Raw genomic sequence first — 60,143 nt, 5'->3', positions numbered from 1 at the left:
AGCTGTTCATTGTCTCAAAGTTAATAAATTTTATTGTTCATTAGCAGCATAATAAACCTGGTGGGCTCTTAAATGGGCTGTGTTCCTGTTTTCAGACCATTAAATTAAACACAACAATGCCATTGCTACCTGTGGATTTGTTTCCAAACTAATCTTGGGTGTTAGCTGACATTTGTGAATGCCAAAGCAATGGTGGTGTATGCACTTACTGCAAACAGCAGTCATATGTTCCAATCCAGTGAGAGTAATGAACCATGTGGAAAAAATTGAGGACCAAGCACACACATGGATCCTGCACTCATAGCTTCCAACAGTGGGTCTCTGGGTCAAGCACTTGTTACTCTTTGTGCATTGTTGTGCAGATGGAGAGGTTTTAATTCCATGCCATGGAGATATTGCAGGAGAAAAACTGTGTGAATACAGAAAACGGCACATGCTACAGTAAGAAAGAAGATTAACTCACATGTAATACACAGCAGTCCATACAAACAAGGTCCATACAAACAGTCCTGGACAGTAAAGTTCAATTCCTTTACAATCACACTTGGAATATTGTGTACAGTTCGGGTTGCTGCACTTCAAAAAGGCTATTGTAGAAGGAAGAGAATATGGCAACCAAGTGATCAATGGGCTGGAACACCTTTCTGATGGATAAAGACATTTGGGGTGTTTCTTGTTTGATTAATAGAATTCACTGCCATGAGATAGCTCAGTTGGTAAAGCATGAGACTCAGAGTCATAGGTTTGAGCCCCACATTGGGCAAAACATTACATGGGGTTGGACTAGATGACTCTTGTTTTCCCTTCCAAATCTAGGATTCTGTGATGTTGTGAAGCTTAGTTGAATTTAAGAGGGTATTTGACAAACTCATGAAGTATGTATACACCTATCAACAGCTAGTAGTCACAGTGGCTATATGGAAACTCCAGGTTTCAGGCTCAGTGTGCCTCTGAATACCGATTATTTGGGAATAACTGTAAGGAAGGGGAATTTCCACCTGTTGTGCATTGCCAAGTGCATTGTGGGAAATAGGATACTTCTGTTCTGTTCCAGCAGGGCTCTTCTTATGTTCAGAACATTTACAAGAATCCTCTGAATAGTCAACTTTTGTTGAGGCTTCAGCATGATTTAAAAATGAATTATTGTGGAAATCCTCCCTTTAGAAAGAGCTGATAATACTTCCTTACAAACTGGAGCTTCATTTTAATTCCTGTCTGAAAAGGTTGAAAGGATCTGAAGAAGCCTGCAAGTCAAGGACAGGTGCCTGTTTCATACATTGTAGGATCAAAATATCATTACAAAAAAAGGGGGGCATAGAAGCTATCTACCTCTCCACAAGCCTTCCAAGGAAATGTTTAATTTCGGAAGAAAAGAAAATGCCATCAGTTTGAGCAAGTGTGACAGCTGCTGTCGTAAAGCAGATTAGGTGTGCTAGGTTCGTAATCTAAAAGATGTGAGTCAGTAACAAGTGGGAACTTGGGGGACTTTGAAGAGACATAAAAGAAATAAAATGAAAATAATCATATGTTTCAAATACAGCATTAAGAAGGAAATGAAAAAGAAAAAAATGAACATCTAAATAATAAAAATAGAGTAAGGATGTCAACTTTTTAGCTGTGCTTTAACAATATAGTTTCATCAGCTGTTGATTTGTTGCTTTAAATAGTTGTTTGGATTTATCCTTTGTCAGAATACTTTGAGCAAGCAGCCTAGGAAATCCTTTAGTGAACACCTTATTCCAGTCTCCATCTGTAATGGGATTTGAGATACATGTATGTCGTGTGTGTGTATATATAATTGTTAATTGCTTCAGAATAGTGATTGGACTACTGCAATGTGCTTTACGTGGGGCTACCTTTGAAGGTGACCTGGAAACTACAACTAATCCAGAATGTGGCAGCTATACTGGTGACTGGGAGCGGCCACAGATACCACATAACACCGGTCTTGAAAGACCTAAATTGGCTTCCAGTACATTTCCGAGCACAATTCAAAGTGCTGTGCTGACCTTTAGAGCCCTAGGCCTAAATGGCCTGAAGGCGCGTCTCCACCCCCATCGTTCTACCCAGACACTGAGGTCCAGCGCCGAGGGCCTTCTGGCGGTTCCCTCCCTGTGAGAAGCCAAGTTACAGGGAACCAGGCAGAGGGCCTTCTCGGTAGTGGCGCCCGCCCTGTGGAACACCCTCCCAGCAGATGTCAAGGCAATAAACAACTCTATGACATTTAGAAGACACCTGAAGGCTGTTTAGGGAAGTTTTTAATGATTGTTGTTTTAATGTATTTTTAATCTTTTGTTGGAAGCCGCCCAGAGTGGCTGGGGAAACCATTCTGTATAAATAAATTATTATTAATAATAATAATAGAAACCCTTAATAAAATATTGTGGAATTCCTGTATTCCAGCTGCATGTGTGTGTGGCGGTCAAAAATGGTATTACAGAGGGGGGAAAGCATTCTGCATATGCTCCTGGGCACTCCCGTGTCCTTTCCCACTTGCCATCAACCCCACAACAGGCTTCCCGCGTCAGGCAGCCCCTCCGTCCCTCCCGCCTTACTCCCCAAGCCCTCCCTCCCAGTGAGGCAGTCCTCCATAGGCAGCTGCTGGGCCTTCTGGCCAATCCCCGCTCCGCGTGCCTCGACGGCGCCGTCCCAGTGGCAGCAGAAGGAGCCGCCACATGCCCGGGCAGGGGCCGCCCAAGAAGTCTCCCGGCAGCAGCAGCAGTAGAAGTTGTGTCAGGAAGCCTGCGCGCTGGGGGTCGCTCTTCTCCTCAGGCGCCGCCCGCAGCCCGTCTCGTGGCGGTTCCCTCGCTGCCTATTTTAGTCAAAGCCTCGGCTTGCCTCTCTCAGCGGCGGCAGCGCTGCCAGGCGCGCGGCGGGACGGGGCTGAGGAAGGGACGGGGGCGCGTCGCCGGCGTTGGCGGGCAAACTTGGTGGCAAGGTAAGGGGACGAGAGAGGGGGAAAGGACGCGCGGAGGGATTTTCCAGACGAGGGAAGGAAAGGCGAGGCGGCTCTCTCTGCGTGTGTGTCTTCGGGGTTCACTGGCGCTGCTGCCGAGGGCGCTTCTCGGGAGAGGCGAGGAGCCTGGCGCGCTGCTTCTTCGGTCCCCTCGGCGGGTGGGTCTCGCTTGCCAGCCCAGAGCTGTACTGGGAAAGGCTGCCGAGGCGCGAGGCTCCCGGGAAGCCCCACCCTCTGAACTTGGCTCGCCCGAGTTCGCGCGCTGCTCTGGGACCGAGTCCCCTGGGAGGGTTTGCGGTCGCCGCCTTGAGCGCCTCAGGCGTCGAGCTCCTGCGTCCGACCTGCGGGCGAGCGCACTTTGAGGACGCCGGCACAGCTGCCCGCTCGGCCTTTTGCCCCGGAGCGGGAAGAGGCACTGATCGGCCCCTTCCGTCTGCCGCGGGGAGATAAGAGAGCAAGGCAGTCCAGGAGCGAAGGGAAAGGAAGTGTAAGCGCGGAGGGACGGTTTTGCCCAGCTTGGGGCAGGGGATAGCACGGAGCAGGCGTTACTTTGCATGTCATGCTATTTAATAATATTTTGAAGGGGGAACGATTAAGATTCATGGGTACCACTTCTGAGTTCACCCGGCATCTTAAATGGTCCCAATCCCTATTTCTAAAATGAGGAGTGCTGGACCACAGGCCTTCCTTGAAATGATAATTTGTGCCTGCTCAACAAGGCTGAAATGGGGAGTTGAACTATCAGGGTTTCCCAAACTTGGGTCTCCAGCAGTTTTTGGACTACAACTCCCATGCTCCCTAGCTAGCAGCACCAGTGGGTCAGGGATGGTGGGAACCGTAGTCCCAAAACTGCCGGAGACCCAAGTTTGGGAAACCTTGGATTAGAAGATCTCCGAGATCCCTTCCAAGTCTAGAACTATGGTTCTGTCGCACTAACCTGACAATTACAAATTAGTGCACACCAAAAATAGTCTTTGGGCATTCCCAAATCATAACACTAAAATTTCTGTGTACCTAGTCCAAGAGCCAAACCAGCCTTTTCACACACACTTTTGTTACTAAGACGTTTTCCTGCCACAGTTTAGAGAGGGCTTGTTGTGTTAATTTGCAGCAGGAACCACAGCCTTGCGGCACTTTTCAAAACTAACATAAGCTTCAGTGGACTAGATTCAACAAAGGTCTAGTGCAGTAATACATTTGTTAGTTTTTTAAAGTGCCACAAGACTTTTTGTGGATTTTATTCTTTTCTTGGCCTTCTTTGACAAAGCCAAGGAGGCTCACATTAAAACAAACAGATTGTGTTGTGTTTTTGTTGAGCCATGGCCTAGATAAGAGTCACTTGCAGCCATGGGCCTAGCCAGGATTAATGTTAGGCGGGTCAGAACTAAGCCATCTGCAACATGATGGGTCAATTAGTTAAGTATTTTTATTTATTTACTTGATTTGGATGGCAGCTGTCCCCTGTCCCCCTCCTTGGCTACACCCATGCTTGCAGCCCAATCTTAATGCCACTCTGAAGTACCATAAGTCCCACAGAGTCCAATAGGGACTTAGAAGGAACGGCATGGTCTGAAGGCATATGACACGCAATCAGCTGTCTGCAGCGGAGTTCCTCAGTGTGAGATCACCTGGGAAACTCATGCACACACTTGCTTGAGCTCTATGATGGAAGAAAGTCAGAATATAAATGTAGCAAATAAATAATAAGAAGCATGGCCATGTTTTCATTTTGTAGGTTGGAAGCCAACCATGAGATAGAAATACTTACTTAGTTACTGCATTCATATCCAATCCTTTTCTCAGAGGAGCACAAGATAGAATACATGGTTCACCCCCTCCTTAATCCCCACAGCAACCCTTTGAGGTAAGTTAGTGACTGACCCAAGATCACCCAGTGAGCTTCATGGCTGAGTAGAGATCTGAACCCTAGTCTCCTGGTCTTCACCACTACACAACAGTGGCTATAATTATTTGCCCCATTGATATAAGAAAGGACTTGGGATTTTCAATTCAACTCTTTGCAGATCCGGTTCAGTTTTGTACACGGTTTATTTACAGTGGGGATAGGGAATCTGTGACCATTCAAAATTTTGTTGCCTGCGAATCCCATCATTGGCCATGCTGGTTGGGGCTGATGGGAGTTAACCACAGATTCACCACTTCCTTCAGCAAGTGGGTAACAAGAGACAGGATAGCATTAAATGTTGCAGGGACACTGGAAACACTTGCCCATTCTCCAGGGTATGCAGAGTCTGGTTGTGGTCTAGTGAGAGAAATGTACTCTTACATAAGAACAGAGGCATTCTTTGCATCATGAATGGGTGTTGGCAATGCAAAAGGTTCTTAAGTGTCAGTGAACATGGAAATCCCTTAGGTAGGATGCTAGCACATAATAATAATAAATTAAATTTGTATACCAACCTGCATAGAGGGATAAAACAAGTATTTGTTTTTCTCCAAAATGTATCAACAGCTCTGAAGATACTTAACATTGTAAAACTTGGCAGGAAAATGATACATTTGATGCACCAGTGCTTTTTACTTGTTTATTTTTTCACTTGCCACAGTTTGCTTGCTTGTAGGTTAGAAAACAAAACAAAACAAAGCACACATTCAACAGGGGAGCCTTTATAATACTGAATTCAGATCCACTTGGTAATGCTGTAAAGATGTCTGTCACTAGAGAAACCTGGGGTGCCAGCATTCTTGCGATAATGTTGATGGGATGGCAGTTGACTTGCATATGGATTCCAGGAGAGGTGTATGATTTATTTGGTTTAATAGCAGAGAGGAAGCCAGCTCCTTGCAGAGGTTATCTGCAATAGCCAAAAAAAATATCATAAAGTTTGGGTTATTGCTTTATGATGTGACAGTGGTGCATATAACATCTCCAGTCCAGCTGGATTCTTTTCAGAAAAAAAAAGCTTTATGAATGGGTGTCACTAGCACATCGAGCTGAGAGACCACAGGGCAGGGCAAGTAGTTGCCTTTTGGCTCTGCATTTCACCTGCTCCTTCTTGGGAAGCTGGAGCAGCCAAGATTTGAACTCATCGCTCCACATTACTATCCATCCTACATTGCAGCCTTTCAGTTGTAGGAAATAGGTTGTGTAAATAGCTACATTTCCAGTGGTACATAGATGTGCATTTCAAGCCACCCCTTAAGCCAAGATCTAAGTCATGGGTAGGCAAACTAAGGCCCGGGGGCCAGATCCGGCCCAATCGCCTTCTAAATCTGGCCCACGAACGGTCCTGGAATCAGCATGTTTTTACATGAATAGAATGTGTCCTTTTATTTAAAATGCATCTCTGGGTTATTTGTGGGGCATAGGAATTCATTCATTTTCCCCCCTTCAAAATATAGTCCAGCCCCCCACAAGGTCTGAGGGACAGTGGACTGGCCCCCTGCTGAACCCTGATCTAAGTTATAATACTTCTTAGAACCATGTTGAGTTTCTCTACCAAATTTCACTAATCCTACACTCCAACACATTCTCTCTTATCCAGACACACTGTCAGTGCAATCCTATTCATGTTTATCCAGAGCTAAACCCCACTGAGTGGGACTTACTCTCAGATAATTGTTAAAACCTCAGAAGAAAAATCATGCAGTTCCTCTTGCTATCACATGTTCACAGATTAAATCAGATGTTTGTGTTTCAATTTTTTCTGATTAGGTTTTTTTCTTTTTGGTCAGGTTTAATGCAGCATAGCAAAACTGCAAACAAAAAACATTCAGGCTTATATTATTACAGTGTTTGTCTGCTTTTTTAAAAAAAGCCTTTATCTCACATGGTGAAATCTAGTTATGGTGTTCTACTTGCAAACAGGACCTACCCTTTCTCTCCTCCACACTGCGGCCCCCATGCACCTCCAAAACCTGTTCCTGAGGTGGGGGAACCCTCTGAAGCAGATTGAGGCCTGAGGGCTGCAAAAGGAAGGGGGAGAAGGCAAGTCCCATCACATCCGCTGATGATATTTATTTTAAAATAATATAAGAATGCCTTTACAAAACTGATAAAAGGAAAATCTCAAGTGACTTTGCATCACATACTTTTCTTTTTTTAAAAAACCCCCACTTTTCTTCAATAACTCAAAAGTACTTGCTTTAGAATGAATGCCATATTTTCAACGCAAACTGGGTGATTCATCACCACCACCTTTATGGATCTTCCGAGGTTACAACTGTAAGCTTCTGAGACATTTCACTTTGTTAGATCCAAGGCTGTGTGGCAGTTGCTTAAGTTACTTTGTTTGGAAGCATGAAGGCTTTAAGAACAGGGCTCTGGGAGACTAATGGACACATTTTGGAAATACTTGCTTTTTGGCAAATCTACAAGTTAAGCATGGGAGTAGAGAGAGCAGACAGGCAGCCAGTCAGGTGGTGCTCATGTGCAAATCGTAGAATTGTAGAGTTGGAAGGGAACCCAAGGGTCATCTAGCGCAACCCCCTGCAATGCAGGAATCTCAACAAAAGCATCCATGACAGATGGCCATTCAACCTCTGCTAAAAACATTAAAAACCTCCAAGAAAGGAGAATCCACTTGTGGGAGTCCATTCCAATTCTAAACAGTTCTTACTGTCAGAATTTTCTTCATTATGTTTAGCTGGAATCTCCTTTCTTGTAACTTGAATCCATTGGTTCAGGTCCTAGCCTCTGAAGCAGGAAGAAAACCAAGCTTGCTTCATCCTCCTTGTGACAGCCCTTCAGATATTTGAAGATGGCTATCATATCTCCTCTGAGTTTCCTCTTTACCACGCTAAACATACCAGCTCTCTCAAGGCTTGGTTTACAGACCCTTAATCATCTTGGTCCCCTTCTCTGCATGCCAAAGCACCATCAGTTCACAAACCAACAACCTACTCTTTCTAGTCAGCAACAAAACTCACTGGAAGGTATTCAACATTATCTCTCCCAATGAGGAACCCAATGAAGTTAATAGACATGACTAACTTTTGTTCATTTCTTCACTTCAGTGGGTTTACTCTGAGTAGGACTTAGCTGCATTCAACCTTGAGCAGTCACTGATAGCCACCAAACACAAATGTCATTAAGTAAGCCCTTTAAACTAACAGCTGTACAGAAGACTGAGGAAACATCATTTTGCATATCTAGAGGATGATCGTAAGAGTATCTGACACATTCTACCAAATGATTCTGAAGACGTCCTGATCAGTTTTCAAAAGTGGACTATTTCTGGGGTTCCTACCTCCTGTTTCACAGTATTTTTTAAATCTCTTTAAAAACTACCAGCTTTTTCTGTGCAATTCACATGAATATTAAACCTATTAGTTATAACTAGCATGTATATGACAGAACACAGAACACTTTTCTGTTATTTAACTTCTACTTTCCCCTGTTTTGATTAAGGCTACAGCACTATACAAACTTACCAAAGAGCAACTGTCATTGAACTCAATGTATCTTATATCTGAATAGGCATGTGTACAATTGAACTGTAAAACATTTACAACAAACTCATACTCTACAAAGTAAACCCATCACCCACAAATTAGAATAAGAAAAGCTCCTCGTCTCTAGTTTAGAAACAGAAAAGCTTCCTGAACTTAATTTGTTGGTAAGCAAATTGCCTGGAGGAACATCATGTGGTTATGCAACATACCAGCAAAGTTATACTGTATTGAATTTACAGGGTTCAATCACAGTTCATTAGCTGACAAGCAGCTTTTAATCTTTTAATGTGTGCCTGCATGTTAAAAAACCTAAACATTACATTTGAGACATAGAGTAGTTCCTGGCAAGTTGGGGGTTGGTTTTCTTTAAAATGTAATTAAATATATATTTGCACCTATGCCATTTGAGCCAGTTAAATAAACATGATTACTTATCCCAAAAGGGATTAAATTTTATAAAGGGCTGGATAAAGGTGTGGGACGCGGGTGTCGCTGTGGGTTAAACCACAGAGCCTAGGACTTGCTGATCAGAAGGTTGGCGGTTTGAATCCCTGTGATGGGGTGAGCTCCCGTTGCTCGGTCCCTGCTCCTGCCAACCTAGCAGTTTGAAAGCATGTCAAAGTACAAGTAGATAAATAGGTACCGCTCCGGCAGGAAGGTAAACGGTGTTTCCATGTGCTGTCTGGTTCTCCAGAAGCGGCTTAGTCATCCTGGCCACATGACCCGGAAGCTGTACGCTGGCTCCCTCGGCCAATAAAGCGAGATGAGCGCTGCAACCCCAGAGTCGGTCACGACTGGACCTAATGGTCAGGGGTCCCTTTACCTTTAGATAAAGGTGTAGAAAATACCTTGCCATAATAGAAATGGGTGGTTTTTTTTGTTTTAAAAAATAAACCAAGTTTCCAAGGAAAGTTCAAATCATGTAATAGGACAAAGTACAGAAACAAGAAGTGGTAGAAAAAATATAAGATTGGGAATAGGAAACAGAGGTTGTGAATAGGAAGCAGGTCTGTATTCTGTTAATGCTATTTATTCTATGATAAATGAAATAATGTGTGTACAATTGAATTAGAAAACACATAATGGAAAAAGGTAATGTGTAAGTGCACTTTCTCATAATTCACTGCCATAATATGACTATATGAACCTAATGGTGGTATCCAATAGTGTCTGTCGACTGATGGAAGGAAATGGTAACAGGGAGGCAATTTTCTGCAATTCTCTATCTCTCCCTGTAGCAAGCAAACAATTCATGGACAAACTGGATGTGGCTGTTACAATTCTAGAATTACACTATTAAAATAATTTGAAATGGATTGCAGTGCTAAAATAAATTTCAAATGTTTAAGGATTTAGTCCTAAACTTGTATATGCCTGGCCCATGAAAAAGATTGCTAGCATGTTGCTATTAATTAATTCATCCTGTAAGTTTAAGAAATGCTGATCCAATATATACAGAACATTTTTCATCTTACTTTTTAATATGAAAGTATATTATTGTGACCTTACTACAGATATACAAAAATGGGGTTTTGTTCTAGTAATGTTAATTTGTGCTTGATGTAGAGTATATATGCATGCAACTTTCACTGGTATTCAACATCTATTTAATCTTGTGAATTGCCCTGTGATCTTCAGATGAAGGGCAGTATATAAATTTAATTAATAAATAAGCAATTTGTGTTTGGTAGACTAGAGCAGCACCACAACTTATCAAATATCAGAATATCCGTGTTGAGTTTGAGCAGTACTTTCAATAAATCTCATGAAAATCAATTGTGGGGGGTTTTCTGCAGCAAGTACCTTGAGATCTGTTCTTCATCTGACTTCACTGTTTGATTTAAGTAAAGGAAAATGGCACAAGAATTATATAACCATATTTTTATTACATTTCAGAAGTCTTTTATTTAAAAAAAAACTGTGTCAGGCTGGCAATTAACACTAGGAAAACATCATAGCTGAAATGTTCCATTGAGGTATACAGACGAGCTCTATATATGAAAAGGAACTTGTGTTAAAAGTTGCCATGCTTTCTGGATTTTGTGAGCTGTGCAGGCAGAAACATTTTTCTGTGTTTATAAAAATACTCCTGGTACAATTAATGGGTTGTTGCGCCAGAAAATTGTAATAATTGGATAAAGATTCTAGGAAGAAATGGCTGAAACATTTATGTTATCTCTTGTTGGACAAAAGTGATTCTAATTCAGTACTGGAGGAGACAGCTGTATATTGTTAAACTCTACTGTTAGATGTAAACCATTTAAATTAGATTGCAGCAAATTACTGGATTGGGATTTGCTTGTACAAGTGATAGTGCAAGCAATCCAGCAGAACACTTCTCTGTCTCTCCCCCCCCCCCCATCCTGTCTATTGATTAAAAAACTCTTCAAAGCATACAAGCCCCATCCAGAGAAGTTAATCTTTCTTCAATCCTTTTAAAAGTCAGTTGGAACTAGCATGTCTTGTGAATTTCAACCTGGTCTGAGTGCAACTCAATTTCTCTGGACAAGGACAGTGCTGTTTACCATCAGCAGTACGTTGATTTCCGTACTGTGCCACATTTGATTTCCCAGAGCATACTCTACTTATGCTGACAGGAGTTGTGTTTAGATTTTTTGTTCTGAATGAAGCAATAATAAATTCTTAGCTTGCAAATTCAACTCCCAAGAACTGGGCTCCCCTTTGTGTACATTATGTCAATTATGCAGTTGGCACATGCCTCAAAATAACAAATAGTCAACACAGACAAGACCACTAAATCCATATTTCTCGCAAGCTCTGAATAATTTGGCATTCTCTCTATGTATTATGGGCTTCTGTTGATTAACTGCTAGATTATTTTGTACTCTGGGAAACTGCTTAATGTGTCCTGTTTTAATCTGTTCATGGATTTCATGAGTAACTTGAGAATCTTGGGTATTTCCTCAAAATAATGCAAGAGCATCTAAGGTTTTGCTAATCAGAATATGCATTCCTGGGGATGAAAACATGTTTCATACAGCTGCTTCTCAGAAAAATGAATATAAATATATAAACACAAAAAATACAGTACAGAGAGAAACTATGGTACGGTAATTTATATGAGCTATGAAGCTCATCAGTGTTCTGATCTGCAGTGATGCCCACCACTAGGGAGGAGTGATGCCCCCCCAAAGGGAAGGTCAGTAGTTCCTTGTTGCCCAGGCAGGCAGGATGGCAAAGCTTGGCAAAGTCTGTCCCTTGGAGGAAGAAAGAAGATGCGGTTCAGGACCACAAATAGTGCTCCTGTAGCTGAGGCAAAACATTGAACTTGTTCTGGAGCAGCTAGTTAAGTTTTAGAGTAATACTAGGTAGTCATTAACTAGAGACCCCAGCTCTGAGTGCTGCACCCTGGTGAGTTAAATGGCTGGTGTATTCTGCAGACATAGTTTCCTTTGAGGTCCTGAGGTACCTGGCTGTGGGGGGTCTCTTCTCAGGGCTCTCTTGATCCCCTGAGGAGTCTGTGGACTATCTATCAGAGTCTGATGGCAGATGTGGCTCATCAGGATCCAAGGGCATGAAGTTGTGCCTGTGAATGCACATGGGAAAGCCCATGGTGTGGATCCATCTCCTTCTCAGAGCTGCAGTTACCAGAGGTCTCCACCTCTGAAGGGTCCTGGTCTGCGACTATGACTCAGCCACTCGCTGTCTCTCAGTCTAACCAACATGACAGGATCATTGTGACATTAAAATGAAGGCGCAGAGTGAGAATAATTTGCACCGCCTTCAGCTCCTCGGAAGAAAGGGAGGATCTAAACGTAATAAACAAAATAATGGATAAATCACATAGTAGGATGCATCTAAGCAGGTGTAATGAATGGAAGCTAGACTCTACCTACTTTTGCTTCTGGCCCCTCACCATTAGCATGTGGCCCTTAGAATGTGGCCCAGAAATAAATGTGACACTCAGGCTGAAAATTTTGCTTCATAATACCTGTCGCTGGAAACCACAGGAGGGGAGAGTGTTATTGTGCTCAAGTCCTGTTTGAGGGCTACCATAGTGAATACAAGATGCTGCAGGCTCTTACATTCCTAAAAAAATGTTCCCTGCTCCTGGTCCAGTTTGGCCTTCAAAATGCGGCTAAGTTTTAACCATTCTAAACTTTTGTGTAACGTGCATTGGATTAAGAGCATCAGGCAACACTTGTGCAGTGTTTTTCCACTTTGAATTCTGCTAGTGGTTTAGGTTCCCACCTTAACTATCATTCTTTGATTAGTACTTGGCTGTTTTGTGATAGGACCTCTGAGATGAATACACTGAATCTGCAAAAACTGTAATAAGGAGCCTGTAAAGTATGATGAAGGATGCAATTAAAACAGACTGTTCTGGAGGCATTAACCATTTATAATGCTCTTAAAAGCTCCTCTTAGGTTTGGTCCAGTTGCTTAAAATACCTTGGTGGTCAAAAGGGATATTTGCTGATGCAGTAAGGACAGGTTTAGGTCATCCCTCTTGAAATGCACGAAATGGTGGTGGTGGGAGAATCTGATCTCATAAGATTCTATTTTCATTAAACTGAGGCTCCATGATTTTGAGGCTGGGACTCCCATCAGCCACAGCCAGCATGGTCAACATCTGGAGTATCTCAGGTTACCCACCCCTCTTCTAAAGGATGGCTAGGTACACTTTAGGTATCCTTTGTAACATATATTGACTGGTCCGAACAATTCTTTATCTCTTGAATTGTTGTATACTTCCTGTGGTGTTTCCCTTTCCGTAATTATTTTGTGCATTGTATTTTGAAGCAGTTTATATTTTACTCCACATTATCAAGATGCCTCCGTGCCTTTATTCTTCTGCTCTACATCCAAACTATTTGCAACACAAGCTGAAGCAGAACTGAACTCTTTGTTACAGAGACTCTGCTTGTGTGAACATAAGCCTAGCAACAGCTTGTTCAGATTGTGCTATGAATGGTCTCTTGAGAAGCCCATAAAAGAATTAAAACATATCACCTGAGAAATGTTATATTGATAATTTTCCATGCCCTGCTTGAGCTTCTGTTTGCATTCACCACAGCAATGGCACTTCTGAAGTGCTGAATCCTCTCAGCATTCAGAGAGCAAAGTGATTGAGTGTCTGAGGAAAAATAAGCTCCATTGATTCCCCATGGAAGATAATGATTGGATGATTGGTTTCTTTAACACAGAAAAGCACTGACATTTAAAACTGCTCTATTTTCGGGGGTTTTGATGGTAATTATTTCAAAGGCAAATTGTAATTTTTGCTTTCCTGCTGTGCCTGCAGCTTGATGTCATTTTGCACAGGTGAATTTTACTCTTAGAACTGAGTCAAAGCCAGTGGGGCTTTACACTTTCAACAGAACAAGAAGAAAAACCTCAGACATTCAGCAGCTGCTCCTGAAAACTATATTTTAAAAGTATAAGAAGACTGTTGAGGTGCATGTAAATTTACAACACTGTTTATATTAAACTTTAATTCATTTGCTATACCATCCTGATGTTCTTCCAAAACAGGCAGAGAGTCTTAGATATTGTTTTCAACTACCATCCTGGCAGACAATAGGGCCAGAAACCTGCTCGACTTCAACAGCTGACTTGTTTTCATAGAACCATAGAATTGTAGAGTTGGAAGGGACCACAAGGGCCATCAGGTCCAACCTCCCTGGGTTTCACCCAATGTGCTTTGCATGCCTTCAGACTTTTGGGGAGGGGATCCCTTTGGAAAACTCCACTCACTTTTTTTCACATGCCCTGTATATTAGAACTGCCATTATTTATTGGGTTGGATCCAGTCCTTGGTTCTGCTGATAGAGCAGGGTGGGGCAGAGGGAAGGCAACTTTTGCAATTCTCCCCCTCCTTAAAAAACAAAAAAGGTCATTGGGGGCTGCAGGGGGGGTGGATATCTGCAAAAGTCACATCTACTCTTATTTGCTTATTCACTTATTCACCATGGGCAGAAAGAGCCCCTTGGTCCAAGGAAGATAAAGTCTGGATTCAAGCCATTGTGCTTCTTTTTAATATTTACTTAACCACCTCATCGCAGGTGGCACTGTGGGTTAAACCACAGAGCTTAGGACTTGCCGATCAGAAGGTCGGCGGTTCGAATCCCCATGACGGGGTGAGCTCCTGTTGCTCGGTCCCTGCTCCTGCCCACCTAGCAGTTCGAAAGCATGTCAAAGTGCAAGTAGATAAATAGGTATCACTCCGGCGGGAAGGTAAACGGCATTTCCCTGTGCTGCTCTGGTTTGCCAGAAGCGGCTTAGTCATCCTGGCCACATGACCCGGAAGCTGTATGCCGGCTCCCTCGGCCAATAAAGCGAGATGAGCGCTGCAACCCCAGAGTCGGTCACGACTGAACCTAATGGTCAGGGGTCCCTTTACCTTTACCTTTTAACCACCTCAGGCTGGGACAAATAAGAACAATTAAAGAATAGTATTGAAGGTTGTGTACAACACTGGGACCAAGTTATTGTTGTTACCATTAACTTAAGGATGACCTGTAAATGTTGCCCACTTTGGCAGTTTTTAGCTTGCTTTAAAAAATAAATAAATAAAATACTGCTACTTATGTTGTCAGATAAGAGAGAACCAGAGTGGAGCAGTGTTAGAATGTCATACCAGGACCTGGAAGACCAGGGTTCAAATCCCTACCCATCCATGAAGATTGCTGGGTGTCCCTGGGCCAGTCACTGCTTCCCAGCTTAACCTACCCCACAGGGTGATTGTAAGGATTAACTAAGAAGGGGGAGAACCATGTTTGCCACCTTCAGTCAGCTTCCTATACTTTGGATTCTTCTGTTACTTGGGAACAAGCCTCATTGAACTTGCTGATCCTTTCTTCTCTGAGTAATCATGCACAGGATTCAACAGTAAAAATACTAGACAAATGAATAATAATATTGTATTGAATAAAGGCCTGTACTGAGCCTTGGAAATACATAGTTTGAGCTAAGCAAACTTTTTTTTGTGGCTTAATATCAAAACAGTTGTATAAATGCTCCTTTCTGTGTTTATACTTTCCCTTCCTCTTTTTTTCTTTCTCTTGGACAGATCAGTCACATCATGAACCAAGCACACGAGGAAGTCTCAGGACACAACTTGGAACAGTATGGATGTCTAAGAAGACTGTTTCCCTAGCTGAGTAACTTTGCATCTCTTTAAGCTATAAAATGCATGGACATTATGGTGACCAGCTAACGAAGGCAAAGTTGGAGAAATGATGGGCTGTTATTCAGTCAGAACCTTATTTTTTTAACAGTTTTTTTGAAATCGCAGAGACAGACGATGACAATCAATACCGATCAGTTGGATGTTCCAGCCATGGAAGACAACTCAAGTTTTTGGGACAGTTTGATATATGCACACCCAATCTGTGTCAACTGGAAGTCGGAAGCAGAAGGATCAATCTATCATTTGGCCAGCATCTTGTTCGTTGTTGGCTACATGGGTGGAAGTGGCATTTTTGGCCTGCTCTACGTCTTCTTTTTGCTTGGACTAGGTTTTCTCTGCTCGTCTGTCTGGTCATGGCTGGATGTCTGTGCAGCTGACATTTTCTCTTGGAATTTTATACTGTTTGTGATATGCTTTGTACAGTTCATTTATGTGGCCTACCAAGTCCGGAGTGTTGCCTTTGACAAAGAATTCCAGGAGCTTTACCTTGCTATGTTCCGGCCCCTGGGGATTTCAATGACAATTTTTAGAAAGATCATCCTGTGCTGTGATGAAGAAGTAGTTACACTGGAGAAGGAGCACTGTTATGCCATGCAAGGCAAAACACCAATTGATAAGCTCTCCTTGCTTCTGTCAGGAAGGTTTGTATCATTCTTACACCCTGCTTGTAAATTTAGAAATATAACAATAATCAAGAATGCTGTATTTTATTTTTTCCCCTTTTGTTCCTGTTTAAACTGAATGCAGTAGGCTCAGCATTTCTGACACTTTAAACTTGAGTGCAAAAACATTTCTACTACCAAAGATGCCACAGCTTAAGGAGGGGAAGAAGGGTGTGTTTTAATTATCACTTGTAGTCTACAAATCTATGCAAGTGCCAAAAAACATTAACTCTGCAGCTTCTGGTAAGACTTGGCTTCCCTGGAAGAATAGCTTTCATAATTATTCTTTCTTTCTTTTTTCTATAAAAAGCACCTATATAAATAAAAAATGTAAAGAGAAATGACTGCTTGGAAGTGTGAATTGAGTTTTAGAAAATAGGATTACCAGGCAGTGTGTGTTTCTCTTTCCCCTCTTCATAGCAGATTCCCTTTTTACATTGCTCTGCCTCCCTCCTTGCCCTCAGCCATGCTTTCTGCTATGTAATGTAAAGTCTAAAAATTAACTTGGATATTTCTGAACACTAAATTCAGTAACCTTGTTCACCACTATGTATTCTCTAAAACCATTCTGCTTTATGAGTGTGCAAGGTAATGGAGGAGAGCACTGCTGCCTATGTGACCAGTTTCATCTCTTTGAAGATCTGGGAATTGAGACATCTTGTTTTAAAAAAATTAATCCTTAAATTGGTGTGTGAGTTGTGCCTAATGTGCCACCAATCTAGGGGAAGCTCCATCTGCCACATTGTAGATAGAAAATATGGCACATTTTCTGGTCCCTGTGTGTCAGCAGGGATCTGCTGCCTGTACGTGGGAGCCCTTCTGAAACTGGCAAATGCCAATCAAGGCCACCATTTTGTTTCCAGCAGTGGTCAGCCAAGTACCTTTGGAAATTCATAAGCAGTGCTTGAAGGCGAGTCCTCTCCTGTTTGCTCATAGGCATTCTGACTCTGAATACTGGTTTCATTTATATGTTGGCCAATAGCAATGGATTGACCTACCTTCCATAATGTTGAATAATCCTTTTAAAAAAGGTTTTCTAAGCAAGCATGGTGCCACCACATCTTGATGGTAACAACATCCATCAGTTAACACCCAATGCATGAAATATATGTCCCCTCCTTGCTGCCTCCATATATAGTCGGTATCCATGCTCAGATACATATTTGGATGTGCATTCGGTTCCTGATCCAGTAACTGATCTGTGAACACATCTCTTAGTTGGATCAGAGTGCGAAAACACATAATGGTTCACTTTTGTGCAGTTTTGGAAAACTTCACCAAAGGAAGGAGGATCTCAGTTATAAAATGATAAATGATAAAATGATAAAAAGGCTGGGTTAGTCCTGAAGACACATTATTCCACAATGCAGCTCCCTTAACCCTCTGGCGCTGTAGCTTATGAGTCAGGCTTATCTTTTGGGATGGATGACTCTGTTTTATACATTTTTGTGTTCTGAAAAACTCAGTGCAAAGGAGATTCAGGAACTCTTTAAGAAGACATGAATTGGAATTATTTTTTGTTCCTTGCATGTGCAAATGGTATTATTAATATATTGTCACTTGCTGCTTATAACATTTGAAAGATGAACATTTTATGTATGAAATTTATTATGCAACTTCCCAACATAATTTGGCATAAAAATGGAAAACTTTGAACTGTGTGAGATAACGTTTAATATCTGCTCTCTTTGATATCCTGCAGTATGTCTAGCATGCACCCAAAATGAAAATGAAGCTCTTTTGATTTGTTATGAAATCTGTGGAAACTAAATTTTATCCATACCCAGCCATTGCTTTTTTAAAAGAACTAATCTAATTCCTTTTCTCTGTGCTAACAATATTAACACACTGCTCTGTTTTGTTAGGATCAGAGTGACAGTGGATGGGGAATTTCTGCATTATATTTTCCCCCTCCAGTTTCTGGATTCGCCTGAATGGGATTCACTAAGACCCACAGAAGAAGGCATTTTTCAGGTAGGGGGATTTTGCAGATATGATGGATAATCTAACATCCTCTCTTTCGCAGAATCCAAGATGCAGAGACTCCAGCAACTGCTCAGCCAAAATTAAAGCTTGCTTGGGGACAAAGGTCCTTTCTAATGATGTAGAGCATTCAAACTGGAGTAAACATTTGAGGATGTTATGGATTTAGATCTTTTTTATTTCCTTCTTCCATCCAGCAGCGGTGAAATCACAGGTGCTTACAGGCAGAAACACTCAACATGAGAATTTCTGTAAATACTCGTATCTGGGATAGCTTGTAATGCCAACCAGTGAGGTTTCCCTGATATTGAGACTCACTCTACACAGGTGCTACAAATTCAAAGAGCCAAGCATTCTGTTACTAACATAGTGAGGCCTTTAAAAAAAAATGATGATGGAAGTAAAAAGATTTCCAGATCCAGAGAGAACATTTTGAAAGCTTTCCTCTTGCTCCTCATTCCACTGTATAAGCCCATTTCTTAAGTTGATATAAATGGAAACAGATCTATTGATTTGCCATTTGTACAGAACACATGCTCCTCCTCCTGTCTGTACATGCACAGCATTCTTTAAACCAATGGTTTTCAACCAGTGTGCCGTGGCACCCTGCGGTGCCTTGGATGATGGTCAGGGGTGCTGCGGGCAACACTGTCCCTCTTTCTTTCCCTCCCTCCTCTGATGCCCCGCTTGCATCTCTGCCTCCCAGAGACTTGCACAGCTGTTTGTTGCAGCAGCCCTGGCTACAAGCTCCCCAGGTGAATGGTGCCTCTGGGGCTGGCCAGGAGGTACTTTCCAGGCCCCTGTGGGGCAGTGGGAGGAAGCACCTCTCTTTGGGGCAAGGGGGACAGCTCAGAGATCAGCGGTGGCAGCTGCCTAGAGGACTCCCAAGGAGAGGGAGAGGAGGCTGAGGGAACACTCCACAAGGGAGGGGGTTTGTAAAAGGGTGAGAGGCGGCTAGCTCTGCAAGCAAGGGGTGACTTAATTGGGTTCCTGAGCCCCACAGGGGTGCCACAGAAAGAATTTAGTCAAGGGAGCCGTGAACTCAAAAAGGTTGAAAACTTCTGCTTCAAACTGTAATAATGGATCCTCCCCACAGTATAAAATGTTACAGAGTAGGGTGGAGAGTGTATGCCCTGAATTTGTCTCTCAAAAGATGTCCCCACTTGCTGCTCCCATATATAGTCGGTATCCACGCTCAGATACATATTTGGATGTGCATTCAGTTCCTGATCCAATAACTGATCTGGGAACACATCTCTTCGTTGCATCAGAATGAGGAAACACATAATGGTCCACTTTCCTTCACCAAAGGAAGGAGGATCTCAGTTATAAAGGCATCAGTGCACGGATATAATTTAAACTTTCTGTGTTCTCTCTCTCTCCCCTTCCCTCTCCCTCTCCCAATGTTTCTTTCAGGTAACCCTCACAGCAGAAACAGACTGTCGATACGTGGCCTGGAGGAGGAAAAAAATGTATTTACTCTTTGCTAAACACCGATTCATCTCACGGATATTTTCGATTCTAATTGGGAATGACATTGCCGATAAGCTCTATGCTCTGAATGACAGAGTGAACCTGGGGAAAGGATTCCGATGTGACATCCGCTTACCAAACTTCTATCATGTGTCCATTCCAGAGGCACCCAAAATGCAACCTGTAAACCAGATTCAGCACAGTTCAAGACAACATTAACCAATATTGTAAAATGTGACTGTGTTTCAGCATGATGCATTTTGCCTTCATTGCACCTGGAATGAACTGTAGCAGTTTCATAAAAAAAACAAATGGAAGATTCTCATTAAGGCAACTTTAAAATAAAAGCGATTTTTTTCCAGCGGAAAGGAAGAGAAAAAACTAGCTCAGCTCCTTTCACCGTGTCTAAGCTAGCAGGCTGCCCATCTTGACTGATCGTGCGTTATGATTAGTTTCTGTTTACTCCTTCTGCTCATCTTACTATGTTGCGGGGGATGGGGGCGCAGATATAAATTATGGGATAAAGCTTTGTTGTAATTGTGGTGCCTTGGATATTGTGGCCTCAAAAATGACATTTGCACAGAGCTCTTCATGTTTATTGAGGCCTCCTTGTCATCATGAATTATGCAAGCAGTTTTATGTTAGAGAACAGCAACATGCAGACCATCTCTAAAAAGTAATCTTGACTCACTTGTTACTTGGTAATTACAATGCATAAATTTGGTCTCATTGTGCAGTGCCTTTCAGAAGATGACACATGAAACAGGAAACTGCACAGCCTGTAAAACCTGAAAGAAGGCTAACAATAATTTCTTTCTTGGATACATTCATGAAGTGATGACTTGAGATTTCTCTCAGGATATTGCAGAGAGGCTATACATGAAAACAAAAGGCACTAATGTAATTACTTTGAGTACAAAGTATGTGCCAGTCACTTTAATTGCTGCAACATATGTAGCAGGGAAAGAATATTCAGGTATTTTAATTGAAAGTAGAGCAGCAGGTACCCTAGCTGTGGAGAGAGAGCAGTTTTCTAAGAATGGTAGTAGTATGATAAATGCAACGTTCCCCATGGTATATACATTCATTTCTGTTGACCCACTATTGCCTCTAGTCAAATGGGTTTTGCAGGTTTTTAAGCACTGCAAAAACCTGCTGAACCTGTGAACTGAAATAGCAACATTGCTCTGTGGGCAATTACTACCATGCTACCACAAGCTCTTAGAGAGAGAGAAATACCATCAGCTTCCGTGTCTATAAAGAAGATACAAAAGCAAGCCATCAGGTCATATAGCAGATTTGTGAATGTTCATATAAAACATGTGATGCAGGGAGACATGGTTTAAATTATAACTCCTCATCCCTACAACAGCTTTGTTTGTTATTTCCATTTGACAGAAATATCAGATTGTGATTTTCCCCAAGGTTTGAATCCAGATCCAAGCACCGCTAATGTCATTATCATATGGTACATTATAGATACTGAATGTTACCATATCAAGGGTAACTACCCCAGTTCCATGGTTATGTCATCAGGTGTGGCCACTTTGGTTAAATGGTGATAGTAAGATGGCTTGAATGCCTGTTGCCCATATGTAACGCTTTATACATCAGAGTGTTGAATGAAACAGCAAAACACTTCTGCTTGTATGCCAGAAGAGAGTCCTGCTCACCTATCTTTATGCAGGAAATCAGTGACCTAATATGGATAGTTATACCAACGCAGCAAGTGAGATTTCTGATGCAGCTGATGGTGGTGGTTTTAGTGCCTACTGATGGAAAAAATTGGTGGAGATGGGCATACTTTTCAAGGGACAGAAGATGCACTTAACTAACTAAGCCCAAATGGAAAGGGATATGATGAGCTCTTTTGAGTGCACCTAGAAGATTTGGGAGTCTAGTGGAATGTTTTACTTTGAACAGCATGCCTTCTTCCCATGCAATTTTAATTGTTTATGAAATGGTCCTCAGTTCGAAAACTTGGTGGTTGACATGGGGAATGGGGCTACTGCTTGAGAAACCGAAGTCCCAAGCCCTCTTTGTCGTGCCAAACTAGTTTGCTGCTTGTTCATTAGAACCTGGTTTACATTTATTTTTTTATAAAGATGCCACATTTTATTTTTACCATTTTATATAAAAGATCAAGGAGGAAGACAACTCCACAATATTTTATACTATAAACTTTATAGTAATGAAAAGAGAAACAATCGCATAAACATTAAGTATGTGTGAAATGACTTGATCTTATTAATGTTATGGAGCTGGATGATCTATTGTGTATGTTACTGCTCAGTTCATCCTGTAGTTGCTTTTCTTTTAAGGAGGAAAAGGTGTAAAGGCTTTTCTACTTACATGTCTGATACACCAAAAAGAATGACTAGTTTTTGTGGAGCAATACTGAAGAGTCTATAATGAGAAATGCCATAATTTCTTTAACCCTGTCAGAAAGCTGGAGACTGTTTGGTGAAGGTCTGCCCCTGTAAACATTTTGAGCCAAGGCTCTTTGGAAATGAAAAAAGTGCACCATCCTGGATCTGCCTGGCACCTGGCTGTTTTATGCAATTTAAATTGTTTAGTTCATTCATGATTATTGGTTGTATCCAGTGTTAATCCTACTGAGAGATTGGTTGTATCCAGTGTTATTCCCACTAAGAGTCTACCCATTGAAATTAGTGTACATGGCTGAATTAGGTTCATTAATTTCAATGCATCTACTATGACTATATCTTAGTAGGATACAACACTCATTTTACATTCCAGCCTGTACCTTCAAGCCATATTTTTGAAAGCACTGCTGTGCCAGATCTGGATTGTCTTATTTTGTCCACACTCTTGCTTCTTGTTAGGAACTGGATTTTCTTATTAATTCAAATCAAACCCAATATACTGGACTAGGAGTAATCCAAATTGAATCACTTCCAGTGGTATAATATACCTGGTGAGATCCAGATTTGCACTCAGCACAGTCCCACTTGTGCCAGAGAAAGGAGATAGAGGAGTTATTTTATGGGAGAGTTGGTGAAGGAAGTGTTGAGGATGGTGGGGTTTGGTAAATATCTACCACCACCTCTGATGGGAAACATCTGCCAGATCTCAGGGTCTTCTGTGACTGTCTTCAGATTCCTTGACAGATGGGACAATCTTTGGTTTGTAGTATTACGGATTTTGTTGCATTTTTTTGTTCATACTCAGGGGAAGTCAGAAATAGGCAAAGGTAATTTTATATATGTTATCAGCTTTAAATAAAATGTTCCGGTGTTTGACTTTTCTGTACTGAACTTGTTTGACCAAGATTGTAAAAATACATATTTTACAGATGTTGGGATATAATGTTCAGTGAGAATACCTTATTTTCTTAACAGTCCAGAATAGTTTTACATCATGTACTTGATATAATATGTGGCGGTCGAAAGTTTCAGAAGTAGTTTCACAGTAACTTTATATTTCAGACCTTTATATAAGGCAGGTCTGTTCTGCACCTATGCTATTGCCCGCACAAAATAAGTCAGATTATTTAGAACATCACTTTGAAATTTTAAGATAATAGCCATCATGGTTGTGGTAGAGCATTTAAATCTGAAGACTAGCTATTGATTAAACTTGGTGTTTTCATTTGAACTTAGTGTGAGGACTTTGTTGACTGGGCAGTTGGGTGGTCAACAAAATAAATGTCTGGCCCACATATGCAGAAGCATCTTCCCTACATGAACTGTGTGGACAGGCGATTCTTCTGTAATTCCTAATGCACAGGAACATAGGAAGCTGCCTTATTCCAAGTCAGGCCATTGGTCCATCTAGTTCAGTATTGTCTACACTGACTGGCAGCAGCTCTCCAGGGTTTCAGGTACGTGACACTTCCAACCCTACTACCTAGAAGTTTCAGGGATTGAAGCTGGGAACTTCTGCATATGTTTTGCCACCTCCCTGTGGCCCTTTCCAACATGCTGCAGCAGCTGGGTTTGTCAGTACAGTGGTACCTCGGGTTACATACGCTTCAGGTTACAGACTCCGCTAACCCAGAAATAGTGCTTCAGGTTAAGAACTTTGCTTCAGGATGAGAACAGAAATTGTGCTCCGGCGGCAGCAGGAGGCCCCATTAGCTAAAGTGGTGCTTCAGGTTAAGAACAGTTTCAGGGTAAGTACGGACCTCCAGAACGAATTAAGTACTTAACCTGTGTTACCACTGTATTGGGTTTGTCCAAGAGACATAAGTAAATTTATCCGCAACCACTTCCATGAGGAAGTAGAAGAAGATTCTCTCTTATACATTCACTATTATATATGATGTGAAATAATGTATTTTCATCTTTTGGTAGAAGACGAGATGAACAGCAAGATGCTCAGAAACGTTAGAAGAAAAATGAGCAATTGCTATAAATATTTTAATAGCTATGAAGACATAATACTTTCAAATGGTTGTTCCTTGGCTTTGAATTAATGAGATACATTGATCCTTTCTCTAGATGTATTTTTGATGCATAGCATGAATAACAATTTATTGTACACTGCTTTCCTTGGTGTAGATTTACAATTTTAATAGTTTCATGCCTGCCATTGCCTTTACAGACACTCCCGATTATTTAGAGAGTAGGGAAAAATGAAAACACCTCCCACATTTATGGGAATTACAAAATATTATTTATTATTACAGTTTATTCTAAAACATGTAAACCTATTTTCCTTCTTCCAAAGCATTTAAATCAGATTATTATTTTATTAGCATGTATTTAGATAGATGAGAATCGATTGAAAGTGAGAAGAGGCAATCGAGTACGTATATTGTAAGAAATGGGAAGAAGAGTAAGAGAAAATCTAGATACAATTATAGGGGGAATGAGAGAGAGGGAGGGGGGGAGAGAAAGACAGAAGGCTAGACACATGTGGACAACAAGGAAAGGCCCTTGCAAACCTCATCACTGGGAAGAGGGCAAAACTCTGCAAGGTTGTCTGGAACATCCCCTCTTCTTGCTCAAACTGGGCAAGAGGGAGATGTTCTGGAGAGCTTCAGTGCTGGCTGCCCTCCACTGCAAGGGATGGGGGGGGGGGGACACTAGCACCAAAGCAGAGCTGCTTGGTGATTGCTGAAGTGGCGGGGAAGACAGGATGCTGCCTCTTGCATTTCTGCGGCTTCACCCCGTCTCACCTGCAGGCCAGCTCTGCTACCTAACCACTTCATCATATTTCACAGAGACATAATAAACCATGTCAGACCAATGGCTCATCCATGGGCATAGCCAGGGGGGTGCGGTGGGGGCAGCTGCTCCCCCAGTCAAGTAAATACATAGAAATACTTAACTGACCAATTGTGTGGCAGATAACTTGGTTCTGCACCTCCCCTAATAAATCCTGGCTACTCCCAGGGGCCCATCTTCCTCAGTGTGGCCTGCACTCATTGGCAGTGGCTAGTCTTGGTTTCAGGACAGGTGTGTCTCCTAGCCTTACCTGCAGGTGCTAGGGATGGAATCTGGGACCTTTTGGAGCTACAGCCTTTCCACTTTCCTCATCGCATCCAAATCCTGCTCCCTTATCTGGGAATTGGGAGTAGGACATCTAGTCGGAGAATACGGATACCTGGTAAATGTGGGACTCACCTCGTTCTTTAATTCGTAGCTCCTCCCTCACCTGAGAAATTAACAGGCTATTTCACACCTGTCGGGCTACTCGGGTGGCCGTCGGTTCCTGAACCAAAGCACAGCAGCCTAGTACCCTCTGCAATAGAAGCATTAATTAAACCTTGCTTTATTTGATTGGTCTTTTGGGGAGGAGGAGGAGGAACTGGGACCTAATATATTCTCTGCTACTCAGTGCGGAAAAGAAACACTCAACCCATGTTCAGAGGCACTCCGAATCTCGTTTTAAACGCTTCCCGACGGCGGGAGCCACAGGGCAGTTTGCATCTGCCTGAGTCCTCGCCGTCCAACAGCCGGCGAAGGGACGGAAGGGCCCGCCTGCCCGGGGCTGTGCCTTCGCCTTCCCGGCGCTTGCGCGCTGCGTCCGCCGCCGCCGCCGCCGCGGCTCTCGAGAGGTCGCAGCAGGCGGCGTGCGAAGGGAGAGCTGGCGCCGCCCGCAACTTGGTGGCGGCTGCTGCCCGCTGCCTATTTTAGTCAAAACCTCCGCCCCGGGGGCTCGCGCGTGCTTCGCCTCGACTCCTTCAGCAAGAGAGGGCGCCCTCGGAGGAGCTGCCGCTGGAGGAGACCCACGGCGGGACGGAGGCGCCTCAGAAGCGAGCGGCAGGTAAGGCTGCAGCCCCGACGGGAGAAGTTGGGTGAGGCGGCGGCGGCAAGCGCGCGAAACGGGAGGCGGGACGCTGCAGTTACTGTTACTCGCAAGTCCGCCGACTAACCAGCTGCGGATGCGGGAGAGGCTCCCGCGAGGGGTTTTCTCGGCAGCCTGGTGGCCCTTCGGGCTCGCCTCCCCTTGCTCAGGAGAAAGTTTCCCCGGGAGTCGGGCGCCCCTCTCGAGCGCAAGCAAACCCCCTTCGAAGAACGGCAGGAATTCCAGGCCGAGTTTGTGGAGGGGCGGCAGAAATTCACTTTGCGCCTGCTCAGAGACGCAGCTGAATCCGTTTCCCGCGCTTCCTCAGTAGAGCGCAAGGCGCATAGCAGTCCCTTCTTTCCCAGACCTGGGTCAGCTTAGCAAGGTCACCTACCTGCCTAGTCTGTGCCATAGAGACATAGTAACTTAATGGAATTGGAGTGTTGGAAGGGACCCCAAGTGTCATCTAGTCCAACCCCCTGCAATGCAGGAATCTTTTGCCCAATGTGAGGCTGGAACCCACAACCCCAAGATTTTAAATGTCTCATGCTCTACTGACTGAGCTATCCCAGGGTCAATTTCATACGCTGCCAGAGGTGAGCTCAAAGTGTGACAAGTGCAAAATAATATTTTGGTTCCCTCAATACGTACTCAGTCATCCCTCTCTCTCTCTCTCTCTCTCTCTCTCTCTCTCTCTCTCACACACACACACACACACACACACACACTCTCTGCTGCAGTTTAAGAGTTGGAGTGTAGAGCCCCTTGCTTCCTTTCCTTGAGAGAGGCAGTCTTCACATGCTTAATTGTTCCTGCTTATTACTCCTGCAGCACCTTCTTGAATGAGTCCTGATGCTTGAAATTCAGGGGAAGCCCTAAGCTTTTCTGAGGCCTGGCTCCATTTAAGCTGAGCACCTGTTGTTTTCTCCAGCCAGGGCCTTCCTGCTTTCTGGTCCGCTTGTGTGCAAAGCTCTGTCACAGCCTGGAATGTCAAGGGACATTTCAGTGGAGACACCCCCAAGTGGTGGTCTGCTTATCTCTTTACAGCGGTCCTTTGTGAGGAGAGCCTGCTGTAATTTGGCAGTCAGGCTATATGGGCTTATCTGCCACCCGTTTCCTTGGATGCCTTCAGTCGCTTACTGAGGAGACGACTCCTGCTGTCGCTCCTTGCTTTGCTCCTTTTCATTTCAAATATATTCTTTAATAAGTATCTGCTCACAGGTATATGAAAGGTGGTGTACTTTATATTTGAAGTCCAGCAAATATAGGATGCAAAATAAATGCAAACTGAATTAATTTATACAAATAGATGCAGTCATGATCTGCTTGAAATAACCCTGCCAAATGTTTATTGTTATGATTTACAAGAGCATACTGCAAAACTGCATTAACAATAATATGTGTTTTCATTTTGAGTCAAGAGTTTGGCTACTGTCTTTTTTTTTTTAAAGAATAAGTGGAATTAATGCATTACTTTGTCTGATTACAGGTCACCAGCTATTTATAAGGACACTTGTTCTGAAGCAGCACAAAGCCAGGTGATTCAGAAAACACAGTGGTATCCCATGGGGAATTTTCCCAACAGTTTATCTGTGATGCTGTGCAGGGATCAGTATTGCACGATACCAAAAGTTCAGAGTTTATCTCTTTCCCACTCCTTCCCACTTCACACAGTTGCCCTCCATGAGTTGGAGGGCAAAGCAGAGTGGAGCTTGTGTGTAGGCTTTTCATGCTTGCAGTGTGCCCGGATAGAGCTTAGGATTTTTGTGTGTGTGTGGTGTGTTATATATAGCTTGCCTTTTCTCAGTGACTTGTGCTAGTGTGCAAAAATACCCTACTACTTGCAGCCCAAGCCTAGGCATGAAATTCAGTGGGATTTATTCTCTAGTAAGCACTGCAACCTTAAAGGTGTATTTCATCCTGTACTGAGCAATTTGTGTCATGTGTAAATGTTTATATGCATAAATAATCCTAATAAATTAATAGCAATAAATAAATAAGAATAAAATATTAGTGCAGGATAAAATGCAGGTGAGAATAAGATTTTACATTCTAGCCCATGCCAGGTTTTACAGTAACATTGAAGGTAAAGAAGTTTGGATTCTGATATGCTTATAATGTTGAAAGCTTTTTCAATGTCTTGTTGAACGCCTGTGCTTTTAAAATTCAAAATCTAATGTGGGCCTGACTTTCAACAAATTAATTTTGATGTGCTTTCTTGCATAGTTAACCGCCACCCCACCTTTGTGCTTGCATGGTAATTTTACATATAGTTCTTGCAACTTAAAATGTTAGAATATGCAGAACTTTCAGGTTTAACCCACAGAATAAGAGCACAAGAAGAATGTATATTTAAAGAAGAGTAAAAAATATTTATTGAATATATGGGAAATAATTGTACACAGCTGAAAACACTGGCAGCATTAAGATAAATTCAACAGAGCAAACAATATTTGATTGATGTGAAAGTGGAAAATTGATTTGAATGGTTATTGTAAAATATGCAAGAAAGTATGATATGTAATATGAACCATGGAAGGAGAAGAAGGGAAGTCATTGGATATTTTAAAGTTTGTAAAATGTTTAATTTGAAATGTAGGAAAATGAAAACTCAATTCAAATTATTTAAAAAAGGAAATATGACTTAAGGTAAAAAATATTCCACCCTGTAAGTTGTTACATTTGTGTTCTTTTCCTTCACTGTCTTGTATGTGTTGGTGGTATTTTGACATTATTATTACCAGGCAATAAAAAGTACTTGGCTCAAGTTGAAAAGCATGAATACAAACCAGAAAAAATAATTAAAACTGAATAGGAACTGCCAAGAAAGCTACTGTTAAAACTAAACAGTGCAGAGAAGCAAACAGTTATGCCCCTGTTAAGAAGTTTTCAACTTCAATACTAGGGGCTGGTTGTGTATCTAATTAAGAAGTGCCCCTTGCTTGATGCCCATGCATGGACAGTTCTGCTCCGTGGTCAGATGCATTATCTGCCCTTCTGTCGTGTTTGGAGATAAAGTAAACCTGTTTCTGCTGCACTTAAAATTGGCTGTCAGAAAAATTGTGCAGCCTTTTGCCTCTCAAGCGTTGTAAAGTGCTATATTTAGTAGAACTATTTAATGTCGCTGCCACATGACAGTTTGATAGGTGTGGGATAGATAAGGGAGACTCACTTTATTTTTAAGCATCCCATGCCAATACTGATCTAAAGCATAGAAGCCACCTTTGGCATACACTTCATGCATGCAGAAAGCTGATACTTTGCCGTGGATAGCAAAACAGTTTGGAGCAGCTTGGATACATATGTTGTCTTTTGTTCTTATTTAAAAATAGAGTGATAGTGACACACACACCCACATACACACACACACAAAAAAAAAAACTTTTCAGAATGTTAAATATAAGAGTTTTTAACATCTGTGAATATGGTCTCCAGTACTTTTGTATCTGTTGAAAAAGACATTGATTCAAGCTGCAAGTGTGAAACTATGTGTTGTATTTTCCAATTCTTATTTTTATGTTTTGTTGTTGTTGTTGTTTTAAAAAAACATTTTAACAGGCAACTTCAAGATGAATCCTACAGAAGCAAATTCAATCATGGTGACCCCTTTGAGTTTCAACCCAGATGTCAACAATCCCATCTCTATGCCTTTGAATGAAACTCTTTGTGAAAACTGGAGAGAGATTCACCATCTCGTGTTTCATTTGGCCAATATTTGTTTTGCTGTTGGATTGGTTATTCCAACCACTTTTCATCTTCATATGATTGTCCTACGAGCCATGGTAATAATAGGTAGGACAAACAAATATTTAGGAATATGCAAAAGCTTTTATATGCCAAATAGATTTTCTTCTTATTGCATACTAGTACCCGCTCCCCTTCTTCCATACCACAACACAAACTGTTTTTGAAATACAAAAGTAATTTGCGGTTCAGAACAGGATTCTACAGTTTAGTATGGCATGGAAGAGTTAAAGCCAGAAGAGGTAACTCTGGCTCATACACGACTGCTCTGTTGTCATAGTGAGGGAGCATTGATTTAGAGTGTATCTGATCTATTGGGTGTCCCCACTAGTAAGGTTACACTTGGCCTCATCAGTGGTGGCACCCAGCTTGTAGAATGCTCTCTGACAGGTTCAGGAAACACTAACACTATTGTCATTTTACATAGCTTTTAGTAATTATGTGTTTTTGTGTATATGACTTAATTGAATTCCTAATACTGCTATACTGATTGCATTAATGCATCTTTTTTTTAATTCTCTGTCTTAAATTAATGTTTTTAGTTGTCTCTGATATTGTAGTATTTTTTGTAAACTACTTTAGATATTATGTTAATAGAAAGGTGGCCTGTACATACAAACAGCTGTATGGTTCCAGTATACCTCCAGTGTACTTAGTGACACACATACATGTAAACGGCATGCACAGCGACCTTCTGCCAGCCATTATGTTTTCTGGGATTTTTTTTTAGTGTGAAGAGCTTTGCTTATTGTCCACACATGCTTATGACTGTGGCACACATTATATTGTAGTTGCAGTGGAATGCATTTGCATTCATTGCCTACGAAGGGCCAGTGTATGACTTGCAGCTTAATTGCCCTAAGGAGGAGCATTATTATTAATAATAATATTATTTGGAAGTAAACTAAACAGAATATTTTTATTCTTGGAATACATAACTGAGGAGGCTGGGAAAAACCAGTTGCAGTATTCTGTTGGAATCATAGTTCTTTGGACATGTGTGTGTGTGTATACATAGTCATTTGACACACTTTGTTTTTGGCAGGATGTACACTATTCATCATCTGGGCAACACTATTCCGTTGTGCTGTGGATATAATGATCTGGAATACAACATTCCTTGTTATCAACCTTTTGCATTTTATATACTTGCTATATAAGAGAAGACCGGTATGTACATCAACACTAAACTATTGATAAAATGTCTAAGGTGCTACTTTAAAAGGACGATTCTCTTCCATCTTGATTCTAATAAGTCTATACTGGGCTTGTTGACTAACTTGAATACATGAATTATCATTTATATAACTCTCAAGAGCTTTGCTTTCAAGTATTTGTTTTAAACATAAAAATCCTTCGTACAGAGGCCTTTAATTCTTTATGAATTCCTATTTTTTTTAATTTATTTTTTAGTATACAGCCACCAAATTTCCATTTGTGCAACCTGCCATCTTGGTTCAACTTGAATCCAATGTGCACATTATGGTGGTGGTGGTTGTTTTTCAGTTTTCAGGACACTTGATTCTTTATGATGTAGGGCATCTGGCTCATTATGACTAGGGACAAGTCTTTGAGTATTTCCTCCACTCATCTGTTAAACCAGTTACCTCGGCAGGAAAAATAGATTGGTTTAAACCAAAGTTTGTGCTGGTGACCAGTAATCACTGAACTGTATGATCTTTTTGTTGTATCAAATATTAATTTTTTTTCTGCGTAATACTGTAACCAGTTTTACAAGATACGATTGAAAGGCATCAATCAAGCAATAAGCAGGAAAATTCCTTGTACATGATTAAGGCTATGAACATTTCTTTGAGAGTAAGCCCTGTTGGAAGATACAATGCTGCAAGTCATTCAAAGTTATCTTGAGCCATCAACAAATAATTTCTTTCTTTATAGTACAGTGCAAAATTTCAGTTACTATAGATCAGTGACTTACAGTTAATTCTATAAAAGGGGATGGGTGTGCCTTGTTTCCTCAGCTATTTTGTTTTCGAGGGCAACTGTGCATCTTTCAGTGCCTTCAGCCCCTACTGAAGCTGTTCTCCAGCCTCTTAAGATTTTTAAAATTGATTCTGTGTTGTTCAGTATTGACTTTCCCTTTAAGTGTTGCACCTGCGCTGATGTTTTGCTGCTTTGTCATGTATGAAACTAAAAAGCTGGTTTGGCCCTCTCTTGCTATCTATGCCACATGTAAAAATGAATGTCTAATGCAGGCTTTACATTTTTCATACAGCTCCTTTTAACTGTAGCCTATTTCTTTCTTAAGAACATGCTGGTTCAGAGCTCCCCGCCCCCCAACTAAAAATCTGAGACATTTTAGCCTTTTGTCATAGGGAAAGTGCTCCAGCTCCCTGCCTCCTTTGGCACCATATGTTACAGTAATACATGTGTGGTTTTCTTTTCTGGGATTGTCTGAACAAAAGCAGATTGCTGGGTGGGAAGGGGCGTGCACACTGCAGATTATTGTCCCATTCCAAATTGTTCTTGTAAACCTGCTTGTGCTCCACTTGTTGGATCCTAAACACATGTTTGATTGAGCAGCCCACATCTGGAACATGAGGTGGGTGAAGGAACCATCTTGAATGATTTGGACTGGGAAAGTTTAAGCCCTTCCTTTCTCCATCATGTTGCGCATTGGTGAAGTTGCTTTAATAAAAAAAAAGGAAAAGGAGTTTGCTTTTGGGGAGGGCAGAGGGAGGGAGAAAGGTTATCCCATGTTTTCATGGAATGAAATTTTATAGGGTTTTGTTCCATGTTGCATTTACTGTGATTGTTTGAAATTGGTATATTTGGAGCATAGAATCATGGAATTGTAGAGTTGGAAGGGATCCCGAGGGTCTAACCCGCTGCAATACAGAAATCTCAACTAAAGCATCCCTGACAGACAGCCATCCAACCAACCTCTGCTTAAAAAAAACCTTCAAGGAGAGTCCACCGCCTTTTGAGGGAATCCTTTCCACTGTCAAACAACACTTACTTTCACAAAGTTCTTCCTAGTGTTTAGTCGGAATCTCCTTCCTTATAACTTGAGTCCATTTGTTTGGATCCTACCCTCTGGAGCAGGAGAAAGCAAGCTTGATCCATCCTCCATGTGACAGCCCTTTAGCTATTTGAAGGTAGCTATCATATCTCCTATCAGTGTTCTCGTATCCAGGCTAAACATAGCCAATTTCCTCAACTGTTCCTGGTCATCTTGGTCACCCTCCACTGCACACATTCCAGCATATCAATATCCTTCTTAAATTGTGGCACTCAGAACTGGACTCAGTACTCCAGATGTGGTCTGACAAAGGCACAATAGAGTGAGGCTATTACTTCCCTTGGTTAGGGTACTGTACTTCTGTTGATGCAGCCTAGAATAGCATTTTTTTTGCTGCTGCATCACACTGTTGACTCATGTTAAGTTTGTGGTCTGCTAAGACCCTAGAACCTTTTCACATGTAAAGGTAAAGGGACCCTTGACCATTAGGTCCAGTCGCAGAAGACTCTGGGGTTGTGTGCTCATCTCACTCTATAGGCCGAGGGAGCCGGCATTTGTCTGCAGACAGCTTCCGAGTCATGTGGCCAGCATGGCTAAGCCGCTTCTGGTGAACCAGAGCAGTGCACGGAAACGCCGTTTACCTTCCCGCCGGAGCGGTATCTATTTATCTACTTGCACTTTGATGTGCTTTCGAACTGCTAGGTTGGCAGGAGCTCACGTTGCGGGCATTCGAACTGCTGACCTTCTGGTCGGCAAGCCCTAGGCTCTGTGGTTTAACCCACAGCGCCACCCGTTTTCATATGTACTACTGTCTAATTCAGGTGTCCCCTATCTGGTTATTGCTGCCTATATATCCCTATTAAAATTCATCTTCTGTGGCATCAGCTACCCCTCCCAGTTTGGTGTCATCTGCAAATTTGATGAGCCCCTCCTCAAGTCTGTTATCCAAGTGGTTTATAAAGGCATAGAACAACAATGGGCCCAGGACAGAATCCAGTGGCACCCCACTTGTAACTTTTTTCCAGAATGATGAACTATTAGTTCCTTTGGGCACTCTTTGGGTTCAGCCAGCCAACCAGCTACAAATCCATCTAACAGTTCCTTTATCTACAATAATATCTTACTGAAATCAAGATACACTATGTCCACATCTTTCCCCTGATCCACCAAACTTGTAACGAGAGAGAGAGATTCATCTGGCATGACTTGTTTTTGAGAAACCCATGCTGGATCTTAGTAATCACAGCATCCTTTCCCAAGGGCTCGCAGACCGACCATTTATAATTATCTGTTCTAGGACCTTTTCTGGTATTAGTGTCAAGTTGACTGGTTGGTAGTTACCTGGGTCTTCTTCCCCCCACTTTTGTTTTGAAGATAGGGAACAACATTTGCCTGCCTGCAGTCTGCAGGAACCTCCCCTGTTCTCCAAGAATTCTCAAAGATTATAGACAGAGGCTCTGACACTACATCTGCAAGCTTCTTTAGTTCCCTTGGGTACAGCTCACCAGGCCCTGGAGATTTGAATTCATTTAAAGTAGCTAGGTGTTCCTTTACCACCTCTTTTCCTATCTTGAGCTGCAGCTCCCTCCTTGAAATGTTGGCACGAAATATTGAAGCCACTTCTCAAAAGACTGAAGTGACTGTGATTGCTTGCCTGTTTTAGACAGTGGATTTGCTTTCTGGCTATCAATATTCTTCCTGTCTGTCTTGCTGTGTGTGTGTGTATAACTCAATAGCTCATCTGCTTTCCAACATCCTTCACAGTTTGGTTATTCATGATGAATATAAAACCCACATCAAAATTGAAATATTAAGAGTGTTTCATTTAATCCAGTTAGATTTGATTTAATATATAAATAAAAAATGAAAACAGCACAGCAAGCTAGATGACTCATTCTTACAGTCATTGTACAAAAACTTAAAATGTTTCAGGCTTTTCTCTTCCCTCCTAAGCTGAATATGTCATCAGCAGAACACCAATGCAACTGAAAGCTTTGGCATGGGAAAACAGGAACTTGATGTGCAGTTTATTAGAAGCCTTTAAAAGGCAGCCTTTAATGTTGAGTAGGGATGGTCAAATCTGTCGCTTTTGTTTCTCATTTTCCTAATACTCAGTTCTCAACATTTCCTTGCCAGTATGCATATTTTTAAAAAAATTCACCAGCATTTTAGTGTTAATTTCTCCTAATACACACATTTATATGCTATTTTGCACAATTTTTGCAGTGCTATCTCTCCATATATATGCACACTTAGCTTTAATTTATGCATTTTTACTTGGCTGAAGAATTGCATAGCAAAATTAAGAGAAATTCAAATTTCAAAGGATGGTTGTGTTTTGATTCAGATATTGTTTGAAAAGTGCAAGTTACATAGGTTTTATTTCCTGCTAATAAAGTCATTCTAGTTCTGCGATACATTGCATATGGGCACAGTTTATATGGAGATCCACATGATATTTGCTGCTGTACTGCTGAATAATTTTCATCTAGAGTAGTCCTCTCACACTGCACTTTCTACAGCTGTTCTGTAGCATCTGTTCACTGTGGCATGAGTGAACAGTATGAAAATGAAGCATGAAATAACACTTTGACCTAAATGAACTGAAAGGATAAGGGAGAAAATCCTGTATGTGGTTTTTACTTGGCAAAAAATTGAGAACGCAGAACAGCTTGCAAGACTCCTAGCATCTTTATGACAAATGAATACTCACATTTCTCTTTAAACCCAAGGGCAAAGCTCTTTTCCCCACAGAGCACACACCTCTTTTTCCTTTCTTATTTATTAGCAAGAAATAATCTAAACTACAGACAAACTCTCTTTCCTTGAATTATGCCTCTGTAATGCCTCCGATACTTATTTGTCTAGTGCTGAAGCCTTTCCTGTTTTTGCTCTTCATGACACCCACTTTCTCCTCTCTTTGCAAACCAATTTGGTCTCTGCTCAATCTGCTAATGTTTTTAGATACGGTTGGACACTGTGTCCTGGGTAGTAACTCTATTGATTCAGGAGCACAGCTAGATATGAGCCAGTTTTTTTCTCACCCTGTTTCCTGTTTTGGTGCATAAATGAGTGTAGAATGTTAGACACTGTTTTCTCTTTCCTACAGCATCTTATAATGGACTGGCTTTTGCAAGCCTTTAGAGTTGTTTTCAGGGCTCTCTGGCCATCTTCCGCATCTTAGCAAAGAACCAAAATACCGTATTTTTCGCTCTATAACACGCACCCGACCATAACACGCACATAGTTTTTAGAGGAGGAAAATCCGTAGGCATGCCACCCGTAGGCATTCCCTCCATAACACGCACAGGCATTTCCCCTTACTTTCTAGGAGGAAAAAAGTGAGTGTTATGGTGCAAAAAATACGGTAATTATATTAGTACTTTGCTGTTGAGCATTACCTGTAGAGTGCTCAAAGTGCTTCACATAACTTGCTTTTCTCACTCTAGCCCTGTGACTTTTTTTTACCCCCTTATTGCAGTTGGGAGTGTGTGGAGATATAAGGAGACATGTTGAAGGTCACCTAGCTATTTCACAGCCAAATTGAGATTTGACCTGAATGCATCCTGATTTGTAGGTCAGTCTCTTCGGCTATAAACATCTAGATGGAAGCAAGTTTCATTGAACTCAGATGCAGGTCCCATTGAGGAAACGTTTAGAGGACTGTACTCTTAGTCACTGTGCTCCACCAGCTCTATGCTACAACAGGTAGAGAAATAACTGGGAAAATAAGGAAAGATCTGATTACCTATTTTATTAGAATATAATTCTATTGCCATTTATATCTGTATTGCTGCATTGGTTACATCTGCTTGTAGCCATGAGTGTGATACCACTTTCTGGGTCATGTGGCCAGCAGGACTAAACCACATCTGGCACAACAGAGCACTGTGATGAAAGCCAGAGCACACGGAAATGCCGTTTACCTTCCTGCCGCAGCGGTACCTATTTATCTACTTGCACTGGTGTGCTTTTGAACTCCTCTGTTGGCAGAAGCTGGGACAAAGCAATGGGAGCTTACCTATCACGTGGATTCAAACTGCTGACCTTCCAATCAGCAAGCCCAAGAGGCTCCGTGGTTTAGACCACAGTGCCTCCTGTGCCCTTTGAAACATTTTAAACTGTATAGGCACTTCCTAGCTTAAATGTAGGCTGGAAGAAACTGGTATTTCCACACACAGAAAAATACAATGCAACTTCTAACTCTGATATTATTATTTAAATTTCTATGGTAAAAGTACATCTGTTTATATGTATAACTATAGTGTTAGATGTATCCCATTTGTCAGTTTCTTTGATGCTACATTGGAATAAAGTTGTCACTGGTTTGTATGTTTATGTGTTTTGGGTAAAAAGTATATTTTAGAATCAATGCTGAGAAATACTTACTTTTTGTGTTATAGATAAAGATAGACAAGGAGCTCAACAGTCTGTATAAGAGAATGTTTGAACCACTCCATGTGCCTCCAGAGTTGTTCCAAAGACTGACAGGACAATTCTGCAACATCCAGACACTAAAAACAGGTCAAGCGTATGCTGCAGAGGACAAAACATCAGTGGATGATCGATTAAGCATCCTGTTAAAAGGAAAGTACGTGCTTGAAAAAGTTTGAACCAGGAGTAGTCCTTTTCATGGCATAATTGAAGTGTGGAAAAGTGGAAATGAAAATTGAAAGGGACTGCAATATACAATAACTTGTGTCCTCTTTTATACATAACATTAGTTTTGAATAATTTGAATGTATGCAGTAGCAATTCAATGCTGCTTTCCTCCATTGCTTTAAGATACTGCTTTGAGGTAGCAGTAACCTTTACTGATCTCTACAGTGCTTGAGCCAATTGCTTCTTGGCATCTTTTTTGGTGTCAGTGAGCTGTAGCACTCTCTCATGCCACCGTGATTCCTAAGTTGTTGATTCACTTTGTTTAACTATACCTTAGTGTTAAATCAGAGTTCTACCCACACAACACATTTAAAGCAATATTATACCACTTTAACAATCATGGGGAATGTTATTTGTTAAGGGTGTTGCTCTGTGACCGTTAATGAAATAGAGTTCCCATAATTCTCCATGTCTAGTTTGTTTCTCCCCCCCTTCATGATATGCAAGTCTACCTTCTGAAGTGAGAAGCCTTCTATATTCAAAAACATATCTGTTTTTGAACCCCAACTTTCCAGGGTTCTAAACACATTAAATTATTGTATGAATTGAATTGAATTGTTGTGCCTCTGGTATTTTCATATGTTTTTCATTTTTTATCATCAGAATGAAGGTCTCCTATCGAGGGCATTTTCTGCATAATATTTACCCCTGTGCCTTTATAGATTCTCCTGAATTTCGATCAACTCAGATGCATCGAGGTGAGAAGTTCCAGGTATGGAACTGTTCTGTTGGGTGTGAATGTAATTCTTGATGAAAAAAACATGTGGTGCTATAGAGTTAACCTTTTCATATGGCCTTTTCAGATGTTAATGTTGGAGAATATAATCGTTATCATTCTAGATGCAAAAGTGGCAGTGTTGTGTTGCTTGTTGAGAGCTGTAAAATTATATAGTTTCTCTCTTTGGATTCTAAAGGTTTAACGCAAGTACCATAATAAATATTGGATAAAATATTCATATGAATCTGTTGTGGGACTAAGAAAACATAGAACTGTAGCGTTGGAAGGGACCCTGCAGGAATGCACAGCTGTCCCATATGGGGATTGAACCTGCAACCTTGGTGTTACAAGTACCACATTCTCGCCAAGTGAGCTATCCAGGATTATGCCTAATGTTAATCTGAACACTAATCTACTTCAAAAGAAGCACTGAAGATAAATAAGGGCAGCAATAGTACTTCCATATTCTAAAATGATTTTGAACTCCAAGGCCCCTGTTTTTTTTAATAAAAAGATGACAATTGTAAATAAAAATTTCACTACCCCTCCCCCCTTTTCTTGCTGACCTTAAACTGTACTCAACACTAAAATGTCTCGTAACAAATGTAACTGATCTGTAGAAAAGACTGTATAACCTGAAAAAAGAGATGAGGCATGTACTTTTGTAAACCAAGGAAATCTCTCTCCCTCCCTCTCTCTCTCACACACACAATATACAGTGGTACCTCGGGTTAAGTACTTAACCTGAAACTTTTCTTAACCTGAAGCACCACTTTAGCTAATGGGGCCTCCAGCTGCTGCCGCGCAGCCGGAGCATGATTTCTGTTCTCATCCTGAAGCAAAGTTCTTAACCTGAAGCACTATTTCTGGGTTAGCGGAGTCTTCAACCTGAAGCGTATGTAACCTGAAGCATATGTAACCCGAGGTACCACTGTATATATATATATATGCTGACAATTGTCCATCTCCTAAGTAAAAGGGGAGGCCAGAGGAATAGTGGCTGCTCAATGGGAAAGGAAGCAGAGTAGGTATTGGCTTGAGAAGTAGGGACTTGATTCGATGGTAAGTAGATGTGGTAAAGATAGGAAACGAGGGAGGGGAGTTGAGAGAAAACCCTCCCACCTGTGGGTGTTGTATACTTTTGGTAGGAAGGCAGTATCTCAGAATGTGATATTTGGAGGCAAAGTCACTGTACATCTGGAAGTTAAGTTGTGAAGATACCTCAGTTTCCCCAAAGGTGGCTACTGTGAAGTGGGCAAGCTGAATTTCACGCATAAAATTGTACCAAGTGTTGGGAAATTCAAGCCCTTCTCATGAGAAACTGGCAGCAATCCCAGGCACCCGGCTTGATTCCCTGTTGACCTCCCTGGCTGCATTCCCCAGCAGGCGCAGGCAAGGTCTCGATCGGCGATTCTTCTCAAACACCCCCTCTTCCCCTGGCAGGGGAAAGAGATAGACAGAAGCATATTTACATGCTTTTATTTCTGTCTTTGCAGCGTTACAAAAAAACATGACTGCTCTCTCCAAACTCCAGCAGTGTTATAACAAACACTTCCTGTACTTCCTGTACAGCTCATATTACACTCTGAGGTAATTCCGGTGCTTCGCACTGTGAAATGACTGCCCCTCTGTTCCCACAGACAGTCCCAACATTCCCATCATGTTTACTCTTCAAGCTAGGACTTTGCAGCAGCATTGCTTCATTATCGTAACACCAAGCACCCAGTTTTGGGGCTGCAGATCTTTAGTGAGTTCTTGTTTTTAACTATGACTATGCAGTATCTACTTGACCTGACTAAGCCAGGACAGAGGGTTGATACAGTGTCTAAAACTGGTAATTGATGTAATATGTTCCAGTCAAGAACTGGGCATAAAGCCAAAACGAGGTAGCTGTCAGGATATATTCATCTCTGCACTGGAAGGAAGTTATGGGATTGTTGTTTAGTTGTTTAGTCGTGTCCGACTCTTTGTGACTCCATGGACCAGAGCACGCCAGTTATGGGATACTTAACACTATTCCTAATAGATTATTTTTGGTCATTGATTTGTTCTGAGCTGAGAGGAAGCCACCTAATTTTAAAGGAGTAGTTCTTTGCATCTCTCTTATTTAGATCAGGCTTTGCATTATTATTTTTTACACGAAATGAAAAATGTTCATTTTATGACTGACGGGCACACATTTCCAAATTTCTGTTTCTAAATATATGCAGGGATGGAAATTGTATTGTTGTAGCCCACCGGAAGATGCTTACTTGGCAGGTGGTATATGAATAGTTTAACTAAATATGTACACCCAAGTAAAAACTGGTTCATGCTCCTGGCATGCTTTTATATTGGGCATAGATCATTTTGCTTTAACATATTTTGGGAGACAGCACATTCATAATTCACTTCCCTGTCAGGATCACTGATCATTTCTTCCCTATGAGTCTGGGGTGGGCTTTGGCTTCGGGTCTTTCTTTCTTTCGTAGTACACTGGTGCCATCTGCTGGACGCATGTCAACCTTCGCAAACTAGCTACCTTTTGCTTTTACTGGATGGTGTATGTGTGAATCATCCCTTAGAACTGAGCTGCAATCCTACACACATGCATCTCAATCTCATCAGTAGGGTTCCATCAGACTTCTGCATTCATACTGGTTCAGTTGTATCATTTGTCGCACTATTGATAAACTGATGTTGTTCGTTCGTTTTTAAATTTGTCGGTGCTGTCTTTCTCTAAGCCATAAAGATGGTGTGCAACAGATCGAGAGAATTAAACATTGTAATGTTTTAATATTTTATTGTCGATTTCAAACAGCAGCACTAGTAAAAAAAGAGGTCAAAAAAGGTGATATTAATGTATTAGTTCATTTAATTTTTTTATTTTAATGTTTTCTCTTTTTTAACATTCTATATATTATTATTGTTGGTATATATCGAGAGTAAAAATAATAATTGGTTGCTATTTTTAAATATTGCATTAGTGCATATATTTTTGTTGTTGATGATATGACTACGACGGTAGAAGCAGCAAGACCACATACAACAGCAAAATTTTGGGCCTGCATATAGCGTGTTAATCTATGTTCCTTTATTCAAATTTGGCCTGTTTAATCCCAGACATTGGTGTCCATCTTTTTCATTCCTTTTATGCAATAGATTTGTTCACATGCTGCTTTTAATTAAATGGATTTGGAAGGCAACTTTCCAAAACGTCAGAAGAATTTTCCTTGCAAATTTCTGTGAAATTTTGGGAACCCATTGGCCATGATCTATCTATTAAGCACATTCTGTGTCAGACTGTGGATGTAGTGTTTGAAGGACAAACCACTATTGATACATTTTGTGTTAAGTCTCTTTCTGCTGAACATCCAAACTAAAATGCATTGTGGTCAGTGGCTCCCATTAAAGCAGTCCTAATTCTATGAATATACTTAATTTGCAGGTCTCCATTACTGCTGATGATAACTGCAAATTTTTATGCTGGTCCAGGGAGAGACTTACCTTTTTTCTGGAATCTGAACCATTCCTCTTTGAAATATTTAAGTACCTTATTGGAAAAGATATTACAAACAAGTTGTACTCATTAAATGATCCAACACTAAATGATAAGGTAAGGATTTCATCTCTGCTGTTGGAAACTGTGTAGCTGTTGTCCTCAATTCTTAAAAACGCATCTCCCCTTTCTATGCTACCTCTTTTTTTACATATTTGTTACATTTTGAATAATAGTATCATAGAATTGTAGAGTTGGAAAGGCCCCCAACCCCTTCAATGCAGTAATTTCAACTAGATCATTCACGACTGTCCTGAACTCTAGGCCCAAAGGAGGGCTTGTGGGAATGGTTGGGTGGAGTTTTGCTGAAGGAGGATGCCAAAAACATCAGAATGGCCAGTTCTAGTGCTTTATTAAGAAAAGTATAGACTTCTGGCAAAGCAGCCTGCCAGTTTGGGTTTATGGTTCAGAACAATGATGCTCATCCAACCCCTACTTAAAAACCTCCCATGAAGGAGAGCCCACCACCTTTCAAGGGAGTGAATCTTCCCTGTGACAGCCCTTTAAATATTTGAAGATGGCTATCATCTTCTCTTATCCAGGCTAAATGTGCCCAACTACCTCAACTTAAGACTTGGTTTCCAGACCTTTGATCATCTCGATCATCGTCCTCTGCATACATTCCAGCCCGTTAATATCCTCCTTAAATTGTGGTGCCCAGAGCTGGACACAGCACTCAAGGTGTGGTCTGACCAAGACAGAATAAAGCAAAACTATTACTTCCCTTGATCTAGACACTATAATTCTGTTGATGCAGCCTAGAGCAGTATTAGCTCTCTTTTTTTTGCTGTTGCATCACACTGTTGACTCTTGTTAAGCATGCAGTTTACTAAGAGCACAGTGATGACTGTCGTACCATTTTGAAGTGTCCGGGAAAACGGCATTTAGCATACAAATGTAGAAAGTAAGAATTCCACAAATAATTATCTCTAAAGGCCTCTTACTAGCAGAGCATCTCAAAAAATCATCTATCCAAACCATCCAATTCCTGCCCTCAGAGTGTGTGTGTGTGTGTGTGTGTGCGTGTGTGCGCGCGCACACACACACACACACACACAAAAACTATAAATACACTATAAATTGAGCCTGGGGGGGATCTACTTAAATGATCCCTGCTAATAGCTGATCCCAGTTCCCTGGAAAAGGTATGTATGGCCTATCACATATATGGCAAGCTCCAGTGATGTAGCAGAGTGTCAGACTTGGATCAGGAGGAAGCAATTTCAAATCCTTACAGAGCCATGGAGCTCATCAGGAGATCCTGGGATCATTCTCCAGTTCTTAGCCTAGCCCAGCTAATGGCACCAGGTGAAAATATTCCTCTTTAACCAGGCCTTTGGCTGATTGACATCTGATGCCCTTTTAAAATGTGTTGTGGAAGGGGGGTTTATTGTGTTGTCTTTATTGTGTATTTTGTTTTTTATATTGTGAACCACCCTGAGATCTATGGGTATAGGGTGGCATACAAACAATAATTGCTTTTGTGAGCAAAATTGGTGAGAATGGAAGAAATGTCTGCCATTCTGAGCTCCTTGGAGGAAGCAAGATTGGTACTGAAATGCAAATAAATATATGTTCAGGTTTATTAATGATGAATTTTTTGGTATAACTTGTTTCTCTACAGACATCCCAGAAAATAGATCGACAGCCCAGTTTGTGCTCACAACTTTCTGTGATGCAAATGAGAAACAGCATGGCTAGTTCAAGTGATGGCGAAGATGGCTTGCAACATTTTCTCCGTGGGACTTCCACTGCCTCAACCCTTCGTGAGTCATTAACCTACATTTCCAGCTAGTCAATCGCAAGTGTCATGAGGATGTGTTGTGGGGTGAAATACTTTAGCACAAGGGGAAATACCATTACACTCAGACATTAGTCTGTGGGTTCAGGCCATGATTTTTTTAAAAAAATTATGTTCTCACATTCATGCTCCTTGTGCAGTGCCTGCAATCAAGCAATGATTTTCATGTGTGAATGGGACATTGCAGTTCAGACTTCACAGGCTCATCATTCATATCTTGTATCTCATCTTGCCACAGTTTCTACATTCGGTCGCAAATTATCAAGTGCTATGCAGGTTTTACTTTATTTATTAAACTTCTATACCACCCTTTATCTGAGGATCACAGGGTGGTTTACAATATAGAAACACAAAAATACATAACATGCTAACTAATGAAAACAGTATCCCCCCCCAATGTAGTTTAAAGGGCCACGAATTGTAATATTTATTGCAAGCTTTGATGCTGTGCCCCATTGTGTTAGGTGCTGATCTGAGCAAGAACTACTGTTGCTTAGAGAGTACAGATTTTTTTATAATTGAATGAATAAAGTAACACTAGCTGCTATGGATTTCATAATTCTGCTTTTTTGCATTCAGCTTTACTTTCAAACTGAACTGATAATGCTTTGTTTTTGTATGCTTGCAGCCTTTTAAGGTATTCCGCCCCCCCCCCGAAATGTTCCTATTATATGCATTTTAGATTCCAAAAGACTGAGAAAGTGCTCACATCCTTAATAGTACTGCTCAAGATGGGGAGCAATACTGAAAATGAACTACAGATGGCACTGTTTTTTATTGTTTGCCTGGCTGGCACCAGTGTTCCCTCTAAACCAGCATGTTCAGATTTAAACCGAAACACTCAATTTCCTTGAAAGGACACATACCTTCTTACTTAGAATATGGGTGGTAGTGGTGGGAGGAGTGCTGGTTTTTGTTTCCTTTTTGAAGTGTAATAATTTATTTTTAAGTTATTTCCTTTTTTCACGGTTGTCAGGTCAGCCATCTCCTTGTCTAAGAACATCAGCAAAAATGAAACCAATTGAAGAAAGTGTGGAAGATGATGTCTTTCATCCCCCATCAGTCAAATCAACTAAAGTTTAGTAGTGATCTTGCTGAGCGGAATTTCAGTGAACTACTACAAGTGTGGCAGACACAGAAAACTTGCTAAACCACATAAGGTTATTTTTTGATTTTTTAAAATACATATGTATATTTGGCTACACACAGAGATGCCAGAAAAAAGACTGTGACTGAACCCCTTAACCATATTACCTGAAAAATAAATAATGCTGGTTTTAGTGGGACTTGAAGCCCCATTCTGGAGCTTTGTGTGATTAGAGGAGTAGAATGCCCTGTTTGAAGCAATAGTGTAGAAAGGTCTGTGCTTGTAATGGAACCGTCTGCACAGGAATGGCTTCTCCTTTGAAGTGAATGGGAAAATCCGCACAGCTTCGGTGGATTCTTGGACTGGAGCAAATGTGTCTGGAAATGGGGTTTTAAACAAGGTGTCAAACTTTGGTTTTCAGTTTATGTTCCAACAAATCAAATTGATTAATTTGCAAAGCTTTGCCATTAAAAACTGGTTTTAGGTTTGGCTTTTAAGCCAATCAATACACAGATAAGCTTGACACCTGAGCCTTCTTTTGACCTCACATTTTTGGGACTTGGAAGCGCAAGAATCGGCTGTTGCTGCTACACTTGCAGTGGTGCAGGCTCCTTCACCTGCCTAGGCCACCTGTTGAGTCAGTAGGGGGAAAGCAGTCATCTGGGCTGAGGCCACTCCCATCTTCACCAGCCCTGCCTAATAATAAGACTGAGCACAGTCAAAGCTGAAATATGTAATCAATCTATTGTGTTATGTGTCACAATCACACTGTATGTCTATTTGTAGGAGGGATACAGGAGTTCCTCCACATTCTCCTAGCTCCCATTTTGTGCTGATGTGCAGGTTTGGCACTCAGACATTTTGGCTCCCGAACGCTGCAAACCCGGAAGTGAGTGTTCTGGTTTGCGAACGTTCTTTGGAATCCAAATGTCAGACAGGGCTTCCGCAGCCAATCGGAAGCCATGCTTTGGAAGTCAAATGGACTTCTGGAACAGATTCTGTTTGACTTCCAAAGTATGAATGTATTCTTAATCATGGCACACGCTTTGTGAACTGGTACAAATAATATTGCAATCATAAAGATAACTTAATTGTAACCACCTTTTTTCCCTTTCAGCCATGTGTAATGTTTATGAATGGTTCTATAATGTGATGTCTATTATAACTGGACACAAAACCTGAAGTATTAGGAGTTCAAAATACTATTGCAACAAAATTGATTTGCGGTGTACTGTTGGGTAAATGCACCAGCATTTCATGTGGTAGGGCAGAGTCACAGTGCTTTAATTAGTCTCAAATCATTAAAATGAGTGGGCGTTTGCCATTGACCTCAGTGGGATGTTGGCCAGTGGTGGGGAATCTGTTCCCCTGCACATTGTTGTTGAACAACAATTCCCCATTATATAGCACATTTACCACACTAAGGCAAATTTGTTCTCCAATATCTGGAGGCCCACAAAGTTTTCTATCACTGCTGTAGGTTGTACTTCATTATGTGAATCAATGTTTGATATGTGCTTACGTTACACTCCTTTTCTAAGAATAGAATACATCCAATGTTGCTTTTTCATTGGGCTTTGCATAAACATAGAATTATTGGCAGTAATGGTAAATTGTAATCTGTGGCATAAATGCTGATGGAGAGAATAACACAATGCCTTTTTTATTTCGATTCCAGCTGCATCGGATATGTATTTATGGTAATACAGAGATTTCTTCATCCCAAATTAAACACTTCCATAGATTAAAACTGGAAAATTTAAGGATGTGCTTAACTACCAATGAAATAATGGAAGTATATAATTTTAGCTAATTTGTTGAATGTCATCTCTGTGGTTTTTCTAAGCTGGCTGTTGCAAACATTTGTTAATTGCAAGCATCATAATGAAAAGGCTACAAGAGTGGGATGTCATTAGCAGAAGTCTCTGGAAAGAGAACCTCATTTAAATAGCAAAGAACTCTTACATGGGAGGGGAGAAGTAGTTGTCATGGTGGGCAAACCACAGTCCTGCTGGACTTCTGCCAGCAGGAAATGAAGGAGTCCTCTCCCCTCCCCCTTGCTGGCATGTTTTTGGTTTTTTAAAAATCCATACCCATTAGTCCCAGTAGGAAGACAATAACCATACTAGCCCTAGGCAGGGCTGTCAAACTTTCAGCTCTATTTCAGAAATGGATCCAGAAAACAGCAGCGTTTTGCATCCAGCAGATCCCAAACTACCTCCAATCCTCCCTCATAACATTTTTTTTTTTTGCCTTTAGCTATTGGAACACAGGCAATGATTGAATAAGATTCCTTGGTCCCAGGGACCACCCACCCAGGGACTATAGGACTGCACCATACAGATATTTACTAGACTATATATACCTTACGTAACTGAAGATTTTGAGGGCTAGGAAGTGCAGCATTGAGATCTCTTCTCCAGTTTTTCAAAAAACCCCATGGTCATCAGGAGCTGGCTTAAGGATCTGTCTTATTCACACTTGTAGGTGTTTCCCTTTATGTAAAGTAGCTAGAATTGCACCTTTGCTGGATTGATCCTTCAGAGAAATACTGCTTTCCAGTATAGTTGTTATTGATGTTTTAAAAAATGAATATGACTGGACTAGACTATACAAGTTTATAGTGTGATGCAGCTATAATTCACTGCTATATTGATGCTGCACATATGGCACAATGTTACTAACTGGAATAAAGCTTTTTGAAAAGCGTATATGAGAGAGATTTAATTTTTCTGTACAATAATACAATAAATACATATTACATACCTGCATTTCTTTAGACCTCTTCTTTATCCGCCAGCTAATATGAAACACTAGCAGCATAGGGAATTTGTTCTGTCCTGTTGTAATGCACAACCACATTCTTAAGCATCCTCAACAGTATCCTTGACTTATTAATGACCTGATGCTGAGATTTGAAGACTTAATCTTCTGTAGGACTTGTGCCATCCATGAGGAGGTGCTCTGAGGGGATCTTTTTGGGTTCTAACTCTGCAGCCCCAACCAGCATACATAGCCAATTTCTCTGGGAGTTGTTACCTGCCTGAACAGCAACATATTCCACCCCCATGCCTAAGGGGTTTTGTGGCAACCATGGAACTGCCCCACTTCATTGCTAGACCTGCAAAGTAGTCCCAAACAATAAAAAGGGGCTTCTAGTGGTCCTTTATTACCAAATTGTGGTCACCAGGCTATGGTATGAAATCTAGTTGAGAAGTTTTCCCAATATGCTTATCAAATTTTATATATTTGTGTGGATCGTGCACATTTCATATTTTAAAGCCCCCCCCCAATAAGTATCATGCAAGTTGGTTTCAAAGTATTAGTCATAAGAAGCATGAGTTGGATTGAATCAAATGCTTTTTCTGACTTTCATATCATGCTAGTCACAGCTGTGAAAAGGAATGGACTTGTGCTCCTGAAAAAGTTAATAGGGAAAATAAAACAATTTCAGCTTTCTGACAGAAGAATTATTACAGATGTCAGATTGGAAATAATTGGGGGGGGGCAAATACTACCCTACATTTAAACATTTTAATAGCTTTCTTTCAGAATAGGAAAAGTTACAAAGAGTCATACTAGTTCAAGTATTCAGAAAATATACTATTTTATATAAAAGGTAACAAATTTAGCTGTATTTATTATGGTTAAAATGTGCCTGAAATGCCTAACTTTGCAAATTATCAGATTACTTTTATGTCATCTGGCATCCAAAATTCTTGCCCGCCTATCTGCATTTGGCATTCTTTTTTACACTGGAATAGAAAGCTGTCAGAACATGCACTGGAAATGGAAATATTAATCCTACAACAACAATGAATTTTCCTAAGCAGTAGGTAAGCCTCCTTCAAAAGCTTCAAGGCTACTAAGGATACAGAGACAGAAGCATAAGGATTTCTTCCGTTGTAAGAATTGGGCAGTAAAAGTGCACTTGGGAAAATCTTGTATGTACTAGAACCTCCCCCACAAACAAGCTTATAAGCAGAGTATTCTGCTAAATACCATCCGGTTCTAGTAACTGAGCACTTATGCCTCTCCTTAATTTCCTCCTTGGAGATTAATAAAATATTAAGACCACATCCTGCTTTCCTGTACAAACTACTCTTGGGACATGAATTCCCCTTCATCCTCTATAGTAAAAGGTGATGCAGAAACGAAATTTCAGCTACTGATTGACTTAAGCTAAAACAATCAGCCCAGCCACCTATGACACAAAAAGCATGCAAAGCAGAGGTTGCTCTGTTCACAGACATTGCTACACTTAAAAAAAGGTAGATAAAATATATAGACAATATTCTTCTAGAAAACACTCTAGTCACCAGCCCAGACCTGGCAACTGAGCAAGGAGCCTGTACATTATGCCTGAACAATATTATACAGAGCCACCAACATTAAATCAAAGTGTTAATGCATCTGTATGTGTAAAACAAATGCAGTAATCCCATTGAGTACATGCATTAATATCTGAGAGATGGGATTTCATTACTCCCTGTAATTAAACTAGAAAAAGGCCATTGGTCTGCTGCATCCCACTTACTCAAAACTAAAGGCATAGAAGTTGATCACTAATCCAGTATCTGCTTGCTATTGCCGCTCAACTGTGCCTTCTGTTTGCAAAGCAGATTTGGATACTATGCACCCCAAACACTGAACAGACAAGCCACTAAAAGGTGCTTTAAGAGAGAGTGGAGAACTGGACCATTAAGTACCCATCTGAAAAATTGAGTAAAAGGCAATATTTGGTCAGAGGCTTCTCTGATCACTGCAGCATGGGGTTGTCTTTGATTTCTATGCAATTCTTCAAAATGACAGATATTACTTAAGAGTTTGGAGTCTGCAGCGCTAGTTCCAAATGACACCACATGCATTTTTTTTAAGTGTCTAATTCAGGGGCAGGTGACCTGAAGACCTCTGACCTCTTGCTCTCCAGGCAACCATGTGGAGAAAACTTCCTCTTCCATATTGTGTGTGACAGAGTGAAGGAGAGAGAAGACATGGTTGCTACACAATGAAACCATTAAAAAAAGGGCGTGGCTCACCCACTTTTGGATGCTCCTCCATCCACAGCAAGTATGCAACCGCCAACAGATTTCCCCTGAAAGAATGCAGCCCTTGATTGGGGGGGGGGGAACGGTTCTTGATCCACATTCCTGGTCTAAAACATCATTCTGAATGCTGAAGATCTGAGAGCAGAAAAATCACAGGAAGTTAATTCCACGTATTACATGCACAGCGAATTGTGGGATTTGGGGAGGGGGGGTTGATTACAGTTTCAATGAGTTTTATGGGATTTGTTCCTATGCATAAGATTGGGGCGTTACTTCTGAGTGCATAGGATTAGACGGTAAATCCCATTGAGTTCAGTGATGTTCATTCTCTTTATCCTGCCTTTTGAGAAAGGAGCTGTGTGTTTGTGTTAAAAAACCAAGGCAGAAGGAGTGGGGATACTTTTTGAGTTCAAACAGTAAAAATCATTCAATGTATTCTTTGTACATGTGGCGTTTTGCATCAGTACTCAAAACAGAATAAACCACTGAATCAAAGACCAAGCTAGCATGCTGTTGACTGCTGTGCTTGCCTGCATCTCTTGGGGATCAAACAGTAATAGAGTATCAAGGACCACTATAAAATAGTCACAGGTATTGCACGCCAGTTTCAGGAGTACCAGTGCATGAGCAGTTAACACCTTAGTGACTAAAAAGGCCATTGACAGTAGATTCTAGTGAGAACCTGAAATTATAGGTATAAAGCATATAACATCAAACCTCAGTTTGTTCCATTAACTGGATCTTTTATTTCAGGGTAGAGAGGTTACCTTTTTAAAAAATATGGAGGGACTCCTCAGTAACTATGTGATTTTAACAGTTGCATTGGTGGGAAAGCTTCCTCTATGGAACCTCTGCCTGTCACGGATGTTAAAGGCACAGGAATCCTGCTTGTAATTGGAGAGATTATTTGTTTCATTTCATTTATGAATCATTTCCCCTGAAACAATAAAAAAGAGAAAAGCATCAACAATAAAAACAACAATATGTAACAACAATTTCAAATTGATATTAGTCTAATCATGTATAGTAGCAGTGGGTTTTTCTGGGGGGTACTCAAGGGTACGCAGTACCGCCCCCCCGAAGAAAATCACTGTATGGTAGTATTATACTGAAGTGTAGCTGAAAATGTATACACTCCTGGTTAAAGTTTTCATGTCAGCATAGGATGTTTTAGAAAGGCATGGGGAATAATTGGCTCTCCAAGTGTTACTGGGCTCCAAATCCCATCAGTTCTAGCCAGCATTGCCAGTGACCAGGGATGAATAGGGATGTTGTGGACTGCAATCCAAAATATAGGGAGGACTTCAATTTCCCCATCTAAGATGCATCTGTTACTTGCCCAGAAGCTATCCACAATTTGTAGTATTTGCATATTTGTATTGTCAGGGCCAAACTGCGGGAGGCAGTGGAAGACAGGAGTGCCTGGCGTGCTCTGGTCCATGGGGTCACGAAGAGTCGGACACGACTAAACGACTAAACAACAACAAATTGTCAGGGCTGGGCCATGGGCAACAGTGTTGCATGAGCCAACGGTCATGGGACAGGCTAGTAGTCAAGACCTAAGAGTAAAAGCAGAGGAATGCAGGAGGTCGGGGCTAAGAAATAAGCCAAGATTGATGAGCAGGTTCCCACCAACTGAATCATACACATAACCCCCTTGTTGCACAAGCAAGACTCAACAGGAAGCCTCTTACAACTCTTTTCTGGTCAGGAAGATACAACGGCCACGTTGTGTGGGCAGAGTTGGTCTAGGCTAGGGTCTGGAGATCCTTTTCTGAGAAGCTGCCACCTATAGCTCCATGAAGGAGAACTCAACAAATTTCAGCGGCCTCTCATACTCCATTCTACAGCATTGTTGTGGCACGCCCCTGTGGCTGAACTGGTCATGGTACCCTAAAACCATATCTGGCATGGTCAATAAACAGGTCATCTGGAAGCACCTTTAGCCTAGGCTATAAGAAGCTGGGTAGAACAGCAACACAGAATCAACATGAATCTCATATTATATTATTATTATTAATTATTATTATTATTATTATTATTTATACACAGCCCTATACCCAGGGGTTTCAGGGCGGTTCACAGAATAAAATCAAGATATAAAACCACAATCAAATGTAGTGTAAAACTCTGAAGCTCAGTGTATTATACAGCAGGCAGGTGGAAAATTGTCCATCTCATAATTGCTACACACCCAGTCTAATTTAAGAATCATCCCACCATCCTAGGGCACCATTTCTGGTTGGAGAGACTAAATGAATCCCCAGCACCTTCAACTAAGCAGTGCTTTTGCACTGAAGTTATTGCCACTGTCTGCCAACACTATACTGCAAACCTATTGTGCAGGGCTGTCCTTGTAGCTATTGTGAACTGGGCTTAGTTTCTTAGGCATTTCGCAAATGAAATATTGGGTGAGATTCAGTTGTGGCAGCTTGCTTGCGCAATGGAAGGTTTACTTGTGGAACTTTCAGAGTCCCCTCTCTCTTCCACCTTTGCACAGCCTGAAAATCTGCCCTGGAGGGTCCCTCAACCACTGGGGCATATTGAGGGGGGGGCCTGTATGGTGGTGATGGTGGCAGGGCTGCTACAGGGAGAAGAAAAATAAGACAGCTGCTATGCTTATAACCACACAAAAAAAATTATTAGTACTTTTAAAAGACTAGAATCAGAGTGAGCCATACAGTGGGGTGTATGACAGTCAACAGATTTGGACAGCTGACTAAATGGTCATGCTACATTTTTGCTCTTATTTTAAAAAAGCTATTGTTGTTGCTGAATTGGCACGCTACATTTTTGCTCTTATGAAGTTACTTTGTGTTATGAATGGTTTATGCTACATCCCTGCATTGAAGTCACAACTACTCTGTTAAGATAACAATAAATTTCTTTTATGGATGCCAGAACAATTAGATTGGCATATACACAAGCATAAATTTGTCATGTAGAGGTAAGCACATAGGAAAGCAGCTCCCGTCCAGAACAGATCACTAACTGTGCCTTAGAATCGGGTGAGGATTCCAGAGAGTCACACACGCCTTGGATTAGAGTAGCCATTATAGCTGAAGATATATGAACTACCCCTTATTTGTAGTGTGACTTGACATGCGGATAAACTGATTATTTCTCTGCCTCACCCCCATTATTTCAGATCTCCTTTTTAAAGCCATTTGCAGCGATGTGAAGAAGCCATTTATCAATTTGATTAGCCCTGCACATGAATGACTCTCCAGGTGGCAATATTCATCCCAGGGACTGCTTTATGTGGTTCCTCTGTGCACACAAACAGCGGCACTGTAGACCTCTTTATGGCTTTTAAGCAGAGAACAAGCATTATTGCTTAACCAATGAGAATTGATAAGGTAAGAGGAAACCTGCTTATGAAATTCACATCACTGGAAGAACTCTATTTTCTTCTGCTGAAACGGATAATCTTTAATTCTTAGTATTTAAAAGACTTGTCATTCTTATCTCCTTTTGCAACTACTGGAATTGCAATTTAGGAAACTCACCCTATTTTTAATAAATATGCTTTGTTTTGTTGTTGCTGGCATCTGTCGGTCTTCAATGGAGTGCACCTCTGGAGGTGAAGTCAAACAGTTGTGTTTGCAGCAGTGACGTGACCTCCCCAGGTCACAAGCCTGGGGAGTGTGTATGGAGGTCCTGGACTGGCTAGACAATAAGACTCAGCCTCATTGATGTGGCCCAAATGAAAGCAGACCAATACATTTGGCGCAAATCTGTTAAGGACGAGAAAAATATTGTGGCACATTATCCTTGAAATTCACATTCAAATGACAAGATCCGATGGTCTCTGAATTGGTTTGGTGATCTTTCCTCCCCCCCCTTTTTTTTGAACCAATAAGACTTTGATATGAGAGAAGATATCAGAACAGATTAAGGAGGAGTTTGTTTGTAAGCCTCTTCATAACAAGGCCAGCATTTGAAAATTTTAGCATGGGTCTGTCAGAAATAAATCCTGCCAGACTAACCTTTATCTCTTTTGTCTGGGTTACTAGCTTATTGGATTGTGGAAAAGCCAGAGACAAAAATTATCACAATTTCAGCAAAGCATTGGCTAAAAGTCCCCCATGGTATTTTGGTTTGCAAATCTGTTAAGTGAGGGAAAATGATAGTAACATCAGGTCAATTCACAGCTGACTGGAACACAGTACTCAAGATGTTCATCAAGGTTGTTCTCATCAACTGGAGGGAGATTTTCAGTGGGATGCCACCCGTGGCAGATACTTTTCAATATTTTAATCAATGACTAAGATAGGGATGGCTCGCTTTCTTTAGCCGAGGGTCACACTCACCTATTGTCAACTCTTTGGGGGCTACATATCAAAGTGGGCATGAGCAAAATGTAAAAGTGGCCAAGGGCTTCTTTTTTAAAAAGTCATGTTTGGTTGGGGGGGGTCTTGTGTTGCAAAACATTTGGGGATCACAGCACAGGACTTGGTCAGTAAGATAAAAAGTATTTTATTTAAAAACCAGACACTGGAGAGAATCTATCAAATTTGCAGAGAACACAAAACACAAATAGACAACCAACATTTCAGAAGACAGTAATATAATTCAAATTGACCTTGATAGACAGGAAAACTGGGCTGAGAACAAGAATATATATATTTTTAGGAAAGACAATTGCAAAGTCTTGCTCTTATGTGCACGTACACCCCCCCCCCCAAATGCACAGTATAGGATAAGGAATACCTGGCTTGGCAGCAGTATATGTGGAAATGATATTGAGACTGCGATGATCACAAGTCTAATCTGCAAGGTAATGCATACAACTGCCCAAAAATGTTAATGCAGTTGTAGGCTACATTTCATACATTATTTAAAGTGTATACTCGATTTATTAAGCAATTATAATGTATGCATATGCTTTTAAATAATAATAATAATGCCACCCATCTGACTGGGTTGCCCCAGTCACTCTGGGCAGCTCCCAACAAAAAGAGTAAAACATAATACAATACAACATTGTGCTCACCTCCTCACCGTTGCTTCTTCTCCAAGCCTTTGGCAGCCAGAGACACCCAAGCAGCTCCCAGCTCTCGTACCAGCCTCACCGCTAGCTTTTCCTCCCCACTGGAGTCCAGGAGAGGAAAAACTGGAACAAGACTTCTGGCACTTGTCTGGGTCCAAAAGCACTGTGCTGGGCCCCACACCTTGTTGGGGTATGTGCAGAGTGCCCATTCAACATGCCTGCAGAGTGTGCCAATGGAACAGAAAAACTCCAGACAGTTCTAGGTAAGGTCAGTCCCTTTACTGACAGTCTAGAGCAGTTCCACAGATTGTAGGTTACCTATAGCTGTAATATAGTGCCCTTCCACAGCAGCATACAGTCTCTTTGCATTGCTCCAACACAGACTAGGCTAAGGGCAGGGGCCAAGTGCAAGCTTGCTTCAAACACAGGTGTAGTTATACTTGAGATTGTACTGACTCACTCTCACATGCTTAACTAGCTGCAGGTGCAGGAAAAACACACCCAAAATGAACCAGCAGTGCCCATCTAACTTAACCCTTTCATATCCCTTTCCTTCTGCATGCACAAACCTTTGTCCATTAACGAGTGATCAGTTTTGGACTGGGACCTGGGAGGCCAGCCAGCATTCAAATCCCCACTGAGCCATGAACTGGGTGATCTTAGGTCAGTCACTGCCCTTCAGCCTAACCTATCTCACAGGGTGGAGAGACAGAACCATGTACACCACCTGGTGTTCCACGAAGGAAAAGATGGGACATAAATGTAATAATAAAGAAAATAAGAAGCCACAGTGGTTCATCCAAGCACTCATTTTTCTTTTTCTCTTAACATCCCTTGGTTACTATCTCCTTACCTTTCTCAAAGCCAAAGCATTCAATTAGTATTTCTAAAGTGTTAACCATCTCAAACTTGCTTTGTCTTTCCTCTAGTTAACTGAGCGTTAAGGAGGATGAATTCACATCAAGAAAATCTTCAGAAAACACAGGGAATTTAAGATAATGCAAATGTTTTGTTTTTTTTAAAAAAGAGATAAACATGCTCTCTCTTTCCCATCCTTCATGCATGTCATAACAAAATTTCAGAAACCATTGGTAAATGCCAACGTTATATGTTTTATTTTTCATCATGTAATCTTTTTAAACCTCAGTCACAAATCGATGATTGATAGAAATAATAACAGTAGGCAATAGGCATTAAACAAAAATATATAAAATACAGGATATGTAGAAAGGCAATCAGTGCTTCAGTCCAATGAGACAGAGACAGTAAACATGTGAAAAATGGCCTTTAAAAAATCAACAACTCCCTGTCTTTTCTTTTAAAAGACTCAAACGATTCAAGTGATTTTTTTTTTAAAAATTATACCTTGTAAACAAAATATGAATCAAAATGGACCATAAGGTAATCTATATACTACAGAGGATAGTTTTAAAAACACTAGATAAAAAGACAATATTCAAGACGCATAGATATCTGTGTTCACTTTGGTCTCTGGCTATGGGTTTACCATTAGCAACATACAGATTCAAGCTACTCTGGTAATACTTGTGAAACCAGTTTGTTAGTTAAAAAGTAGTAAAATGCAAGAGGTAGTCAAAACCATCACCATGTTCTTCCTTAGTTAGTCTGCCCATTTTAGGTTAGCAACAATTGTAGCAATTGTCCAAATACTTTCTAATATGCAGTTTATTGTAGTGGCTGTATCCTCAAAATGAATGTCAGAAAAGCCTAGTTGGCAACTAGTTTTATTCGAGGGGCACCAAGTGGATTAGGGCACCCTCAAAATGTTCAGTTGTTAGGCCCTGATGCTACTAAATCTGCTCCTCCACACCCCAGGTTTGTGTCTGGGCTTGGCAGTTGGGGGGCGGCAGAGACAGATCCTACTACCTCCAGGTGGCTGAATTTGGCCAAGGGATTGCAAATTGTTTTCCCCAACAAATACTGCTTAACAGAGCCACTGAACTACACACAGCTCCATGATCACAATAAAGACTTTCCAGTGCCAACATCTTGTTACTAACCAGTCATGATGACAGAAGTAACACAACCAGGCTGTTCATATAAAACAGAAAAAAGACACATTTAACAAGTCTTCAAAAGCGAGCAAAGACAAAATAATCAAATTTCATTAAAGACATCTAGTAAAATTAAATTCAGTGCATCCGCACACACACCTTTTCCCAAATTACTTTTATAACCATAACGCATGGGGAAGAAAAACACACACACATATATTTTTATGATAAACATTTCTTAGAGATAAATTAATTTAAATTAGCTTTAAGACTTAATGAGATCTTCCCATGTTCTTTATCATTTTTCTTACAAAGAAGGTCACAAGGTCTATAAACACTTTCATAGGTCTCCATCCACAAAACTACATACTAGAAGTAACTTTGGGATAGCACTAGCACAAATGAAAGAAAGTTTTAAAAAATTGAGTAGCCTTTATTTGGCAAAATATCACATTTTTAGAGCCAATTTTAGTGCCCAAAGAGCACATAAGTGATCATCCTGTTGTCTTTTCCCTTCCAGAATGGTCTTTCCAAGAGATGCCATGCAAGTGTGCACATAGTATTTGGCGTCAATCAGTGACACAACCCCTGCTGACTTCAATCTTGTGTCTGGAGAGGCTCTCTGGGTCTATCTATCACTTTATCGAAGATCAATTATGATATGTTTGAGGAGGGGCTCCATTCCTGGGGTCAGGGGAGACATGTGCTGGTTGGGAGCCCCACTTCATCTAATTTGACAAGCTTGTTGCTTGAAACATTGGCCCAGGGGTGCTGTTCAAAGCTCATGCTGTTTAATGAAGTGGAATTTCAACAGAAGCTCAGGATACCATCCAGAATGAGAGTACAATAGATTCCTTAACATGATACTCAAATGGAAAACTGACCATTTGAATTTTGCACATAAATATTTCAGGATGTTGACACCAATCTTAAGATCATTATTTTGGCCTGATTCAGATGCAACAGTCATGGTCCAAGAACAAGCCTTGCCCCTTCCCACCATGAGACCAGCTTCAAAGAAGATATTAGCCCTGTTTGTCAGTGCATTTGGGAAGAATGCTCAAGCACATGAGAGGGAGAGCAGGTCATTGTCTGCTGGCCATGCTCCTGTGCTGCCATCCAAAGAGGTGAGGTCTGAAGAAGGAAGTGCACTCTATATATGCAAGCTTCCCTTCAGGATTTAAAATCCAGATTGCACAGGGTTCTCAGTCAAAAGGGGAACCAACAGATGTAGAACCTACATATGGAAGCTACATACGTACATAGAACCAGTGCTTATATTCCTCAAAGATGTTTAGGGATGCTCTCATTTTCCTACTCATATTGAAATACTGTCCCTTAATGAGACCAAACTTAAGAGTCACAAAATGTTTAGGGGTATGCGTACCCCAGAAAATAAGGACTGCATAGAACCTACACAGGGTTGGCAGTGGCTACAACCAATGTTAGAAATTAGCCAGCTGCCAGGAATGTTTTGTGACTGGTGTGGGTCCAATTGTGACCACGTGGAGATCTCTGGATGCCAAGTTGGCAACTGGGGAAAGCAAACTATCAGTTAGAGAAGGATCTAGATTTTTTCCCTTGAAGCTTGATTTTGTTTTATTCTGGATTGTTTTATTTGATGTTTTAATGTTTTGTAAACCACTTTGAGATATTGGTCTAGATATTAAATTAATAATGATAATGATAATGATAATAAACTCCATTACAAAAACAGGGAGAAAGGCACCTAGACATTCCATTGTGGTGACTGTAACATAGGTTTAAGGTGCCAATTGGTGATTAGATTATATATCTGAGTTTCTAACACTGGCTACAACAGGAGCTGTAGCTACAGTCTTGCTCTTCCACTCTATGCAACCATAACTGTATGAAACAGAATGTTTGAATGGGGCTAATGTGGTTTCTTAAACCAGTCTCTTAGTTAAAGCACTGCTTATAAACAAAGATCTGATCCTGGTTTGATCTTTAAACCAGTTTCCTGGTTCAACAAATCATGGTATCTTCTTCAAAGCTGAGCATAAAAGTGGAAGAGGGAAGGGAGAGTACAGGGACAAGGCTCATTCTCAAGTCTGACAAAACATGGCCTATTTGTCTGAAATTGTTATGTTTAAAGCTGGTTATTCAGATCTGGACCAGGTACTGATTGCTTACTTGGGCTTGCCCATAGTCAAAATACTAAAAGCCAGGAGTGCATATTTTCAAGAGTTGCTTCAAAGCAACTAGAGTTTTTGGTGTGGCACAGCTGGGTGGCAAATTACTTCACCAACTGAAGTGGGGTATGAGTGGAAATGTAATATTCCTTACATTTAGGAGTACGCCCAAGTGTTGTGTGTGTGTGTATGCTGCTATATTTATTTAAAGCAGATAATTTGAGTAATTGTTGGCCCAAACAAACAACAACATGTTTGTAATTTAATTGTAATCCAGGGATACTCAATTAATTGCCACATGTTGTTTCTTCCCCAGAAAATCAGTTACCTTCACATGTGGCGTTTGTGTGTGAAACAGTCCCCTTTTCCCTTTGAGGCAGAAAAGCAAATCTAAACTTTAGACTCTCACATCATTTCAAATGGACACATCGTGTTTAAATCACATACATATTTGCCCTAACATTTTGTAGTGAAAGCTGTATTAATTGTATTAATTGCAGAATAATTTCAAAAACAACAACTGGTATGTACCATAGGATCAACAGCCACCTTTAAGTCCTAAACAGCATAAAGGTGTTGCTTCTGTGGCAAGTATGAGGTAGTTGTTTGCTTGTAAACAGAATAACTTTACTATCCCCTATGCAAACAATGTGGCTTGGAATTTCAGAAATGGTGAGGAGGTGCTCTGCTCACAATTCTGAAAGTCAGCTGCACTTGTGAATGCCAAGTCACAAACGTTCACTTAAAAACAGGAATACCACTGTACTTCTGTTTTAACGGGAAAGCATAATGCAAAAGGTTGATATTTTGAGTTATCAGAAACTCCTTTATATGTAAACAGAGGTAGCTACTATCATCAGCACATAACATGTATATATTATAAAAGGTCTCTTTTTGGTTTGTTTTGAGCAAGCAAGTAAAAGCAAGTGATCTGTAAAACAAAAATAAAAGAAGATTAACATGGCATTTTCCCTGAGCAAGGTCCTTTGTCCTGAGAAGGCTATTTTGTAATAATGACCATCCTCCGATATATAAAAATAAAATGTAAACTTTTTAATAATAAGATAGGTTTGATAGGCTCTCAGCAATTTGGTCTGTGGCTGCTAGAATTTATTCATTTCATATTAATTTCTGGTCTGGAATTTTAAAGTATGTAAACAGAGGAATGGCCAGTTTTCAAATCCACCATTTCCATCTTACTATATGTAATGGTCAAGGAACTTTGGTTTACATTTTCAAAGTGACCTAAGTTTAGCATTGTTGCTGTTTAACCCAGTTATCATACCTGCTAAAAGGTTATGCAATGCCACTTTGATTTGTCTACATAACTTAAATAAGTTTACAATCCTTACATAAGGCAAGGAAGTACTCCTCTATACATATAATCACATTCAGTATCGTCAAAAAAACAAACAAAAAACTTTTCATCGTAGCAAACCAATAACTTCAGTATAAACCATTGAGATTCCCGCCCCCCCCAAACACTGTCATGGAATTCAAGCAA

The 60,143-nt window shown here is 41.0% G+C and overlaps 2 protein-coding genes and 2 long non-coding RNA genes across 7 annotated transcripts; 2 read left to right on the top strand and 2 right to left on the bottom strand.

The window, feature by feature from the left end:
* The first annotated feature begins 2,713 nt into the window (after nucleotides 1–2,713).
* Nucleotides 2,714–23,260, top strand: POPDC3 (popeye domain containing 3). 2 transcript variants are annotated; one of them, XM_053381557.1, is made up of 4 exons: nucleotides 2,714–2,938; nucleotides 15,405–16,165; nucleotides 18,052–18,160; nucleotides 19,586–23,260. In XM_053381557.1, the coding sequence occupies exons 2-4, from the start codon at nucleotides 15,639–15,641 to the stop codon at nucleotides 19,859–19,861; spliced, it is 912 nt and encodes a 303-aa protein (XP_053237532.1). In that variant the 5' UTR covers nucleotides 2,714–2,938; nucleotides 15,405–15,638; the 3' UTR covers nucleotides 19,862–23,260. The 2 variants fall into 2 exon arrangements, with proteins under 2 accessions (XP_053237532.1, XP_053237533.1); XM_053381558.1 differs by lacking the exon at nucleotides 2,714–2,938 and adding an exon at nucleotides 12,090–13,789.
* Nucleotides 23,261–25,630: 2,370 nt separating this feature from the next.
* BVES (blood vessel epicardial substance) lies at nucleotides 25,631–44,934 on the top strand. The gene is made up of 9 exons (XM_053381555.1): nucleotides 25,631–25,876; nucleotides 27,387–27,435; nucleotides 29,456–29,689; nucleotides 30,687–30,811; nucleotides 37,028–37,215; nucleotides 37,890–37,998; nucleotides 41,432–41,599; nucleotides 43,167–43,308; nucleotides 44,320–44,934. The coding sequence occupies exons 3-9, from the start codon at nucleotides 29,467–29,469 to the stop codon at nucleotides 44,424–44,426; spliced, it is 1,062 nt and encodes a 353-aa protein (XP_053237530.1). The 5' UTR covers nucleotides 25,631–25,876; nucleotides 27,387–27,435; nucleotides 29,456–29,466; the 3' UTR covers nucleotides 44,427–44,934.
* LOC128410387 (uncharacterized) lies at nucleotides 44,505–47,318 on the bottom strand. Its single transcript, XR_008329481.1, has 2 exons — nucleotides 47,197–47,318; nucleotides 44,505–44,807 (listed from the first exon to the last, which is right to left on the bottom strand). It is a non-coding gene; the product is annotated as an uncharacterized LOC128410387 (long non-coding RNA).
* Nucleotides 47,319–47,356: 38 nt separating this feature from the next.
* LOC128410388 (uncharacterized) lies at nucleotides 47,357–54,672 on the bottom strand. 3 transcript variants are annotated; one of them, XR_008329483.1, is made up of 4 exons: nucleotides 54,475–54,672; nucleotides 52,988–53,215; nucleotides 49,470–49,613; nucleotides 47,357–47,502 (listed from the first exon to the last, which is right to left on the bottom strand). It is a non-coding gene; the product is annotated as an uncharacterized LOC128410388 (long non-coding RNA). The 3 variants fall into 3 exon arrangements; XR_008329484.1 differs by lacking the exon at nucleotides 54,475–54,672 and having other exon boundaries at nucleotides 48,968–49,613; nucleotides 52,988–53,768; XR_008329482.1 differs by lacking the exon at nucleotides 54,475–54,672 and having other exon boundaries at nucleotides 52,988–53,768.
* Nucleotides 54,673–60,143: the final 5,471 nt, after the last annotated feature.

Source organism: Podarcis raffonei, chromosome 3, assembly GCF_027172205.1.
Source record: "Podarcis raffonei isolate rPodRaf1 chromosome 3, rPodRaf1.pri, whole genome shotgun sequence".
Classification (NCBI taxonomy): Eukaryota; Metazoa; Chordata; class Lepidosauria; order Squamata; family Lacertidae; genus Podarcis; species Podarcis raffonei.
The sequence above is the reverse complement of the archived record's forward strand: the minus strand, read 5'-3'. Positions and strand labels throughout refer to the sequence as shown.

Excerpts from the sequence above, each read along its gene's own strand:
- POPDC3 (XM_053381557.1), top strand. The coding sequence starts at position 15,639 with ATGACAATCAATACCGATCAGTTGGATGTTCCAGCCATGGAAGACAAC. Across the intron at positions 16,166-18,051 it reads TCCTTGCTTCTGTCAGGAAG|GATCAGAGTGACAGTGGATG; the intron begins GTTTGTATCATT and ends CTGTTTTGTTAG. Across the intron at positions 18,161-19,585 it reads CAGAAGAAGGCATTTTTCAG|GTAACCCTCACAGCAGAAAC; the intron begins GTAGGGGGATTT and ends TGTTTCTTTCAG.
- BVES (XM_053381555.1), top strand. The coding sequence starts at position 29,467 with ATGAATCCTACAGAAGCAAATTCAATCATGGTGACCCCTTTGAGTTTC. Across the intron at positions 29,690-30,686 it reads ACGAGCCATGGTAATAATAG|GATGTACACTATTCATCATC; the intron begins GTAGGACAAACA and ends TGTTTTTGGCAG. Across the intron at positions 43,309-44,319 it reads TTCCACTGCCTCAACCCTTC|GTCAGCCATCTCCTTGTCTA; the intron begins GTGAGTCATTAA and ends CACGGTTGTCAG.